Raw genomic sequence first — 72,089 nt, forward strand, 5'->3', positions numbered from 1 at the left:
AAAGCCATGCCAGTACCTCCCTAAACACTCTTACTTGTCTCTCTTAAAAGGATGGCCCTTCCCAAAGAAACCTCCATAGCTCCCCCTTGAGGTGGGGAGTAGAATTACAGCACAAGAAATGGAACATTCTTTCAGAACTGTTACAAATGTGAGTGGAGAGTCAACGATTTCCCTCCGCGCTCAAAGCATTCTTTAATCACTCCGCTCCATCTCCACTCTGGGTTGTCCATTTCCGGCTCCTCACTCACTCCGCGCTCCTGGTTTAGAGAACCCCCGCTCCGTGTTCGCTCCATGGCAAAATTAGCGCCTAACTGCCTCTCCATTAGGGCTGAAACGATTAGCCAATGTCATCGACAACGTCGACAATAAAAAATTGTCTACAATAATTTATAATAATGTCGAATAGTCGTTTCATCTAATATAATGTAACATGAGATCTTTAAACTCTAATGATGAGAGCAGCACTGCAGCTCGACTTAGAGGTAGACTTACACAGCTCACAGTCCAGATGCACTCTAAACATTCCAAACAGCATCTCTCTTTGTGGAATAAGTGGAGCTGAAGCAAAACCTGCGTGTTGAGCGTCTTTAAAGTAAACATCCTAATGTTACATCTTAAATGCAGTTATATTTAATGCGTTATAGCTTTATTAAAGTTTATTAAAGTTAATACGGAATACAGAAGCATATCATGTAAATAACTACAGTACAAACTCCAAAACTGGCATTTTTCTGTGCTGTCAGCGCGTCTTCTATGAGTGCACACTTGCTGCAGCTAGATTATAACGTTTTGGCTCGTGACTTATTGAATCATAATATATGTCACTGTGCATTTCTTATCATGAAGAAAATTGGCAATACGCGGCTTTATTAATATGAGAGAGTTTGGTTTTTTGTGAGTTAAAGATGAAGTGAACAGAAAGGTGGAAGAGGGTAGTCTTCACCCCATTATACACTGCAACAAAATATGATTTTAATTTGTTTTTGAGGCTTGTTTTGCAATATAAATATATTTAATGAAATTTTATTTTTAAATTTTTAATGAATTTTTTTTAGCAGCTTTACTGCAGAATTTGTCATCTGAGAATGTTGAATATAATATTAATTACACAAATATTTACAAATATCAAAAAATCCTTTAAAAAGATGCATTCACCTGAGAAGCAGCATAAATATATATTTATACTTGCTTTTATAGAATAGATCTTGAATATAAGTATATTTTGTCTTTAATGCACTCGCAGAAGTATAACCAAGTGAAAAATATACTTTTATACAAAATACAGTCTAAATATCTTGTATGTTGCTTCTCAACCTTGTTTTAAGGATTTTTAGACATTTTTAAATGGAAAACAAGACAAAAACACTTGATACAAATTTTTTTGCAGTGAATTTCTTTACTGAATTAAACTTTAATCCCCCTTTAATTGAGTGAATGTCATTTAGAGGTATTTTTAAAAGAAAAATGTTCCTCTTTATTGTTAGTAAGCATGTTTAATACAACCGTTTAAGTCGGGACACAAGCAGAATAATCGATTAAGAGCTAATGATTAATCATCGCAATAATCGCCGAATAGTCGAATAATCGTTCTAATAATCGTTAGATTATTCAATTATCATAATAATCATTAGCTGCAGCCCTAGTCTCAAATGTGAAGTTATTTCAGTATGCTTTTTAATATCACAACCTTCTATGCAGAAGGTGTATTTAATGAAAAATAAATACACAATACTTGAAGAAAAGCTACAATGTGCTTTATTGGAACACTACCATTAGCCCAAGACTAAATTATATCATTTTTATAGCTTTCTTCTGACACATATCGACAGCATTCTCTGGGTTTAATCAATTAAATAAATTGCTAGATGCAAAAAAACTAACAATAATAACAACAAATATTTAAAAATATAGATTACCAAATATATAAATATATATATTTATAAATAAATTTTATAAATAAAAATTTATAAATTACCAGAACAAAAACAAAACATTAAATTAAATCAAATTAAGAAATTATCTAAATAAATAAATAGCCTACAGTTAAGATTGAGATGCATTAGATTAGAATGTTGATATGATTATTCAAAATAATTAATAGGGGATATATATATATATATATATATATATATATATATATATATATATATATATATATATATATATATATATATATATATATATTACTGACCTTTAGATTTTCTCTCCACATGTGAACGGATTATCATCATGTTTTTTGGACACGTCTTTTAGGATTTTACAACAAACATTTGATCGTGGCAATCACCTACCCACTCGTGTTCTCCTTCGCATACTGTCATTAATTTTCAAGCCAAGCCAAGTCAAGATCATGTTTTTGTTTAGTTCACGTTGATAGGTTTTTGAATTTCATGTTTTGTTAAATAAACTGCATTTGGGTTCATCTTCACGTCATTGTCTTCATCTGCTGTTTACTTCATCATTGTCAGCGCATCATTACAATATCAAAAGGTCTTACAAGAAAAACAAAATTATGATCCAACGTCAATTTTCTTGATGAAAAATATGATCGTGTCAGGTAACGTGTATGTAAAATGTCTAGGAATAGCATTTTAGCGTAGCGTAAAGCTGACAATTTACACAAGGTTTATTTCTATTTCTTCTGCTCCAAACTTACTTCAATCATCATAAGAAAGTGTTTCACCACTGTTCAAATGCACTTTGGATCACATCATTTATATGTATATAAATGTTTTCCATCTGAAAGGACTAAATATTAAATGAAACAAATGACAATACATTTCAAAGTAATCTCTTCAGTAATCAAAATACTTTTTGAATGTAACTGTGATAATGTAATAATTACCAATTATTTAAATTGTAACTGTAGTGGAATACAGTTACTTATATTTTGTATTTGAAATGTTTATTCCCGTTACATGTATTCCGTTAATCCCCAACCCTGTGTATGATATATTCGATTTCTACATAATAAATACTCATTATTATTTAATAATAAAAAGTTGGAGTGTTTTAATTCGATCCAGTTTGTTGACTGTTCTACACATGACAAAGGTCACACCTTAGACATTGTTATTGCAAATGGTTCTTTTGTGTCTGAGTTTTCCTCTGTTTATTTAGGTTTTTCTGACCATTTAGCCATCTTTTTTAATATGGAACTACCAAACATAAATTCTTCTCATACTGTAAAATATTGTAAATGGAAATCTATTGATTTGTCAGCTTTTACTAGCTCTATTGTTTCTTCAAGTTGTTTTTCTTCTTCTGATCTTCTTGAAGACAAGATGTCTCTGATAATTTGATGTTATCTCATCTGGCTTAGATGATTTTGCTCCACTGAAATCACAGACTATCTCTTCTTTGTGTTCTACTCCCTGGTATAATGACAGTCTGCACTCAGAAGGCTGTTTGTCATAAAATGGAGTGAAGGTGGCATCTTTGTTCTACCACCTTGCGTGCATCACCTCCACTGTGTAACATGTTTTTAGACTTTTTTAGCACTAAGATACACAGTGTTTGAAAAATATTCTTGCTAACACATCTGTTTTTTCGGTTTCATTTCTCAGACTGGCACACCTCTCTCAAATGTCTCTCAACTCAACCATGTTACTCGAAGTAATGAGGTATCGCGTATGAAAGCTACCACTAGCATAGTCAATCCTCTACCAATTAGTCTATTCAAATTGTGTTTTTCCGCTGTGTCCCATTTGTTTTGGAAATAAAAAATGACTCCTTGTGTACTAGTGTAACTCCAGTTCCAGAAAAGCCTAATATGGATTTGGACAATTTGAGCAACTTCCATCCCTTTTCAAATTTTCCCTTCCTTGCAAAAATCTTAGAGCGAGCTGTTACACAATCACTTCATTGTCAATTATCTCTGAGCCATTTCAGACTGGTTTTCGGAAATTTCATAGTATAGAAACGGCTCTTGTAAAGGTCACTAATGACTAGATAATGGCTTCAGAATCAGGCTTTTTCTATTTTCATCCTTCTTGATCTCAGTGCTGCTGGGCGTTATATTTGACACAAATTTGTGGAGTGGTGGTGGAGTAGTGGCTAAAGCACAGGGCTGTTAATCAGAAGGTCCTTGGTTCGAACCCCACGGCCACCACCATTGTGCCCTTGAGCAAGGCACTTAACTCCAAGTTGTTCCAGGGGGATTGTCCCTGTAATAATTGCACTGTAAGTCGCTTTGGATAAAAGCGTCTGCCAAATGCATAAATGTAAATGTAAATGCTGCTTTCGACACTGTTGATCACACTGTTATACTCACACATCTTGAATCTGTCTTTGGTGTCTCCAGTACTGCATTAAACTGGTTCAGGTCCTATCTCTCTGATCGTAGGCAGTTTGTCTCTCAAGGTGGTTACAGCTCTGTGATTGTTTCAGTCCACTCTGGTGTCCTACAGAGTTCAATTTTGATCCCTTTACTTTTTAGAATTTATATTTTTCCTCTTGGTATTTTTTTTTTCAAAACTTCATTTCTGAGATAAAAATTTGGATGGCTCAATTTTCTTTGTCTTAACATTAATAACACAGAGATTATGCTTATTGGCTCTCCTCACCAGCTTCGGAAGGCTGGTTCCTTAACTCTGTCCATTGAGGACTCAGTTTTGGAGCTTCAAACAAAAATGAAACATCTGGGCGTATATTTGACACAAATTTGTCATTTGATCCACATGTAAGAAATACTGTTAAAACATAATTTTATAAACTCAGAAACATTGCAAGGCTGTGCCCTATGATATCATTCTCTGTGGCTGAAAAGATGATCAATATTTTCATTTTATCTCGCATTGCAATGCTCTCCTTGCCCGAGTCTCAAAATCTACATTAAATAACTTGCCATATGTGCAAAACTCGGCTGGCAGAATCCTGACTAGGGCCAGGGCAAGTGATCACATCCAGACTATGTAGTCTGCGTAGGGCATCAACTCCCTAGGGGGGCACCATCTTACTCTAGGAGGGCACTAGAAAGTCCACCGGCTGCCCTTACTCGCACGTTATACGTTATTCAAGGACCTGAAAGCAGTTGCGGAACACAGATGATCGCTTCACGCTCAAATCACTTAGAGAAGTTCAGTCTTTTAGTGAATTTAAGTCATGTCTTAAAACGTACTTTTTTCCGAGAGGAATTTAATTGATACTATTGTATTAAATTAATTTTATTTACTGTGTTTTACCATTAGTTGTTTCGAAATGCATGTTTTATCTATTTGTATTAAGCTCTGTATTTTAATATTGTATTTTTTTCCTATCTATGTAAAGCGCCTCAGAGGCCTTTTTAAAGGTGCTATATAAAATAAAGTTAATCATTATTATTATTATTATTACTTCATATCGCTCTCCATTATTGTAGAGTAAAAATATAATTGAAACTTGTTTATTATAACGAGCACTGAGCTTCAGTATGAATTATTCTATAGCAAGTCAGTGTCAGTTCACTGTCGGCCATCTTTGGAACGCTCTCGATTTCCAGTCATGCCAGTGCAGTTCCTCTCTACTTGAATGGAGAAAGACCAAAATTTCGAAAAGGTTGGTCAAGATTGCGATCAAAGAACCTATTTTCAATCAGTAATAAAATCTGACAATACTGGAATCATAAATTGTGATTCTTTAACTCATATTACGCTAATAACAAAACAAAACAAAAAAATGTATCGGCTTGTATTTCTAATGCACGTTCTACAGTCGATTGGGAGGTGATGTCTGTGTCTAAAAGGTGATTGGCTCTTTTAACTGTAAGGCGGGACTTCCTTTCCACAGCCGTTGACAGTTGGGCACCCAGACCTTTATGGTTGAGCGTTCCAATTTCTCCCATTAATTTAAATAGAAGTGGCCCGTATCTGCTAAATTATCTCTGCTGACTGACTGAATAAATATTCCTCCTTTTAACAATTATATAAGACAAGGAACACGAGGGAGTCTCTTGGTCCGTTGGTTTTGGCCAAGGAACTTTTATTATATATATATATATATAAAAAAAATCATGTATCCAACTTTCAACTCGGATCTGTCCAATGGTCGTTGTCCCTGTGTGTTTGTATCAGCCAATAAACGTTCACTGTGTGCCAGTGATTGACAGCTCAGCTGCGCCGCATGCAGGAGGAGATCAGTGATCATGGCGGATGAAGTAAGCAAAGCGCAGAGCGCGCAGCCGGGCGGAGACACGATATTCGGCAAAATCATCCGCAAAGAGATTCCAGCCAATATCTTTTATGAAGATGATCAGGTGCGATCTTAATGTTTCTGCACTTTTACTGCCAGCAGCGCATGCAATCAGATCATGCTTTCGATTCTGCAAGCGCTGCAGCATTTAAATCAGATTCAGACTCCTAGTTGAGTTTACAGTATATGAAGACATATTTAATATATGGAGACATATTTAATAGTCTTGTCACTCTTATACCAACATTCTGCAGGCAAAATTATGTCCAAATTTAGTCTGCGCGCTGCAGTTTTGTTTAAATGTTGTAAATGTGCCAGATTCCACGTCAATCACACATGCGCACATGTGAGCTGTCACACAGGGTTATGATTGCTTAAAGTGTTTGTTGCAGAGCATTGACACGGATATAGCTTTATTCTCTGTGTTTAGTATTTATATAATATTTAGTTTTGACCCAATGATCATATTACAAAATAAAAGCATCCTTTCAGCAGATAAAATACTGTTGACTTGAGCATATGTACTATAAACCAATTTATACATTAGTTGAGTGTTTGTTATTTAATATTTAACGGTCTCTCTCTCTTTGTCTTTATAATAATTGATTAGTGCATTGCCTTCCATGATGTAGCTCCTCAAGCTCCCACTCACTTCCTGGTGGTCCCCAGAAAACCCCTCACTCAGATCTCCAAAGTAGAGGATGCTGATAAAGAGGTTGGTTTGGAACTGACACTGTAACACAATGTGTTTGACACAATATTCTCATGGTAAAGCCCTAGAGACAGGGCCGTATCAAGACAGTGTGGTGCCCCTGGGCACTACACCTCAAAAGCCCCCCAAATAAAAAGTTCGATCACGCGCGCGCACACACAAACACACACACACTCCAGCACTGCAATCTTGATCAGACTGTTCATTATGCGAAATAGAGCGATATGTATCGCTAATTAGTTTTATTTATTTTTATACCGTGTATTCTCCGTGTAAATTCGTGCACCGAGACGTGACGCCCGTACCGTTTCGGTTCAATACGAATAACTTACATGTACCGTCCCACCCCTAATATTTATTCCTCTTCCTCACCCGAGTCTTCCTCGCTCCTGTCTCCCCCAAGGACAAGGAGAATATCCTCATTCGCCTGGCGGTCATCGCCGACGCCCTGACTAACATTAGCAGCTGCTGCATCTCCCCCGCTAGCAGCGCCAGCGGTGTCAGACTTAGTGCTGCTGGTGTCTGCAATTCCAGTGTTCTCCCAAAAAACTAGTGATCTAACAAAAAATTTGTCGATCCCTGGAACATTTTTTATTGTAGCTAAACGTCTAGCATCCTTCTCTTTCTTTAATCTTCTTTTTGCGAAACCACTCAATTGCCGTCTGTCCATTTTGGATTTTGATTCATTTTCTGTAGTAGCCGTTAAAAAAATGACACATTTGCACGTAATTGTTGTGGACCAACTCAACTGTGACAGATTGGGCAGGGGGAGAGTGATAGTGGTCATGTAATCTTCATTTATTTATAATTTATTATTATTATTATTATTATTATTGTTAAATTAGTGTTCATAAACAAGTTATGTATGGTCTTTCAAGAATTTCAAGTTAATAATATAACAATTTACGAAAAATATTTTTAAAGCTTGTGTCATGTGGTGCCCCCTAGTGGTTGTGAATGGTTGGTGCCCCTGGGCACTGGCCCAAGTGCCCTTATGGATAATCCGGCTCTGCCTAGAGACCCACAGAATTAATCTAGTCCATGTGAATCTGTTAAACTATAGTATTTTGATTATGGTTTGCTAGGTTGTAGTGATGTGTGTAAAGCGTGCAACTGTGCCCGTCCACTTTTCAGCTGCCTTTCTTCTGGAAGTATTTTTCTATTAATTTAATTAATTGAAATTTCAAAAAGTCCTCCGTAAAGATTTCTAAGCCATGAATCAAACCAACCAGCTGTGAGATGAACCTTTACAAATTTTAATTTGAAGCAAAACGTATATGAAAATCATGAATAAAGACAAAGAATGTGCAATGTGTCTTTTGTTAGGGAATGAATTGCAATCCCATGGTGCATTGTTTAAAATGCAAACAAATTTAGAAGCAACACAATACACATAATACATTTTCTTTTTTTTTTTAATTACAAAATATTCATACAAGTTTGAGCTCATAATAAGTCTGGCTCATTTATGTCATTCACAACGCTTGATGGGAGGGGCAGTCACTTGAACAACTACCCTGATTGGTGGATCTAACTTCAGGATAATGGGTAATGTAGTTCTTCACCAGGAATTGTTTTTTTTTACACACGATTGTCAAAAATGAATTTGAAATCTCATTTGGGTTTGGCTTCCACAGAAACATATGCCATCGCTTAACCTGAGAGCACCTGGCAGGTGTGTTTTGAAAGGTTTATCGTTAAATAGCAATTTCCCTCAGGCGAAAATGAAGGGGAATGAAATGAAGGATATTTTTTATTTCTGGAGCCCAACTGTTTCACTGTATTGCAGAGGTTTATCCTACAACATTAGTGTTAGGTATATTGTTTAGTTTTCGTTTTTGAAAGCTTTAGGCACACACAGTACACTGTTAAACTATTACAGAAACAGATTAGTTTGATTAATGTTTGATTGATTATAAATTGATTCAAGACTATTAAGTTAAATGCACTGTTGACCTAGAACTACTGATTTCTGTTCGTACTGGATCATTGTTGTAAATATTTTCCTGCTCGTTTTGTTTGTTTGTATTGCACAGCTGCTTGGACATCTGATGTTGGTTGCTAAGAAGTGTGCGGAGCAGGTGGGGTTACCCAAAGGATACCGGCTGGTGGTGAATGAAGGTCCTGACGGGGGTCAGTCTGTTTACCACATTCACATCCATGTTCTGGGTGGCCGTCAGCTGGGTTGGCCTCCTGGTTAACTATCCTGTCTCAGAACATCAATGTACCACTAGTCATCATTGTGCATTGTAACTGAGGTTAATTGTTACATGTCGATAGTCAAAGGGGAAATCAACTGCAAATAATTACTGTCAAAGTTAATTAATAAACAACATGATAAAAAGATATTGTCTGAAGTCCTTGCATTGCTTGTGTGATCTTGTTTATTGTTGTGTAAGGTTGAAGTTGATAAGCCACAAAGAGATGTTCCTTATAACATTGCCTCTACTTCCTGGACATAATGTCTAAATGCCGTAGTATTCATGTTAATAGTTTTTAATTAAAAGTATCATTTTAAAACAATGTCATTAACCTTGCAAAGGGTTATGGAAAGGTGTGGGGAAACCATAGACATACAAATGCATGTTGCACAATGAGTGTTTGGCCACAGCTCATTTTAAAGTGTTAATTCACTGAAAAAGTAAAATTCATGCCATCTTAGAATTATGATTTTATTCTGCTGAAAATAAATGAAGATTTTTTTGAAGAATATTTCAGCTCTTATGGTTCATACAATGCAAGTGAACGGGAGCCAAAATTTAGAATCTCCAAATTCAGTATAAAAGTAATATGACTCCAGCCGTTAAAGCAATACATTCAAAAGTGACATGATTGGTGTGGGTGAGAAATAGGTCACTTTCACATTCTCCATGGCAGCCAAAAGTTTGGAATAATGTACACATTTTGCTCTTTATGGAAAGAAATTGGTGCTTTTATTCACCAAAGTGGCAGTCAACTGATCACAATGTCTAGTCAGGACATTAATAAATTTGAAAAATTATTACAATTTGAAAGAAATTTCAGCACTTCTTAAACTACTTCAAAGAGTTCTCATCAACGTCCTCCACATGCAGCAATGACTGCTTTACAGATCCTTGTTATACTAGTGGTCAGTTTGTCCAGATACTCCACACTTCCTGTAGCACTTGCCATAGATGTTGCTTGTCAGGCATTTGTCACTTGTATCTGGGCCTTCCACATCTCTTTTTGTTAGAGCCAGTTGTGCTTTGTCTTTGAAGACTGTACTGTACAACTTTGTATGAAATATTCATTTTGTTTTTGGCAATTTCAAGTATTGTATAGCTTTCATTCCTCAAAACAATGATTGACAGAGGAGTTTCTAGAAAAAGCTGATTCTTTTTTGCAATTTTTGACCTGATATTGACCTTAAGACATGCCAGTCTATTGCACACTGTGGCAACTCAATAATAAACACAAAGACAATGTTGAACTTCATTTAACAAACCAAATATCTTTCAGCTGTGTTTGATATAATGACAAGTTATACTCTAGTACCAAATGATCAATTTAGCATGATTACTCAAGGATAAGGTGTTGAGTGATGGCTGCTGGAAATGGGGCTTGTCTAGATTTGATATAAATGTCTTTTTTCAAATAATGATGGTGCTGTTTTTTTTATATCAGTAATGTCCTGACTATACTTTGTGATCAGTTGAAGGCCACTTTGGTGAATTAAAGTACCAATTTCCTTCCGAAACAGCAAAATCTGTACATGATTCCAAACTTTGGCCACCAGTGTATATATGAAATGCAGTATTGGTGTAGTGGGAGAGAAAGGGAAGGGTGCATAGTTTGTGTCCCATATGGTCAGTTTTGCTGACAGCTCTGTAATCCCATCTGGGGTCGGTGCCATGTTTTCAGAGAGCTGGTTTGTTGTCTTTTGATGCAATGGTAGTCCCTGTATGTTCAAAGTGTCCACTCACTGTCTTTAATCGTGCACATGGCACTTAACCTTGAAGCTCTTGAATTGGAGAAGTAGCAGTGGAATGTGCTAAGACGAAACGAGGCAAAGCTATTTCTACCAGATAGTGTCTAGAGGTGATCCAGACAACTCCAAATGTGATTATCCCTTGCCTATCTGTACTCTTTCCTTATTCACTTCCATTCACTCTATCTGTTATTATTTGTGTTAGGTGTATGTGAGCGTGTGGTGCGTAGGTGAATGTACAAGATGTGAGTGTGTAAATGTATGAAATGTGCATCAGTAGCAGTAGTAATATTAACAATAGTATCGTCAATAATGTTAATGTGTGTTACTTATAAATTATATATATATTAGGGCTGTCAATCAATTAAAGATTTTAATCGAATTAATTACATGGTGTCCCGATTAATTAATCTCAATTAATCACATATACAAATATTTGCTGAGAAAGCCCCTCAGTATAACAATAATTCAATATATAATTAAACATAGTTATCTTTAAATATTAAACAATTATATATATATATATATATATATATATATATATATATATATATATATATATATATATATATAAAATACAATTAATAAATAAATTGCATTACATTCTTGTGGCAGAAGAGTTAATCATTGATAAGACAAAAAGCTGCTTTAGAATACAATGTATTGTTTACTACCATATTATTGATCATAAGTCAATAATTGTCACACAGTTCACAGTAATCCATTACACAAGTGAATTTGTCAATCAGTTCGAGATTTATTATGAGGGCTTGTTTAAGAGCCCGTCAATCTACACATGCATCAGACATTTTTTTTTTTTTTTAGAAACAAGCCACATAGTACACAATACTACAGATATATTTTACAATAAAGCCGAGACATTATATTCATTACATAGTGAAATGGTTTTCAATGCTTTGGAGTTGTTGGAGGTACAAAGAGTATTTAAATAATATTTCAAGTCTTTACAAAAAAGTGCAAATAGGGGCTTTATAGACATACATTTACACTTCTGTATAAAAACTTGGCAGATTAATCAGAAAATATTAACTTAAGTTATCAAAGTATATTCTCCGATAACTGGAGATCAGTCTTTCACATGGCAGTGGTGGAATATTGGAGCACTCTTCTTTGCAGAACTGCTTTAGTTCAGCCACATACACTGGAGGGTTTTCCAGCATGAACTGCCCGATTAAGGTCCTGCCACAGCATCTCAATCGGGTTAAACCACTCCTAAATTTAAATTTAACTTAATTTGAGTTGTTCAGAGGTGGACTTAATCCTATGCTTTGGATCATTGTCTTGCTGCATAATCTAGTGGCGCTTGAGCTTTAACTCACAGACTGATGACCATAAGTTCTCCTTTAGAATTTTTTGGTAGAGAGAATTCATGTTTCCCTTAATTACTGCATGTCGCCCTGATCCTGAAGCAGCAAAGCATCCCCACATCACACTACCACCACCATGCTTGACCATAGTTATGATGTTCTTTTTGTGGATTTCTGTGTTTGATTTACACCAGATGAAACGGGACCCGTCTTCCAAACAGTTCCACTTTCAACTCCTCAGTCTACAGAACATTCTCCCAAATTTTTGAGGATCATCAAGGTGTGTTTTGGCAAAATTCAGATGAGCCTTAATGTTCTTCTGGGTTAGCAGTTGTTTTTGCCTCGCAGCTCTTCTATGAATGCCATTTTGGGCCAGTGTCTTTCTGATAGTGGAGTCATGAACAGTGACCTTTACTGATGCGAGAGAGGCCTGCAGTAACTTTGATCTTGTACTTGGATTTTTATGACTTCCTGGATAAGTCGTCGCTGTACTCTTGGGGGAATGTTGGCCACTTCTGGTAAGGTTCACTACTGTGCCAAGTTTTCTCCATTTGGAGATAATGAGCCTTTGAAATAGCTTTGTAACCCTTCCTAGACTGATGTATTTCAATCACCTTTTTCCTTATCATTTCTGGAATTTCTTTCAACATTGGAATTATGTGCTACTGGGTGTGACATTTTAGCCAGCTTCATGCTGCTGAAAAAGTTCTAATAGGTGTTGATTTGATTGAATAGGGCTGGCAGTAATCAGTCCTGTGTGTCTAGTCCAGCTGAACCCCATTATGAATGTAGTTTCATAGATTTGGTAATGAATAATTTTTCAAACAGGACCAGTTGGTATTGGATAACTTTAGCTTCAATAAATAATTTAATAACTATTTTGTGTTTACTTAGACTTCCTTTGTTTTTATGTGTAAATTCCATTTATACATTTCTTAAAATGTAACAGTTTTAAAGCATTCATTTTTGGTTTGCGTTTTAAAAGTAGTTAATTATGAGGCAAAATCATGTATGATTTTTGATTTTCTTCCGGCAAAAAAACGAGCATTTAAAAAATGCGCTCCATAACTGCATACTTTGGAAATCGACGTTAGACACTGAAAACTTCTAATCCTTTTTCATTTGAAAACATCGATTTAGCCGTTTACACCACTCATCTACTCTACAGAAGCATTTCCTTCACCAAAATTGTGCTCCATTAACGCAGTTTGTAAATGATGACTGGAGTTTTTAAATGAACAGATTAGTGTGAATATGGCCCAAGACATTTAAAGACCAATATTTTGGAGCATTACAGCATCCAACCTAAAGCCTTGTGGCACAGGGATGAGCAATTCCGAATGGAACACACCTTCCATTTTGGTATCCTGCCCACATTTTTAACAACCAATCATTTCCAGAGATAAAATAAAGTACCAACATATGTTTTGTTTTCTCATTGAATATGCTGTTTCACTGGATTGCAAGTAGTTTCATGTTAGCAACTTGAAATAAAAAATCTTTTTTAGAGTAGCTTGTGATTAAAAGCACTTTATTAGTTCAAATACATCAAAGAGGAGGCTATCACTTATTGACAAATACACAGAAGACAATAAAAAAGAAAAGAAAATGTGCAGTTTAGACAGGGACAGTCAGATAACAGTCCAAATACACACACTCAGGCATGTTCACTCCCACGACGGAAGAAGCTTCTTCGCTTTCAACATTTTCCCAATAGGATTTTTTTGTTTGTTTTTCAGTGAAGAGACAGGATAGAAAGTAAGCTTGTGCACTTGTATAAAATGTTACTGTATTTCACATGCTAGGCATTGCCAACTTAAAGGACAATTTTCCAGTGATGCTGTGAGAGAGAAGGCTGGTCTTTGCTTATGTATGTTTTTATACTCAGAGTAACTTACAATTCAAGAACGAAGGGAAAATTTCTATTCATTGTATACAGCAGGCAATTGCACTATAGGCTAAAACGAGACACTTTGTAGCATTACTGAGACAGAGCAACTGGATTTGAGCAATGCTTGTATGGCACATTTGGTCCATGTTAGTGTTTTCATCTCACATCCCCCATTATGTACAACATTGGATGAATAGATGTATGCATGTTTGGATTTGTGGTAATCTGTCATTTGCTGTAGAGGCGTTTCAGGCCAGGCCAGTGCTTGTTTACAGGAAGTAGTCAGGTGTGCGGCGGGTGACGTGGGGCTCTCCACGTCGAGGGGCTGGATCAAACTGAAGGCTGGGAAACAAAAATGAAATGCTTACAAAATATCTTAGTGCTGTTTGTCCAAATTATCCTTCAATCAGGTCATATTTCCTTGAAAATAAAGATGGTTTACATTGTGCCATTTACATAAGAATTAAGTACATTTAAACCCCCAAATTCTTATTACTGTAATGTGTCCGATTTACAATTTAAACTATTATCAGAAACTTTTTTTTCGCATTACGACAATGAGCATTGGGGTTTTAAATATGATACATTTTCATTAAAATAATATCGATGCAAAATGAATCAAAACAAAAAAAGAAATCCTTAAAAATACAGGCCATTTCCATGCAAAATTCTTATTTCTATTGATTTTGGGATGCACACTTGGCAGAATTTGAGAGATTCAAACTTTAAAGTTCTCATGGCTTTTATTTGAAATTAAATATTCACGATAATCATAACTGTAACTTACAACGAATATTTAAGAGTGTCGTCCAGTTCCATAATGGCGGCCTGGTTGCCGCAGCGATAGCAGTAGTTTGGCGCACTGAAGATAGTGACGACATTCCTATCATGACACCAGTTGTATCCCTGAAAAAAAAAAAAAAAAAAAACGTTACTTTTTGCTTTGTATTCATCTATTTTGATCTACAGCTGTGGCCAAAAGTATTGGCAGTATTGACTACCTCTAAAGAAAGACGTGCAGCCATCATCGCACTTGCATCAAAATGGCCTCACATAATAGGAAATTGCTGCAAAGTATATTGCACCTGAAAGAACCATTTACCGGATCATCAAGAACTTCAAGGAGAGAGGTTCAACTGGAGCGAAGAAGGCTTCAGGACGTCCTAGAGTGTCCAGTAAGTGCCAGGACCGTCTCCTCCTGAGGATTCAGCTATGGAATCGTGTCACCAACAGTGCAGAGCTTGCTCAACAATGGTAGCAGGGAGACGAAGACTTTTGGACAATGACCTGGTGTCAAGAAGGGCAGCAAAGAAGCCACTTCTCTCCAAGAAAAACATCAAGGACAGACTGAAATTCTGCAGGAAGTACAAGGATTGGACAGCAGAAGACTGGTGCAAAGTTATTTTCTCTGATGAAGCCCCCTTATGACTGTTTGGGACATCTGTAAAATCGATAGTCTGGAGAAGAAAAGGTGAACACTACCATGAGTCCTGTCAACAGTGAAGCATCATGAGACCACCATGTGTGGGGTTTCTTTTCATCCAAGGGAGTGGGCTCTCTCACAGTTTTGCCCAAAACCACTGCCATGAATAATGGTATCAAAACGTCCTGCAAGAGCAACTTCTCCCAACGATCCAGGAGCAATTTGGTGATTATCCGTGCATTTTCCAGCATGATGGAGCATCATGTCACAAGGCAAGAGTGATAATGAAGTGGTTCTGAGATCGTTAGATTGAAATTTTGGATCTGTGGCCAGGTAACTCCCCGGATCTTAATCCCATAGAGAACCTGTGGTTAATCCTCAAAAGGCAAGTGGACCAGCAGAAGCCCACAAATTGTGATCAACTCCGAGCACTAATAAGGCAAGAATGGATCGCCATCAGTCAGGATTTGGCCCAGAAGCTGATATCCAGCATGCCAGATTGTATGAAGCTTGCAGGGGTTATGAAGAAAAAGGGTCAACACTGTAAATATTGACTCTTTGCATATATTGAATGTTTTTGCCAATAGAAGCCTTTAAAACCCATGAAATGCTTATTGTTTTCCAGTATACCATAGAATCATGTGAAAAAATATTCTACAAATACTGAAGCAGCAAACTTTTCAAAACACAATTTATTTCACTGCCAATACTGAATAGTAGACGTCTGAATTGAATTGTCTTGTACCTCCATGACGAGCTGATGAGCACGTGACACCAGCGTGAGGCCATTAGCATGATTGAAGGTTTCAGAGATGTCTTGTCCAAAGGTGTATCCAGCACCTCGAGGAGAGATTCCCCAACCACCACGATCATCAGGATCTGACCACAGTAGATCACACATCGGGCCCTGCACAAAGATTTACAGCAAAATCATGAAAACAAGTGCTTTATACATGCTATATATCTCACACACTTTAAATACCCTCAACATTCAGTTGCTAACGGAATTACTTTGTCTGAAAAGCCAATAAAGTAGTTGAGAATCGTCAGGGGTGTACATTTACAAGAGTTCACATCTCATGAATCAGAGTGAAAGATGAGACATGATCTGCTGCAGGTCATTGTGAATAAGACTGAGGTTCTCAGGAAAGTTTCTTTAATGGCCGTTTGATATATGCTGACTAATATGACCTAAAATGATGGTTTTTCTTTGGCAGTCATGGCACTATGGACAGACCTGTAAAGATGTAGTAAAACCTCTCAGACATAGTCAACCAACTGAACACAACAGACTTGGAATCAATTACTGAATTAGTAGCGCTGGGCGATATATCATGTATTCACAAGATAATCAAGATGATTTTGCAGGCAATCTAAAATTAAGGACTATCGTGAATATAGCAATGATTTCATGAGCTTTACTGGCAACTAGTTTCCTATAAAGCCTGTCATTAGACTGATTTTATGGTCCTTCAGGGCTGAACACTACTTTGAACGCTCATCATTAACAGTTCTACACATCACCATCCCTTGTGTGTTTGTTAAATATTTGGACTAATTTATGCTTTGAGTTACAAATAAGAGTGCTGTACTCTCAGCTCTGTTTAACAAATTTAACTAAGTTTCAATATATGGCACATATTTTGATGTGATTTCAATTTAAAGCAGTGCATGATAACAGTAGTTTGTGGCTGTTCTGACCTCGTGTGGGACCTCCTGCAGACGATCCAGAGCACGAATATGATCCAGTGTGTCTATAGATGGAGAGAGACCACCATGCAGACAGAAGATCTTCCAGAGAGAGAGTTACATCCATCGTTAACAGATATCACAGTGTATGTATATGAGTAAAGTTAACAATCATTGCTTTTAGTTACACAGTGTATTTTCAAGAGGAAGAGTATCGCTCACCTGCCCATCCACTAGTGCCGTGAGGGGAAGATAGTCAAAGAGATCTGTGAAGTATTTCCAGACATTTGCATTGCCGTATTTCCTCAAGCACTCGTCATAGAAACCGTAAACCTGTGTAATCTGTCTGCTCTCGTGGTTTCCCCGCAATATCGTGATGCGTTCTGGATAACGAACCTACAAATGAGGTAGACGAACGAGAGGTTATACTGTGTTGTTAACATGAAGGACTTTTCTAGATGAGGTAAAAATGACAATATTCACCATGGATTTTGGAGCAAAACAACCATAGAAAGTTGTCAGCGTCATTATTTTATTTATACACAGAGATTTGTAGGTCTATTACTAAAATAATTTGGCTTCAGCACTAAATATATATATATATATATATATATATACATATACACACACACACTCACCTAAAGGATTATTAGGAACACATACTAATACTGTGTTTGACCCCCTTTCGCCTTCAGAACTGCCTTAATTCTACGTGGCATTGATTCAACAAGGTGCTGAAAGCATTCTTTAGAAATGTTGGCCCATATTGATAGGATAGCATCTTGCAGTTGATGGAGATTTGTGGGATGCACATCCAGGGCACGAAGCTCCCATTCCACTACATCCCAAAGATGCTCTATTGGGTTGAGATCTGGTGACTGTGGGGGCCATTTTAGTACAGTGAACTCATTGTCATGTTCAAGAAACCAATTTGAAATGATTCGAGCTTTGTGACATGGTGCATTATCCTGCTGGAAGTAGCCATCATAGGATGGGTACATGGTGGCCATAAAGGGATGGACATGGTCAGAAACAATGCTCAGGTAGGCCGTGGCATTTAAACGATGCCCAATTGGCACTAAGGGGCCTAAAGTGTGCCAAGAAAACATCCCCCACACCATTACACCACCACCACCAGCCTGCACAGTGGTAACAAGGCATGATGGATCCATGTTCTCATTCTGTTTACACCAAATTCTGACTCTACCATCTGAATGTCTCAACAGAAATCGAGACTCATCAGACCAGGCAACATTTTTCCAGTCTTCAACTGTCCAATTTTGGTGAGCTCTTGCAAATTGTAGCCTCTTTTTCCTATTTGTAGTGGAGATGAGTGGTACCCGGTGGGGTCTTCTGCTGTTGTAGCCCATCCGCCTCAAGGTTGTGCGTGTTGTGGCTTCACAAATGCTTTGCTGCATACCTCGGTTGTAACGAGTGGTTATTTCAGGCAAAGTTGCTCTTTTATCAGCTTGAATCAGTCGGCCCATTCTCCTCTGACCTCTAGCATCAACAAGGCATTTTCAGCCCACAGGACTGCCACATACTGGATGTTTTTCCTTTTCACACCATTCTTTGTAAACCCTAGAAATGGTTGTGCGTGAAAATCCCAGTAACTGAGCAGATTGTGAAATACTCAGACCGGCCCGTCTGGCACCAACAACCATGCCACGCTCAAAATTGCTTAAATCACCTTTCTTTCCCATTCTGACATTCAGTTTGGAGTTCAGGAGATTGTCTTGACCAGGTCCACACCCCTAAATGCATTGAAGCAACTGCCATGTGATTGGTTGATTAGATAATTGCATTAATGAGAAATTGAACAGGTGTTCCTAATAATCCTTTAGGTGAGTGTAATATATATATATATACACACACACACACAACACACACACACACACACACACACACACACACACACACTTTAAGTCAGAAGTTTACATGCAACTTAGCCAAGTATATTTCACAATTCTTGACATTTAATTGTAGAAACGATTCCATGTCTTAGGTCAGTTAGGATCACTATTTTAAGAATATGAAATGTCAGAATAATAGTAGAAAGAATGATTTATTTACATTTATATATATTTACATTTATGCATTTGGCAGACGCTTTTATCCAAAGCGACTTACAGTGCACTTATTACAGGGACAATCCCCCGGAGCAACCTGGAGTTAAGTGTCTTGCTCAAGGGCCCAACAGTTGCATCTTGGTGGTGCTGGGGCTTGAACCCCCGACCTTCTGGTCAGTAACCCTGAGCCTCAACCACTGAGCCACCACTTTATTTCAGCATGTATCTCATCACATTCGCAGTGGGTCAGTTTACATACACTTTGTTAGTATTTGGTAGCATTGTTTTCCACCAAACATAATGATCATTATGGTCAGACAGCTAAATTTTTGTTTCATTAGACCAGAGGGCATTACCAAAAAGTAAGATCTTTGTCACCATGTGCACTTGCAAACTGTAGTCTGTCTTTTGTTTTGGAGCAGTGGAGTCTTCCTTGGTTAGCAGCCTTTCAGGTTATGTCTATGCAAGACTCGTTTTACTGTGTATATATAGATACTTGTCTACCAGTTTCTTCAGCATTTTTTTTACAATGTACTTTGCTGTTGTTCTGGGATTGATTTGCACTTTTTGCACCAAACCATGTTCATCTTTAGGAGACAGAATGTGTCTCCTTCCTGAGTGGTATGATGGCTGGTGTTTAAATGTGCATCCTATTGTTTGTATAGATGAACGTGGTACCTTCAGGCCTTTGGAAATGGATCCCAAGGATGAACCAGACATGTGGAGATCCACAATATTTTTTGAGGTCGTAGCTGATTTAATTTTTATTTTCCCATAATGTCAAGCAAAGAGGCACTTAGTTTGAAGGTAGGCCTTAAAACACATCCACCTATCAGAAGCAAAATGCCAAATGTCTAAAGCTTGACATCATTTTCAGGAATTTTCCAAGCTGCTAAAAGGCTCAGTTAACTTGGTGCATGTAAAACTCTGACCCACTGGTATTGTGATAGTCAATTAAAAATGAAACAATCTGTATGTAAACAATTGTTGGAAAAATGTCCTAACCGACTTGCCAAAACTATAGTTTGCTAATATTAAATCTGTGGAGGGGTTAAAATGAGTTTTAATTTAACTTCAACCTAATTGTAAACTTGTGACTTCAACTGTGTGAACACACACACACACACCTCGACATTAACGCTTGTCCGGGACAAGTGGATTTTTCAAGGGGCAAGTGAAAGAGAATTGTACTTGTCCAATCGGACAAGCAGACTGATTAAAACAGATCATGTCATTTTATAATTCGCTAGTGATCTAGTTACAGCTGCGTCCTGTTTGATTGACAGGCGGTGTATGTGCTGAACATGCTTGTGCTAATGCACACCTGAACGGTCAAATACATTTTAAAATTTCACCAAAATGCCAGTGTTGCCATTCATGTAAACACTGAGAGTGATGTCTAAAGCGAACGTAAATAGCTGAGAAAAAAGCAGATTTGTTTTAAAATGTTGTACTTTTAAGTATATATGTAAGCTAATAGATTTGCTGCCGTCTGGTAAGTCATTATAATAAACAACTATAACAAGAAAACCCTCACTGCTCTTGACGGAGTAACTTTAGTTGCTTTAAAAAGTATTAACGTATTATAATCATACAGTTAAGACCAGTAGCCTATAGTTTTATGCCACATTTCATTCTGAATCATACTGCTGTAATTTATTTTAAAGCTGTTTAAAAGCTGTTTTTCCTTCATCTGTATTTTGTTCTAGTGTTTTTAATTTGTTCTATTCATCGTTTTCTTTTGTCATTTTATATACTGACTGTATCCTACTGTTGAATAAGCCTTATAACTTGAAAATTTTTACAAATTAGTTTGTGTTAGGCTATTATTTATGGTATTTAAGCTGATTTTAAAAATCATATTTCACTACAAACTACAAAAATGTTGGTACTGTGACAATGTTTTGTGCATGGTAGATATTTCTGCAATAGCATGATGTATAATAATTAGATCTTATTCCATAGAAGTGTGAGCACACCTGCTGTAAATGGTGGCAATGGAGGCCTTTCTTTATTTGACAACCATGTAACAATTTACAACCAATAACAACCATTTCACAATAGCCTCCTTCCCTACCAGCATGGTTTACATTTCTGAGCAGAGTTGATTGCATGGGTATAATACTATTCGTTTGGGCATCGGTCGTAATTTTAGAAAACATACAACAGAAACTTTGACATGTTACTACTTGTACTAGTAGTACATGTAACAAATACTTAAATACTTTTTGGAGTAAATACTCTGGACATGTAACCTTTTACATGACAAGTGAATGTCCGATTTACTTGTCCAAGGACAACCACATCAAAATGCTTAATGTCAAGCCCTGTATATATGCATTTAACATTATTTGTACTTCTGCCCTAGACAGGACAAGAAAATCAATCTTCATACCATGTGACCCACATTTGGTTTTTAACCATTGACTATAGGTAGAATTTAACAATGGAGCCACATTGAGAGTCCTATATTTCTGGGATTTAACCATACAGGACCTTAAAAATTAAGATAAAAACATAAAAATGTGTTCAGAACCAGAATCTAAAAGGATATTAAAATATCTTTAACAGTTCTGGAGTTATAGGCCCTCCAACTTCAGAAAAGGAACACAAAAGTGTTTCCCCCCCCATTTTTGGACTCCCATCATTGGAATATAATGCAACAAAAGGTGCTGAAGTCAATTGATTTAAGCAACAGACATGCCTATTTCTGTGTAACCAGGGACAAAAATTTGTTCAAGGGACAAAAACAAATTTTTTAGCATAATGTAACCGAAAACCGGAACAAAGTGATTTTCAATTGTTCCGGAGTGAAAAACGTATAGGACCGGTTAATTTCGTACTGATAATTTTTTTCATGAAACAAAAGGCCAAAGGGTTTATCACAGTAAATGTTTAGAACTACACCAATTCATATTGCCCAAAAAAAATTAAACCTGCTTTGATCCTGAAAGAAACTGTTGCATCACACATTTCTTTGCCAAATTCCCTATTGTGGATGTCATATTCTCTATTCAAGACCTTTTTAACATCCATGTATAATTACTACATATACATACTCAGCTAATCCAGATACAAGGAAAATATTAGAGGTAAAAATTACATTTATCGGTTACATTTATTTTCACTGAAATATTATTATTATTTTTACTAAACAGATCTGTATATAAAATGATACTTATGATTTCTATGCCGATTAATCCACCACACAGAATAAAATGTATTGCTTATTTTCGATTATTTTAGCTAGGGAAGTGACTTATTTTGGGTCTTGATTCTCTTGTGAGATCTGGCAAATAGAGGTCGACCGATATGGGTTTTTTCAGGCCGATGGCGATCTTTTGAAATCTGGGTCATACGATGGCCGATAAATGCTGCCGATTTATTTTTTCCCGACAATTGGCCGATATGTGCTTGTTTTTAACCTCTTATTTGAAAGATAAAATGTAACACAAATAATTACTTAAGATAGACAACATTTCTCAAATACATTTATTGAACACTTGACCAATCTGCACTTGTACACTTAAATTAAAAATGTATAATGTAAAAACATATTGTATAAATAATGTATAACAAATATATTAAATAAACAAAGCAGGTGTTACGAACTGCTCCGAGACACGACGGTTGAGATCCAAATGCAGCTTTAATTAAGGGGCAATCCAGACACGTAATCCAATATTCAGAGCATCCAAGAGAAGCACAGGCATAACTAGGGATGGGTATCGTTAAGGTTTTAATGGTATTACTATCTTACCGATACTGCTTATCGATCCGGTACTTCAACTGTATTCTTAACGGTTCTTTTTAAGATAAACGTTATATAGGCACAGTGATTTAATTTCAGGAAGGTCTACTAACATTACTGTTCAGGTGTGGTCTTAAAATAAATCTAATAAAGTAATCAATTGTAAAATAACACTGCATAGTTTATCATAGATAGATTAATGCTCATTAATGCAGAAGTTATTCATTCAAGAGCTGTAAGTGATTTTCTCTTTGCCTTTTGTTGTTTGATTCGCAGTAATGGCTCAATCGTCAGCATGTTGATTAGACTGCTTCCCCTTTAAGACAGAGTCTAATAGGCTCCTGATGTACCATATTTTCTCCCAACGATTTCCATAACTACGTCCATTTAAGACATAAACTGTTTTTAAGTGAATCTCCAAGCCGGTTGTTTTGACATATTTTTGTGTATATTTGATCGTTTAGACGCGCACATGAAACCCAAAGTAGTCTATACTTTGCTTGTCTCGTTGAGGTCTGTTTCGGAGCGCGCACCACCTTGGGAACGGTATCTCTTGCGCTCTTTTTATTATTATACGCGTCCCGCAATTTAGCAACAGTAGCTAGACTGCATTTTACAACAATCACCGATCGTGCTGATTCTGATGTTAAGTTTGAGTTTTAGGGAGAAATGTCAGTGCACCGCTGTGAAGGGAAGGAAGTTGTGCTAGTTGTGCTAGATCAGTAACATATCAAAAGTTTTTAATTAAATATAAAGGAGTTATACGAATTTAATCCTTACCGTTTTCTCTAAGGAACTTAGCTCCTTCCTTAGGCTCTGGATGAGGTCTGCTCACTCTGCTGGAAAATGACTCTAGGGGCAGCGTGCGTCGAACACGTGTTCCACAACAACACTAGGCTGCCCACAGATGCGCCTGCCTAATAATCGGCTTGATATACTTGGATATTGGCCGATGCCGATTATGTAAAAAAAATGCACAAAAACAAAATCGGCCGCTTAATCGGTCGACCTCTACTGGCAACACTGCAACTGGTATTTCACCCACCCCTAAGCATAGATTAGAGGTCTTCACAGGTCCATAAATTCGTACCCGAACCCAAAGAGACTGGAAATGTACTACCCGAACCGAACCAGTGTACAATTTTTAAAGCTTGGACCCGAACCCATGCAGAACCGAGAAATGCCGGACCCGAACAGCCAATTATGTGAAAACTGGGACCCGGACAATCACAGCCGATTGTTATTAACATGTTAATACACAAGTTGTGAAAACAAAACTTTGTGTCTTGCCTAATGTAACGTTAGTTGCCTTCTACCCTGTGCCTGGCCATATAATCCATCCTCCTTGCCAAGAAAGTTGGTAAAATACATCCTGGTTTTCTGTGATTCATCTCTTGCTGATTGAAACAGCATAGCTAATACACTCATTATTTCAGCTTCAAAAGTCCACTTGCAGTTTTTTTGTTTCTTGCAATAGATAACTTCAACTGTTTGCCCTTTTCAACTATAATAATGATTACTCGTTCATTTCAATGGCTGCTAACATTAGCATTGCTGATTTGCTTTCGTATGCCTCAACTACCAGTGTTACCAACTACTTCAATGAAAAGTAGCTAAAGCCTGCTCAAAAAGTCGCTAAATGTCGCTAGGTGATGTCATGTGTTAATCAGCATAGTCATCGCGTCATTTATATTCTGCCTTGTGTCAGCCCTTTACATCTGTTTGCGTCTCTCCTACTTTGTGCTCACATACTGTATTTTAATACAGCTAAATTCCCAATAAAGCTGTTCTCATTTACATGTTTGTTCTGTTTCTGTTGTCAGAAAATGGAACGAGTATGAAATAGTGACTGAAACACCGCCCATCAAGACTAAATGTTAACCAGTAATCACTTCCAAGCAATTTCCAAGCTGCTGCTCTGCACTGCTAAAATCCTGATTTTATAACAATTTAAAGACGATGGCTGTGCTGTGATTTCGGCTTTATGAACAAGTAAAATGATAATTCAGAGAGAAAGTTATTAGAAAAAAAGTCTTATTTTTCTCTCGCACAGCGTACGGCCTCCGTCTGGGTAAAAGGGAGTGATAAGCAATAAATAATGGTAAAATTAAATTGTTTAAATTAAAACAGAGGAGCAAACATACAGATTATTGATTGGTTCTTAGCAACTCGCACATGCACAGCTCATTCACGTCTATGTCAGCTGCCGTGCGGTCAACTGAATGTGCTGCTCCTCCGTCTGCCACTCATTGAATAGAGTAGATGCAGAGAGGTGTCCTTGCGGAGGGAAAGCAAGACCTTTAACTCATGCAGCAGTACTGGCGACTCTTCTTCAGAAAGTAGAAGATTTGTCCATATAGTTGCTAGATTTGTCACTACATGCATTTGTGGAAAAAAGATGCTAAACGTGTCTGAAATGTCGCTAAGTTGGCAACACTGTTATTAGATGACGTCAATCAGCTCATTGTTGCTCCGCTCCGTTTTTCACCCCATTTCAAGTCTGTACTTTCTCATCCTAATTTTACAATGTTTTAAGTTAGCATATACACACACACACACACGCACACCACTGTCTGATCCTGGCCGGGTCTTCTAGGGTGTTACCCGATGTTAAACAGACCCGGGACCCGCAGCAATAGAATGGGACACGACCAACCATATAAAACGTGGATCTGAACATGTACAGGACCCAGGTCAGGTCTCGGGTTAGGGTGGACCCGTGAAGACCTCTAGCGTAGAGTAGTCATTTTAAAAGAACGTTATTAACCACTCTTATTTTATTCTAACTGGTAACCTTTTGCAAAGGAGGCTACGGAACTTCTGAACCGAAAAAAATAAAAAAAAATAAAAATACAGTTTCTGCGAAGAACGAACCAAAATGAAAAACATTTTGTTTTTAGTGTCGATGTGTAACAAAAAAATAAAAGATGCTGACACCTTCCTATGGTTAATTTTTGACCTGTAGTTTTGCTCCAAAATTGTAGATGAAAATCACCATTTTGACCCCCTCTACAAAATAATTAATTACTCAGAAAATATTGATACATGTAATTTAATATTTCATCATCATTTATGCTTATCTTATCAGTAAATTTGTTTTTGATTGGGGACCTCTGGTTGAGTAAAAAAACTGAATGAGCCGACACCATTTAAATACATTGTAAATGCAATTTACCTTTAGTGCAACAAGCAGTGAGACTGTCTCCACAGAGTAATAGCCTCTGTCTACATAGTCGCCCATGAACAGATAGTTGGTGTCTGGTGATTTCCCACCGATTCTGAACAGCTCCATGAGGTCATGAAACTGGCCGTGCACATCTCCACACACGGTGACGGGACAGCGCACCTCCTGAACATTCGACTCTTTAGTGAGGATCTCTTTAGCCTGCAGGTGTGACATCAAGAAACTCTTAGTATCAGTGAGTGTTTAGAATTCTGTCAGTGCAAGCCTAACCTCAACATTTCAATGTAGACAATGATGACAATAATAAATGGTTGATAATTTTAGTTGTCGAATAGTCGTTTTATTTTATTTAACTTAACATCACATTAAACTCTAATGATGGCACGTGAGAGCAGCACTGCAGTTCACGCAAGATTGATGAGAGGAAGAATTACACAGCTCACAGTCCAGAAGCACTCTAAACTTTCCAAACAGCTTCAGGTGATGTAGATCGCGAAGTACAAGGGAGTTATAAACAATAAGTAAAAACAGAAGCGCACTTGCAAAACTTGCGTGTTGAGTGTCTTTAATAGTAAACACCCTGGCATTACATCTTAAATTCAGTTATATTAAATGTGTTAAAGCTTTATTAAAGTTAAAATAATAAAGGAAGAAGGTCATGTAGATAACTACATACTACGAAACTAGCATTTCTAGATTAATCGATTATCAAAATAATCGTTAGTTGCAGCCCTAACCCTCAACAATGATTTATTTTTTTTAAATTACAAATTACTAAAGTTTTCCTTTTAAGAAAAACCTACTGCGAGTTCTGAGGTTGTTAATAAATGGTATAGTGTTGTGAAAAAGTAATCACCCCTTCCAGATTTCTTCTATTTTTGTGCATTTTTCATACTAACTTGTTTTAGATCTTCAAATTATATAACATAAAAAAGGCAACCGGAGTAAACACAAAATACAGTTTTCAAATATATATTTCTTTAATTGAAGGATAAAAGTTAACACCTATATCATCCATGTGAAAAACAAACTACCCCTTAAACTTAATAGCCACGCAAGCAAATGCTTCCGATAACTGGACATCAAACTTTCACAACGTTGTGGTGGAATATTGGCCCACTGTTCTTTAGACGACAGTTCTTTGCAGAACTGCAAAGAACTGTCGTCTAATGGTAAGATGGAGATCTGGAGAGGCCTTCAAGCCACTGTGTCTCACACCCACTGTGAAATTTGGAGGACCAGAGGATTTTCAAAAAACTGATACGAGAAATGGCTTAAGGATTTGGTTTGATTTACATTACTGAATTCACATTTCTATACTCTCACAAAACACTGAACAAAACCTGAATCATGAAAAGTTATGTTTGGATTTTTTAAAATTATTATTATTATTAGAAACGGTTCCTTTACTTTTAAAACTTAACAAAAAAATGATCATCATTAAAGAGTAAAATGATCCATAGGGTATGGAGTGGGACTACAAACTCAGCTCAGCAGAGGGCAATAGTGACACGAGAAATATGAATAATTCTGCCCATCTGAAAAATACATAACTACGTTAGATACATATCCTTGTACACACTGATTACATGCACATATTTCAATAATATAGTTTTTTTAACAGTATTTTCACTGATTACTTTTCTAAAATATTCTTTAAAAAAAATTGTGTATGGCTTATCCAGTAAAATAATGTTTGCCATAGTATACATTTACTAGTGAAAATAGACGGAATGTCTGGGGCATTATACATTATATTGCATTATATACAGTTTAATCCAGTACAATCATCTGTAAACCCTGTGCAAATTCACTCGCACTGAAAAGACTCACTGTATTACATGCGCTTACATGAGCAGGAGAAACTTTAAAAACCGGCACACCTTGACTGCTGATACTTCAGTCTGATATCCATGAAACTGCACAAGTGATTACATCGCAACAGAAATCGTGATATGATGTTGCACGAGTTTAATCAAAATGACTGCACTCCCTTTCTCCATTGCGATCGGTTTGATTGATGTGGATGTGCGTGCTCATTTAAGTTTAATGGAGACTCACATGAGGTAAGAACAAACAGTTTTGCGAAATACACAGCTGATTTTGAACTCATAACATGTTTACATTATAAAACATAGAAAACAGCAGTAAAATGTAAGTAATGAGCTGGAGAGAAACAAATCTTGCGCATCAAACAGCACAAGCACTCTGTAAACGCACCTGATGTAGCAACCGCTCCACATTAATCGGTTTGATTATTATCTTCTTTGAAGTGTTTATAAAGTGCTCTCGTGTGCTGGACAACTTGGGTAATATTTTTTCCGCTTCAACTTGTCTCCGCCGTTTTTCAAATGAGTTATAATGCAACACATTTTTCACTTGGCTGTGAAGTGACATCACTGCCGGGGCTTCGTGTTTACAGCTTCATTGAATTCTACTCGCTCAACACCAGTTTCATGTACAACAGTAAAGGGAAGAATTGCAAAGAAAAAGCCACTTTTGAAACAGAAAAACAAAAAGAAAAGGTTAGATTGGGCAAAGAAACACAGACATTGGACAACAAATAATTGGAGAAGAGCATTATGGATCTTAAGCCCATTGAGCTCCTGTGGGATCAGCTAGACTGTAAGGTGCGTGAGAAGTGCCCAACAAGACAGCCATATCTATGGCAAGTGCTACAGGAAGAGTGGGGTGAAACTAAGGATGTGCACGACTAGTCGAATATTCATTCTGCAATAATTATTTGAATAGTAAAAATACTATTTGAATTTTGCAAAGTTTTGCTTTGCTGGCTATATATACAGTGAGATGCATGTTAAATCCTGAACACACAAACTAAAACTGGCAGTTATAACAGAATGCACTGGGTGGTGCTATTGAGTGTGGACACAAGTTGATCACATTTGTTGAGCAAACCTTTCTGTCAGTATACTCAGATGGACACCAGAAAAGCAGGTTATTGCAAGAATGTGGTTTACTGAGAGAAAGCTGGGTTCCTGTTTAAATGTACTGGATAAGCGGTGTACACTTTCCTCTCGTATATGTGCAGCTCAACAGAAAGCAGCATCCCCGTAGCAACATAATCCCGCGACGCTTCTGTAAACAACAAACATGGCATCCGAGAAAGACTATGCTAGCTGAGGTAAGGGACATTCCATCATTTAAACTGGTGTGTATAAACGAGTATAGTTTTTACGGAGCATGTGGATATGCTTGTTTTTCTCAACAAAACATGATACAATATAAATATGAATACTGTATCTCAAAGAAAGTTTGAAAGGAAGTACAGGTTGTATCTCAGTAATAAAGAAGCTCATCAACATTATGAACAACACCTTTAAAATGACATCTAAAAAAAAATCTCCTATTTGTGTTCTATTTAAAGGGATAGTTCACACAAAAATGTAAATGCTCCCATTATTTACTCACCCTCATGATATCCAGGTGTTTATGACATACTTTCTTCACCAGAACACATTTGAAGAAAATTGGCTCAGCTCTGAAGGTCCTTATAATGCAAGAGAGTCAGCATAAACATCATCCATACAACTCCAGTCCTTAAATGAATGTCTTCTAAAGCAACACGATCACTTTTGGTGCAAAACATATAAACTTAAGTACTTTTTTAAAACTCTAAATCATGCTTCCGTTCAGCAGCAGTATGCGCGTGACGTAATTGCGATGGCATGATCACATGAGAGCTGACGTGCATCACAGCCGGATGAACAGCGCTGTTTACAAGTGAGGAGGAACACTGTACAGTATCATTGTTGGTTTAGATCTGAATTTACTCACAACAGTGTGTTTGCATGCTTATCCTGGATGTCTCAACAGAGTGGAAAACGTGAGATTACGTCGGTATCATAGCAAGGCGAATACGTAACGAGAGACCGCTGGATCTCGGTTCTCTCATGAAGCTTACCGGAAGAGACGCTTTACAGTTTAAAAGCACTTAAATATTGATCTTTTTCACACCAGAAGTGATCATATCGCTTTAGAAGACATTCATTTACCTGCTGGAGTTGTATGTATGACGTTTATGCCAACTGTCTGTGATTTTTGGAGCTTCAAAAGAGAAATCGACACCCTTACAAAAAATTGTGGCAAATTCACCACAGATAATTTTCACATGCAAAAGGATTTTTTCGCATCTGGGATTTCTTGAGGGTGAGTAAATAATGAGAGAAATTTCATTTTTGGGCGAACTATCCTTGTAGTGTTTCCCTCACTGTGTAACATTATCTAGTATTTGTAAATCGTTAGATGTTCTCAAGAGCTCAACTGAAGAATAAATCATCAGTTTATTTGAGTCAATAACCATCAAGTCATGATAATGTCATCTAGTTTAACAGTAACTGGGTTCAGTGAGGTAATACCTGTGTCACATGTAAACACAACTGCTGTAGTGCTCGTTTCAAAGTAAATAAAGTGAATTTAATAGAGGTTATTCTTCAACCACACACGTAAGTCATTTGAAGTCTTCCACATTTTACAGAAACAGACGATACTGTACATGTGTGTTGATTTAAGGGTTAATACACTAAGATGCAAGATTCAAATGATGGTATAATAATGACAATAGCCTAGTTTCCTTCCACTTTTCGCGCTTATATTGTTATCGACAAAGTGAAAATGTAAGAGAAAAAAAATTGCTCTCTTCAGCCTGTTTCCATTCAAATGGATTTCTATTGCAAATTAAAATTTCTATTATGGCAAATTCTGTCATGTGACTACATTTTTGCGTTCATTCCAAATATATTGACAAAAAGTGTTTCCAAACCAGTTTTTCGCGACATTTGAAGTAACAACATAGTTTATGCGATATAGTTAAAAGAAAAAAATATGTCGACACGTGAGACATTTCAGCGATACTTTTCGTTTCCAACTGCTTTATTTTTATGCGCAAAACTTTTTTCGCAAAAATCCTTGCATGGAAACGTAGTTAATGACTCAGTTTTAGTCAATTGAAATGCTGACACTGACAGACTCACGAAATATAAAGAACTCAACATTACTATAAAACAAACAGCATCAGGTCAAAAACATTTTTGCTACCACTTGTCGGTCTGATTTGGCCAACACTGGAAGCCAATGATTTTGGACTCCAGAAGGAATAAACCTGTTCTCTATCATTACAATATTCTGAAGCCTTGAAGCATCCGGTTTAAAAACAAGCAAAAAAAAAAAAAAACATTAAATGAAGAAAATTATCCGTAATTACTAATGTTATTTCTATATTGAATCTTCTACATATATTTAACAAAATGTAATAAAAAGTATAAATAATGATACTATTATTCAGTACCTTCTCGCAGAGCGTTCTCACTTGGTTCTCGGTGAGTTGTTTGCACTCGTTCAGCTGCTCGACCCATTGGTCTAAATCCTTCGTGAACGCTTTATCATCCATCACCGGCGTGATTCTTCTTCTATTGTCACAGACTCTTCGATTATTAATCAGTGATTATTAGTATCCTCTTGAAATGAATTCTACCACACTCAAGCGCTGCGCTGGGCCGCCGCTCACTGCTGTTAAACACGGATATTAGTTGAATAAACACCAGATTTCAACACACGGGTGTGTTTTTTTAATTAGTCATGTGTTGTAAGTGCTCTCTGTTCATATAAGTTTTTGTCGGATCCGCTGATTTTGTCCGTTGACGCCTCGCGGTTCTTCCGACCTTCCTCATAAACGCGTTGTGTAATGGCCGCTGCGCTCGTCTCCCGCGACGTCATCAGAAAGGCATGCGGCTGAACGACGTGCTACCCCCTGCGGCCAAGAAGACCATCAACAGCTCAGCAATGCAAGATGTCAGAATAAAATTCGAACGAATTTAGGAAAATTGGCACGTCATTAGAATGGTCACATCTTGATTAAATTAAGTTATCTAGTGTACAAATATTACGTGAAAGAAACTCAATATTTTTAACATCTAATTATCCCCAATAATCAAAACAAGCCATTACAGCCCCCCCATAATGTTTATCAAGACTGATATATATGGTCATAGATGTTAAAATCCCTAATTAATCAGCATAATAAAAACATATAATTTCATTTGGAGTAATAAGCCTCACTATCTGAATAAAAAAACTTTTTGTAATCCATTTAATCAAGGTGGGTTAAATGTACTCGATTTTGAATCATCCAACATTATCCTCAAAGTCAAATGGTTTCAAAATTACATTTGTTCTAGAGATAAGTTATGGTTTTACATCCCAAATATAATTTTTTTAAGAAAATTGGAGGTACTGACTTTATTTAATTGTAACTTTAATGTCAGCAGACTTCCCATAACATTATCTAAGTTCCGTAAACAAGTGTGGATGATTATGTAGAAATGTAGGGAGGATGTTATAAGGCTTCCACCCTCTAGGGGGAGCTGTAATTTCTTTTGTTCCAAATTGTGTTACTGAGCCTTTCATTTGAGTGTTGAAGCTGTTGCTATGCAACAGATTTGTGTTCCGTAAGAAGTGTGCTCTTTATCTGAGTGCTAATCTTATTAATTTCTTTATCAATATTGCCCATCCATGTTCAACGGTACAATTATTCACAGGTTAAAATGTTTGTAGAAAGGTAGATGTTGTTATTTGTGGCAGATGGGTGTTCTAATTCATTTTTTGTGTGCGTTTGAGTAATTCCATGTGGCTGCATTTCAGTATCTAATCCTGTTTCTGAGACTCATTTAACAATTACATCTGTCTTTATTTTTGTATGTCAGACTATTTATCTTTGTTTGGTTTACTTTTATGTGTTTTAATAGTTTTGTGAACCATATTTAATTGTATATCATATCCAAATGACATATTACCACTTTTATTTAAATTGTTTTATGGGTTTTTTTCTTTTAATTTGTGCTGTTACAATTAATATGTGAACTAAACAGATTTGTGTTCCCTCTGGGAAGCCTGCTGTATGCCTTATGCAGAGAGAGGGAAAATATTAAAAGAGAGCTGCCCTGCTTCAAACACATCAATGCCTGGTGTCCGCTCTCCTTTCTCACTCACACCCTAACACAATGCAGAGACTAAACTAGTGAAGAAGAGGGGGCCTATGGTGCAGACATTGCTGAACAAGGGTTACATAAGCACAACTTTCCCCCTCACAGAGGTTTAATTTGGAATAATAAATACATTAAGCACAGAAATAAATATTTTTTTTTCTCTCCTTTTTTTTTGACAGTTGGCTTAAAAAATAAATTTTATTGGTTACAATTATTTAATAGCAATGGCAACTTACTTACATCCTCAGAATTCTCTGAAAAGTATTCCTTCCCAGTATCCATTAAGGAGTTTATGACTGTAATTGGTGCTATACCTTTTGAATAATTGAATTATTAAAATGTATTGTTGTTTCAAGACCAGATATTGATTCCATTGTTAAATTGGAAGGTGTAAATATTACAGACAAAAAATGAATAACAGTTATCTTTGGAAAATCTGTCAAAATATTGCAGTTCCCTCAGCCAAAAGTGTTTGGAATTCACAATTTCTAAATATTAATTAGGAAGAAAGACAATATTGTGTAACCAATAAAATTTGTAAGGTCTTGTTTAAGATTATTCACAGGATTTACCCTGTTAAACAGGTTATTGCAAGATTTAGGAAAGACGAATTTAAGATATACTTTTTGTAACATTGAAATTGAAAGCATTACACCTATTTTTTGACAGGATCCATCCAAAAATGTTCTGGTGTGATTTTGAATATTTTATTAGGATGAATACGGGTATTGCCTCTCTGGGAACCAGCACCTTATCGTGGTGGAGAGGTTTGTGTGCCCTTATGATCCTGAGGGCTGTGTTGTCTGGAGCCATGTGCTCCTGGTAGGGTCTCCCAAGGCAAAGTGGTCTCAGGTGAGGGGCCAGACTAAGAATGGTTCACAAAGACTCCATGAGAAAAACGGAAAGAGGAGGAGTTACCCTGCCCGGAGGAAGCCCGGGGCCCCCGCCTGGAGCCAGGCCCAGATGGAGGGCTCGTCGGCGAGCGCCTGGTGGCCGGGCTTGTCACGGAGCCCGGCCGGGCACAGCCCAAAGAAGCGACGTGAAACCCCCCTCTACATCCCTTGGGCCCACCACCCATTGGAGAAACCGCAGGAGTCGGGTGCGCTGCCATATGGGTGGCAGTGAAGGCCGTGGGCCTCGACGGACCAGACCCGGGCAGCAAAGGCTAGCTCTGGGGACTTGGAATGTCACTGGGGGGAAGGAGCCAGAACTGGTGAGGGAGGTGGAGCGTTACCAGTTGGATCTGGTGGGGCTTACATTGACACACAGTTTTGGCTCTGGATCCGTACTCCTGGATAGGGGATGGACTCTATTCTTCTATGTTGTTTCCCAGGGTGTGAGGCGACAGGCGGGTGTGGGGATACTCACGAGCCCCCGGCTGAGTGCCATTACGTTGGAGTTTACCCCGGTGGATGAGAGGGTCGCCTCCCTACGCCTACGGGTTGTGGGGGGGGAGAAACTCTGACTGTTGTCTGTGCATATGCACCGAACAGCAGTTCAGAGTATTCAGCCTTCTTGGAGACCCTGAATGGAGTCCTGAATAGGGCCCCAGTAGGGGACTCCATAGTGATGCTGGGTGACTTCAACACACACGTGGGAAATGACAGGGACACCTGGAAAGGTGTGATTGGGAGGAACGGCCTCCCCGATCTGAACTCAAGTGGATGTTTGTTATTAGACTTCTGTGCTAGTCATGGATTATCTATAACAAACACCATGTTCGAACATAAGGATGCTCATACGTGTACGTGGTACCAGAGCACCCTAGGCCGAAGGTCGATGATCGATTTTGTAATTGTGTCGTCGGATCTGAGGCCATATGTTTTGGACACTCGGGTGAAGAGAGGGGCAGAGCTGTCAACCGATCACCATCTGGTGGTGAGTTGGGTCAGGGGGTGGGGAAAGACTCTGGACAGACCTGGGAAGCACAAGCGAGTAGTGCGGGTGAACTGGGAACGTTTGGAGGAGGTACCTGTCCGCGAGATCTTCAACTCACACCTCCGGCGGAGCTTTTCAGGCATCCCTGCGGAGGTTGGGGACATTGAACCGGAGTGGGCAATGTTCAAAGCTTCCATTGCCGAAGCCGCAGTGGAGCGCTGCGGCCTCAAGGTTTTAGGTGCCGCAAGGGGTAGTAACCCTCGAACACCGTGGTGGACACTGGTGGTCAGGGAAGCCGTCCGACTGAAGAAAGAGACCTTCCGGGATTTTGTTGTCTCCGGAGGCAGTTGCAAGGTACCGACAGGCCCGAAGGGCTGCGGCCTCGGCCGTGAGGGAGGCAAAGCAGTGGGTGTGGGAAAAGTTCGGAGAAGCAATGGAGAAGGACTTTCGGTCCACACCAAAATGCTTCTGGAAAACCGTCCGCCACCTTAGGAGGGGGAAACGGGGAACCATCCAAGCTGTATACAGCAAAGATGGGACGCTGTTAACCACAACCGAGGAGGTTATTGGGCGGTGGAAGGAACACTTTGAAGAACTCCTAAATCCCAACACGGTGAAGAACTCCTAAATACCTATGCTAGAGGCAGAGGCTGATGGGGGATCAGATTCTATTTCCTGGGGGAGGTCACTGAGGTAGTCAAACAACTCTGCAGTGGCAAAGCCCCGGGAATTGATGAGATCCGACCAGAAATGCTGAAAGCTTTGGATGACACGCCTCTTCAACATTGCGTGGAAATCTGGGACAGTGCCTAAGGAGTGGCAGAACGGGGTGGTGGTTCCCCTCTTCAAAAAGTGGGATCAGAGAGTGTGTGCCAACTACAGGGGTATCACACTTCTCAGCCTACCTGGTAAAGTTTACTCCAAGGTGCTGGAGAGGAGGGTTCGGCCGATTGTCGAACCTCGGATTGAAGAGGAACAATGCGGTTTTCATCCTGGCCATGGAACGACGGACCAGATCTTTACTCTCGCAAGGATCCTGGAGGGGGCCTGGGAGTATGCCCATCCGGTCTACATGTGTTTTGTGGATCTGGAGAAGGCGTATGACCGGGTCCCCCGGGAGAGACTGTGGGAGGTGCTGCGGGAGTACGGGGTGGGGGGGGTCCCTGCTTAGGGCTATCCAATCCCTGTACCTCCAAAGCGAGAGCTGTGTCCGGGTCCTCGGCACAAAGTCGAGTTCATTCCATGTGGGGGTTGGTCTCCGCCAAGGCTGCGCTTTGTCACCAGTCCTGTTTGTGATATTCATGGACAGGATATCGAGGCGTAGTCGGGGTGGGGAAGGTGTGCGGTTCGGTGGGCTGGGGATCTCATCGCTGCTTTTTGCAGATGATGTTGTCTTCATGTCATCATCGGTCCATGACCTTCAGCTCTCACTGGATCGCTTGGCAGTCGAGTGTGAAGCAGCTGGGATGAGGATTAGCACCTCTAAATCTGAGGCCATGGTTCTCAGCAGGAAACCGATGGAGTGCGTACTCCAGGTAGGGAAGGAGGTATTGCCCCAAGTGAAGGAGTTCAAGTACCTTGAGGTCTTGTTCACGAGTGAGGGGACAATGGAGCGGGAGGTTGGCCGGAGAATCGGGGCAGCGGGGGCGGTATTGAACTCGCTCTATCGCACCGTTGTCACGAAAAGAGAGCTGAGCCGAAAGGCAAAGCTCTCGATCTACCGGTCAATTTTTGTTCCTACCCTCACCTATGGTCATGACGGCTGGGTCATGACTGAAAGAACTAGGTCATGAGTACAAGCGGCCGAAATGGGCTTCCTCAGAAGGGTGGCGGGCTTCTCCCTTAGAGACAGGGTGAGGAGCTCAGTCATCCGTGAGGAGCTCGGAGTAGAGCCGCTGCTCCTTTGCGTCGAAAGGAGTCAGTTGAGGTGGTTTGGGCATCTGGTAAGGATGCCCCCTGGCCGCCTCTCTAGGGAGGTGTTTCAGGCACGTCCAGCTTGGAGGAGGCCTAGGGGAAGACCCAGGATTAGGTGGAGAGATTACATCTCCACCCTGGCCTGGGAACGCCTCGGGGCTTTAAGCTCAGTCAGAGCTGGTTAATGTGGCTCAGGATAGGGAAGTTTGGGGCCCCCTGCTGGAGCAGCTGCCCCCGCAACCCGACTTCGGATAAGCGGTTGAAGATGGATGGATGGAATACGGGTATTGATATTCATTTAAAGAAAGAGGGTGCACTGAAAAAAACTATGTGCTGGATATGCTTAAAAATATAGTGCATCATATTTGCATCCCACTTTTTATGCAAATTCCACTAGGAATTTTAAGCAACGTTACCAAAAAATCCGTAGCTGACTATGGCCAAAATAATGAGCTTCCATTCATATATTTTTACTTAAAATACTGTGCCATGCCAGCTACTACATTTAAGGTTTAATAACCCTAACAGTCTCTGTTTACCCAACTATGCATTTTAAGCACATTTAGCTCAATTGTAAGTGCTATTAGCAGCTTCAAATTCAAGGTTTTGTTAATTTATTTTCAATTAAATTTAAAATAAAATGACCTGAAGAAATAACAGAGAACTGGTGAATGTCAAAGGTTTTTAATTGTTGTTTACAAATTTACAATCTAACATAGATATTCATGCTCTCCTAGAACCAAAATACATTCTCAAACACAAAAATAGTAACAAAATCATGACGATAAACAAAAAACATACAAATAAGTGGGCTGCGCAATGACTTAAAGAATTTCAGTAAATCTAAATAAACACAATTCAAAATGCATTTTAACAGACTGCAAACTGCAGAAATATATGCAGGTAGGAGAAAACTCTCTGAACGAATACTGTAACAAAAACACCAGAAACAGTTTGTAAACTAATCATTCAAAAGATCTTTTCAATTTGCCCAGACATTGCCATCATCAAGATGCAACACCATTTACTGGATGACCTAAAAAAAAGAAAGAAATAGTGTCAGCTTCTATGGGTAGCTGATCTGAAGGGCAAAAAAGTCAGTGCACAGACCAAATTTTGGCAAATGTTCCCCGTTCATTTTCAAGGACAATCAATACATCCAAGGCAACTTTCGATCTTCCTGCTCCAAAGCATTGATGACATCTGCTCCTTTCTGTGCTTGGTCAAGCTCCTCTTCCTAAATGCATAGAAATAATCTGTCAAAATGTATATTAACAGTTTCCATTGTATTTACTTGCACAATAAATATCCTCAAAATGAATAATTACAGAATAAAAAGAAAAGTGATGCTTAAATGTAAAAATACTTTTTATTTTTTTTATTTACATATTTTTCTTCTCTTGTTTTTTGGGATAAACATTCTTTGTGCATTTCACCACCTAATGGGGAGGTTGGAAAATTCTAATTAAAAATGACTTAAATATTGATCTGTTTCTCATCCACACTTATAATTTCACTTCTGAAGACATGGATTAAACCACTGGAGTCGTATTCATATCTTAAATGCTACATTTATGTGCTTTTTGTACTTTCAAAGTTCTGGTCACCATTCACTTGCATTGTGAGGACCTACAGAGCTGAAATATTCTTCTAAAAATCTTCATTTGTGTTCTGCAGAAGAACGAAAGTCATACATGTCTGGGATGGCATGAGAGTGAGTAAATGATGAGAGAATTTTCATTTGAATCACACAGCTATTCAACCACTGTACCAAATGCATACATTTATATGAATTTCAGCAGATATGTTAAAGGGGAACTATTATGCAAAATTAAATTTTACATGGTGTTTGTATATAAATGTGAGTCAACAGTGTGTGTACACAACCACCCTACAATGTTAAAAGTCCACCCACTCCTCTTATATTTCTATTAATTTCAAAAACATTATCTCAAAGTGATTGGTTTTCGTTTCACGTTAGAGCAGGCCTCGCCCACAACTGGTGACGTACCCCACCCTATTATCCTAGATCCTCCCCTAAGTGATCTACACACAGTCCGGCATTTCTATCTGCGCTGGAGCAGATTCAGTGAGAAGAATAATATCTCCCCTTCGTAAGCGTCATAAGTGTTCTGTTGTTGGCTGTAAAAGTGAACATAAGAGTCTTCATGAAGTCCTGGCATCAGAGCCACTGAAGACACAGTGGACAAGTTTTGTTTTTGAAGGAAATGTGCCCCTTAAGCATACAGAAATGTGTGTATGTTTGTGCAAATCATTTTACACCAGACTGCTTTGTGAATGAGGGTCAATATAAAGCAGGATTTTCAAAAAAAGCATGGATCAGTACCAACTGTTCGTATTCCAGCTTTATATTCTGAAGCTGTAATAACACTTTATATTTTGTGAATGTTTGCAAATCGCCTTTCCGAATGTGCTTGTTAGCTGATTCCACGGCTAATGCAGCTAAAGTTAGCATTGTCTCTGATTGTATTCACATAGACCAGAGCCATGTCGTTATTTTTACACTAACTGTCTTTATAATTCATAGCCGCACCTTTATTATGCATAATACAGTAAGGTGATTGTCTTTTTGAAAACTATGTATGTTCTCTCGGAGTCTCTCCTTCATCAGTGTCCGACTCTGGTTCATATATATATGGGTGAACTCCGGTGTTTACGCTGTCAGTCATATTGGTTCTGATTTGTTTGTTGCTGTAGTATCCAAAGCATGAGCTGTAAAGGCACAGCCCTCTTCCGGAAAGGGGGTGGGGAGCAACAGCTCATTTGCATTTAAAGAGACACACACAAAAACAGTGTGTTTTTGATTCCACCCAAAAAGAGGCATTTATAACATGGTATAATAAATGATCTGTGGGATATTTTGAGCTGAAACTTCACAGACACATTCTGGGGACACCTGAGACTTATATTACATCATGTAAAAAGAGGAATAATAGGTCTCCTCTAAAATGGTTCTATATAAATATAATAAATGTCATCCAAATAAGTTTCCTACGTTTTCTTTTTTTTTGTCTTGAAAACCTCTGATGACTCTTCTTTCAGTTATAGATGTAGACCTGCCAGAACTATAAATTAAATGACCCTATCCTGTTAGACAAAAAAAAAAAAAAAAAAAGAGAGTATAATTGTAACTGATAAGATAAGCAACATGCTTATCAACATGTATGGCTAGTTTACATTTAAGATTCATGACGAGAGCATTTTCAACGACTGCAAACCCATGTTGATATCAGAGTGTCTCCTTAAAGCAAACCAAAAATCAATGTAAACTGTATGACTTGAGTTGAAATTTGAGTATGTGTTCTACAGAAGACAGAAATTCATAAGAGTTTGAGGGGTGAGAAGGCCAAATGACAAGAGAAATAGCATTTTTGGGTGAACTACTAAAATCATTTGATTAAGCTGAAAAGTGAACATAAACCAAACCTTAGTTAATGTAGACATTTGCATTAAAACAAGTAGAAAAGAGATTTACTTGTTGGAGTTACCTGTTGCCTGCTGAGTTTCTGTCACGTGACTGACACCTGAGCAGCAGTTAAAGATGAACTCTTAATCTGTTAATCTCTCCGGTGAAAATGTACACATCTAATTAGCCTCATGCAGACCGACGTTTAATATAGGTACTGTAGATTTGCAAATGAAACGTAACGTAAGTTAACAACTACTTTAAGCGAATTGAGTTTTGAATACTCAGAAAATTGATAGCAAAAACCCTCTACTGATTTCACACTAATAATACTGATTTTAAAGTAATTTACCTGAAATTTTTGGCCAAAACTATGTGTTTTCCTCCATGAGCTCTCCTCATCCAAAATGGCAGAATTGCTAAAAATTCAATCACATTCTGCATCATGTGGTTTCCCATGGAATCTTAAAAAAAATTGGCTGGGTTTACTAAACTTCAGATTATTGGCACTTCACTCAAAATAATTAACAACGGTTCTTTATTATTATGAGTACAGCATAATCTCAGTATCTTGTGTCAGACATATAGCATATAATGGCACTTTTCCACGTTACAGTTCGACTCGACTCGACTCTACTCGCTTTACATTTCCACTGCTGTTTAGTGCCACCTCAACGTGGGTGGGATTATAGGATGATCGACATAGTTGCGTGCCGCCTCTACTGCCGTGACATCATCTTAAATGCGACCACTAGCTGTTAGCTACTAGCTCATTGTGCTGCATAAAGCAGTTGTTGCATGCCGATTTTATTCTAGTGTAACAGTTAAATTGGCCTGGTTGTTTTAGAAGCAAGCTTTCAGTAGCTGGTCAACTAAATAAAGTGAAGCTTTCAAGCAGAGTATAGAGTTAACGTACCATTCTCCATCGTGGACTCCAGGGCACTCTCCCTCCCATTGCTCGCTGGTCTAGATAGCGTCCATTTGGTCTAACCACTTCCACTTTTCCTTGATGGTTCTGTAGTCACTTTCATTTATTTTTTACAATTCCCTACACTGTTGGTAGTTTCGGTGGTAACCGTGTCTCAGCTGTGCGGCCAAGTTCGACACTTCCTGAAAGACTTTTTCGTTTCGTTCGTCGCTAACAAGAAGAACGTCTGCACCTTGTTTATTGACCACAGCGTAGTTTTGCGCACAGCCATTTCTTTTTACAATTTGAAAGTCGCGTGAACAAGTGATACTGCAATCGCTGTAGCTAACTATAAAACTAGCAGGTAAATCCAGTGACGCTGGTAGTGATGATTTTCTCTGACCAATCAGTGATCGGCAGGATTTTGACATTACGTTTAGTATCGGCTCGGGTCGCTTGGAACCTCGACTGAGGTGGTACTAAAAAAGTACCAGGTACTATCCACAGTGGAAAACTCCAAAAAAGCAAGCAGAGTCGAGTCGAGTTGTACCGTGCAATGGAAAAGAACCATATATAATTAAGGAAAGTTGACAGCATTACGTTTTCAGTAAAATCTGTTTATTTTAATGAGCAATATTTACTGAAGCAAGGAATAATTTTCTTCTGTGTGTTTTATTTTATTTTGACAGTAAAACTGACATAAAGCACGGTATCTTATAAATGTATTAAATAAATGTAAATGGCTATTACGGATGCCAAATTTCACACACTTCAAAATAGAAATAAATCTTTATTTTAATATCCTTTTTTCCAGGTGGGAGAGAGCAGTGTGTATTGTAGATGCTATGGCATCATAAGTGGAGTGGTTGTTGCGGTAGGCAAACTGCAATGGGTCCAGTGAGGTGGGCAGCACAGAGCAGATGTGATCTCTGATTAACCTCTCAAAGCATTTGCTGATGATGGGGGTCAGAGTGATTTTTGATTGCTTTTGTACAGGCACAATGGTTGACGTTTTGAAGCATGTGGGGACTATAGACAGGTTGAAAATTAAGGAGAAGCACAGGTTGAAAATGTTCGTAAAAACACCAGCCAGTTGGTACGTGCATGCTCTGATGACGCAGCCTGGAATGCCGTCTGGACCCACGGCTTTACAGATGTTCATCCGTCGGAAGGATCGGGTTACATCCGCAACAGAGACGGAGAGTGAACCATCCTCTGTTGGGTCGGCCGCGAGTACTCTCTCCACGAGGGCAGTGTTATTTTCCTCGAAACGAGCATAAAATGTATTAAGCTTATCCGGGAGAGAGGCAGAGGTGTTCACGGCAGAGTTTTTATTCCCTTTGTAGTCCGTGATGATTTTAATTCCCTGCCACATACTTCTAGAGTCAGTGGTGTTTAACTGTCCTTCAATTTTGTGCCTGTACTGGCATTTGGCTGCTCTGGTAGTTTTACGGAGGGCATAACATTCCATTCTGTAAATAATTATAAAACAATTTTTATTTATCCATAAACCAGCTTTAAATTAAATTAACAAATTTAATTAATGGCATTAGGTGTTAAGATAGTCTTAAGTAGATATTAATATGAGCACAGTAGTAATTTAGGCTTGTAATTTCGTTGCAATTCTGTTGTTGCATTTTTTTTCTCTGTACCCATGTCAAAATAAATGAAGTACAGTATATTAAATTTGAGTCTGCATTCGTTATTCATATGCACAACTGTTTAAATAGCCTCTAAATGAATGTTGGGCAAATGAGGACATAAATTAGGTTAGAATACTGCATGCTCGCCAATAGAATAATTATTCAAAGCATAAAATACCAACTGGTTACCAACAAATCTATTTGTCACGGTTCCAGCATTTGTGCAGGCTCATACTGTTGTTTGTTTTTCTCTCCCACGCAATCAGAGTTTCCATGGTAATAGTGATCGATCTCGGGGAGATGCTGATTACAGCAATTATTTACTCACCCATTACCATCTGCTTTACTCTGATTGCACTCCCTACTTATGCCTTGTGTTTCACCTCCTTATTTGCCTGTTTATTGTTAACTGTGCTCTCTTGTGTCGTTGGAGAATCAGAATCAGAATCAGCTTTATTGCCAAGTATGTTTACACATACAAGGAATTTGTCTTGGTGACAGGAGCTTCCAGACTACAACAATACATACAATACCAAAAACAGCATTAAGACATTGGTAATTAAAAACAAAAAAGAATAAAAATAAATAATTATACATATACGTACATACACTCACCTTCATACATACCCACATACACACACGTAGTGCAAATCTATTACAATCTGTTATATAAAGAACAAAATATAGTATATTATGTAATTGCAGAAGTGGATATGTTGGATAATATAAATAGACTTAAACTGTGTGTTGCACATAATTATTGCTCAAAGGGGCAATTTAATTGTTCATGAGATGGATAGTCTGAGGGAAAAAAACTGTTCCTGTGTCTGACGGTTCTGGTGCTCAGAGCTCCGAAGCGCCGGCCAGAAGGCAACAGTTCAAAAAGGTAGTGGGCAGGGTGAGCGGGGTCCAGAGTGATTTTCCCAGCCTTTATCTTCACTTGAATTCACGTGTGTCTGTTGGTTGCCCCTTTGTAGAGGTGCAGTTACCTTCCTGTTTGCCGTCACCCTCGCCAGTTTTGTGCCCAGTTCATGTGGAGCGGTCTGTGCCCGCGTCTCGGGGACTATATCATCTGGGCTTTGCTTCGCACCACACCAGCTTCAACTGGCTCTCTTCAGATTGCTCCTGACTTCCACAAAGCACTAGCCCATTGCGGCTCATTGGATTTCAGCCTTCTGCAGCCGCCGCCATGTGCGCCTTATCTTGACATCGGAACTTTGTTAATGAAACCATTGAACCATCATCTCTACTTTTGGGTCCTTTGTCCCCCCAGTGACACTACTGATCCACAACCTTGCGGACGGACTGGCACCGTTCCAAAGTTACGTTGTGCCATTGAATACAGGAATTTTACTTTTCCGGTTGTCACAATGTAATCAGTTACACTGCCACAACTAAAGTTTGGTCATCAACTTACGGTGTTGTTAGGAAGTAGACACGTAATTTGGCTAGCTGGGATTACAAAATGGCTGAATTTACTGCTGCTTTTCCCAAATTTTGCAATGCAATTTGCTGATTTTTTGGGGGTTTTTTTGCAGTGAAATTAAATTACATTTGAAATGCAATTACATGTAAATATTTTAGTGCATAATATCGTCACGGTAACCTCCATTCCCTGATGGAGGGAACGAGATGTTGTTTCGATGTAGTTTCACTAGGGGTCACTCCTGGGAGCCTCAGATATTTCTGATCTTTGAGAAAAGGCCAATGAAAATTGGCGAGTGGAATTTGCATGCCACTCCACTGGACATATGGGTATATAAGGAGCTGGAATACAACCACTCATTCAGGTTTCGCACTGAGGAGCCGAGACAAGGTACATTTCAACGGGTAGTTCAATGTTGTTGCAGGAGGGACAACAAATATACATCACATGGGGTTATCAGCGGGATAACCAACGCATGTGGAGCACCTACTCCAGTACAGGGCCAAATTGACACACGTACTCAGAGGCGAGTTTCTCGAAAACTCACCTGTCACAGGAATAAGGAGCAAGGACATCCATGCTCCACACTTTTGTGATCGCAACTGGGAGAAGGAGCACACGTCTTCGCCTCAAGGGAGGGGAAAGGGGTTATACGCAAGCAGTACAACCGGCCAGCTGTCCCGAGACTTACCTGTTTGATCCTTACAACACATGGGACGAAACTGGCTCAACCTGGAGGTTGTAGAGCTTGCTGCTCTACAAATGTCTGCTAGAGAGTCGCCATTGGTCAGAGGCCAGGAGGCCTCTTCATCACTGGTAGAATGGGCATGCAGCCCTGCAGGGGGTAGCAAGTCCTGGGCGTGATATGCCATAGTGAAGGTTGTTAATGGCCCAGTGGGCGATCCTCTGTTAGGAGACAGCACGTCCTTTCCGCTGTCCACCAAAGCAGACATAGAGCTGCTCGGAGCTTCTAATGAATTACACAGCAAAAATTAGTCTATAAAAAAACTCCAGCCAATAAACAGAATAAACACAAACAAAGGGGAAAAGATTCATCCTAGTGGAACCAGCACAACCAAACCAAAAAATGAAAGAAAAAGGAAGGGGCTGATCAGTTTTTCGGGCAGTCAAACAAATGTTCAGTTAGCTGGCCCATTCGGCCGATGCATGAGTACAACAGAAGTCCCAAACACTCCAATGTCCCTCAAGAGATATTCCACAAAACAAACTCCAGGCCTGTTATGTCGAGGAGATGTCCGCTCAACTACCTCGTCGACTGGCTCATCCTGGCCCACACAAGAGAGTTACTGTGCACTCACAGGGTGCTCAGGCACCTCAGCCGTCTAGGGCTTCGGGTCATCTGGAAAAAGAGCAAGCTCGCCCCGGTTCAGAGCATCTCTTTCCTCAGCATGGAGTTAGGCTCAGTCTCAAAGACAGCACGCCTCACCAACGAGCGCACGCAGTCAGTGCTGTAATGCCTCACCTTGTTCAAGCCTGGCTCAGTGGTTCCTCTAAAAACAATTCCAGAGGATCCTGGGGCATATAGCATGCTCCTGGGGCATATGGCATCCTCCGCGGCAGTCGCGCCACTGGGTTTGATGCATATGAGACAGCTTCAGCACTGGCTGGAGACTCGAGTCCTGAGATGGGCATGGCGCCGCAGCACGCACCGTGTTTTCATCATCCCCGCCTGCCACCAGACTTTCAACCCCTGGACAGACCTCTGTTTTCTGTGGAAAGCAGTCGCCCTACAGCAGGTGTCCCGACACATACTGGTCACCACAGACACCTCCAAATGGAGCACGGGCACGCAGCCGCTGGCTCCTGGAAAAGGCCCCTGCTGCACTGGCACATCAACTGCCTAGACTTGCTGGCTGTATTTCTCAACCCTGTGGAGGTTTCTCCCACTAATACGGGGCAAGTACGTCTTGATCCGCTCAGACAGCTCCGCGATGGTAGCGTACATAAATGTCACAATGTCATCATATGTCACAACTCTCCCGCCATATCCTCCTTTGGAGCCAGTAGCGACTAAGGTCGCTGCGCACCACTCACATCCTGGGCAACCCCAACACGGCAGCGGATGCGCTGTCATGACAAGGTATGCTCAGCGGAGAGTGGAGGCTCCACCCCAGGCAGTCCAGCTGGTTTGGGAACGGTTCGGCAAAGCACAGATAGACCTGTTTGCTTCCCAGGAGACCTCCCATTGCCCGCTCTGGTACTCCCTAATGGATGCTCCCCTCGGGACAGACGCGCTGGCACACAGCTGGCCCCGGGTGCTGCGCAAGTACGCATTTCCCCCAGTGAGCCGACTTCCACTGGTGCTGTGCAAGGTCAGGGAGGATGGGGAACTAGTCAACTTAACTGGCCCCTCCTAGCCTTTTCGTTGCTGTGTCTGCTTTGCATACTTATGTGGACCGCACGCAGAGCTTTAAATGTTCTGAGCATCTCTTTGTCTGCTTTGGTGGACAGCGGAAAGGGAACGCTGTCTCCAAACAGAGGCTTTCCCACTGCGTTGTTGATGCTATAGCATTGGCCTATCACACTCAGGCCGTGTCCGCCCCCTTGCATGTTTGAGCACACTCGACGAGAAGTGTGGCAGGGCACTGGCCAATGGCACCTCCCTCGCAGACATATGTAGAGCAGTGGGCTGGGCAACACCCAATACTTTTACAAGCTCAGGGCTGAGATGGTCTCGTCCCGTGTTTTCTCAGGTCCGAGCCGGTAGAACTCGGTAATGCAGAACAACTGACCGGGTGTACCGCTTGCACCTAGCACCTTTATCCTCCACAGAGGCGATCACGTGCGCTCTTATCCCAGGAGATCCCACTAACAAGGCTCCCTGAATGACTCCTCCTAGCCCTCTGGTCCGCGAATTCAGCGTAGGAATTCCCAACCAGACCCACTACGGGTACTGAAACTACTCTGTACTGGAATAGGTGCTCCAAAGGACGGGCCCCTGTGTGGATTAATCCCCCTGTGTGTACGGTCCCCCTACGGGTGGACCCGTGTCTACCTTGGGCAGTCCCCACTGTCCTCCGGTCACCGTGTTTGTAGCAACTCCTCCCTCGCAGCAGGTAGGAGCTACCACCGTGCATTTCCACGTGTGGCCTGAAAACCCATATGATGCATTCCGCCACTCTTTACCACCCCAGCCTGGGCAGGTGGTGGTCTCCGTGGGGTCTTTTTCCACTGAAAGAATAGGAGTTGGAAAAGAACGCCTTCCCCGATGCGTGTGATAGCGTTAAGATGGCCCCAGCCGCTTTGACTCTATGCGAGAAACTTATAGGGAAACTCCCATGCTTGGCATGTCGCTTTGTTCCCCCCTTCAGGGTGCTGGGAACCTAAAAGGTTTATGATGATTTTATGGGGCGTTGGGGAAGGATACGTGCAGTCTGACGCAGCCTGTCGCTTTGGCACGCAACTGCCTGCCATCACCTGCATCAGCAGTGCACGTACGCGGTTCAGCACATGAAGTGATTGAATATGGACACACCTAGTGTCGCTTCTTCGACACAACATTGAAGTGAGCGACAGACGGGGAACATCTAGGTTACTTTTGTAACCTCCGTTCCCTGATGGAGGGAACGAGACGTTGTGTCCTCCCGACCACGACGATGAACCAAGCCACTGTTATGTCCGAACCTCATTCTCGGCTCCTCAGTGCAAAACCTGAATGGACAGATGTGTATTTCCCTCCCTTTATACACATATGTTCGGGGTAGGGACATGCAAATTCTGTCTGCCAATTTCTCATTGGCCTTTTCTCAAGATCAGAGATACGCGAGGCTCTCAAGAGAGACTCCTAGTGTTGCTTTCGACACAACGTCTCGTTCCCTCCATCAAGGAACAGAGGTTACAATAGTAACCTAGACGGTATCGAATTTCACCAGATTATATCATGAAAATATTTTTTTTAATTAGCAAAGTGCACAGAGCTGTCCCTCACAGGTCTGCTCTTCGCATGGCGTCACATGGCAGAATTTAATTTAAGATATTTTTTAAATTCTCTGTATGTGTGTACATATTTATGTCTGTGTATATGTCTCTTCACATTTGTGAGTATACTGTATATGTCTGTTCTCTGTTCTCTGTGCTCTGTGGGTGTGTGTGTGTGTGTGAGCGTGTGTGTGCGTGTGTGTGTGTGTGCACATGTGCAGGTGTGTTTGTGTGTACTTGTTGGTTGATTTTTGTTGGAGCTTCAAAGTATCACTGTGTGCATTGTACAGTATATTTTTTTCATTTTTCATTTTCGATGAGCTTCCTTGAAGCAATTTCTGAAGTAGAAATACACAGATTAATGTTGCACTTGTCACTGAAGACGTGTGTTTTTACTGGCAGTGTAACCTCTTTACATTCTGAACTTGTTGTCTGTACCCATGGACTAGCTCAGGAGACATGCTGGGTCTTCCGCATTTTGCTGCCACTGGCTTTTGCACTCTAATCAGATATTGGGCCACATTCATTTTGAAATGGAGGAGATCCAATACATCTTTTCTTGGGATCTTTGCCCTCTCAGCATCCATCCTGTACTCAGACAAGCTGTTGACTACAGCGAGGTCAAAGGCATGTGTTATCATTCTCAGTGTCAACTTTTTAAATCGAATTTCAGTCCTTTACAGACTGATGAGTTGATCCAGTAGGTCGACTCCTCCCATTGCTTTATTGTAGAGCCTTATCACCTCTGGCTGAGTGACATTCACATACATGCTCTGCTTTTTGTCCAAGCAACGCACCTCATCCATACAGCCAGCACCGACAAATTTTGAAGCCATGAGGACTGATCTACTGTCGAACCATTTGAATAGGCACCACCCTCCCGTCACGGTTCACAACTTAATCATAGTTTCTCTGCACCTTTCTTGACATGTCTTTATTGGACATGAGTGGTGGCTTTGTTAAACGGCAGGCTCTTGCTGTCCCAGCAGCATGATTTTCCTTCTCTGCTAGTACCTCCAATGTGGTGATGAAATTATAAGTTATACACTGATCAGCCACAACATTAAAACCACTGAAGTGAATAACATTTATTATCTCGGTACAATGTCCCCTGACAAGGTGTGGGACATATTAGGCAGCAAGTAAACAGTCAGTTCTTGAATTTTATATGTGGGAAGCAGGAAAAATGGGCAGGTATAAGGATCTGAGAGACTTTGACAAGGGACAAATTCTGATGGCTAGATGACTGGGTTAGAGCATCTCCAATACGGCAGGTCTTGTGGGATGTTCCCGGTATACAGTGGTTAGTAACTATCAAAAGTGGTCCATGAAGCGACGATGGGGTCATGGGTGCCCAAGGCTAATTGATGCACGTGGGGAGCGAAGGCTAGGCCATCTGGTGTGATCCCACAGAAGGGCTACTGTAGCACAAATTGCTGAAAAACATAATACTGGCCATGATAGAAAGGTGTCAGAACACACAGTGCATCGCAGCTTGCTGTGACTTGTCGGAGCGCCATGCTGACCCCTGTCCACAGCTGAAAGTGCCTACAATGAGTATGTGAGCATCAGAACTGGACCATAGAGAAATTAAAGAAGGTGGTCTGGTCTGATGAATCATGTTTTCTTTTAGATCATGTGGACTGCCAGTTGCATGTGCGTTTACCAGGGGAAGAGATTGCAGCAGGACGCACTATGGGTAGAAGGCAGACCAACAACAACAACAACTTACATTTATATAGCGCTTTTCTCAAACTCAAAGGGCTTTACATAGTATAGGGGAATCTCCTCAACCACCACCAGTGTGCAGCATCCACCTGGATGATGCGACGGCAGCCATAGTGCGCCAGAACGCCAACCACACACCAGCTATTGGTGGAGAGGAGATGGTAGAGTGATGTAGCCAATTCAGGGATGGAGATTATTAGGAGGCCATGATAGATAGGGGCCAATGGGGGAATTTGGCTAGGACACCGGGGTTAAACCCCTACTCTTTAAGAGAAGTGCCCTAGGGATTTTTAATGACTACAGAGAGTCAGGACCTCGGTTTAACATCCCATCCGAAAGACGGACCAGTGGAGGCAATGTGATAGTCTGGGCAATAATCTGCAGGGAAAACTTGGGTCCCGGCATTAATGTGGATGTTACTTTGACACAAACCAAATACCTAAATATTGTTGCAGACCATGTACACCCCTTCATGGCAACGGTATTCCCTTATATCAGTGGCCACTTTCAGCTAGATAATGCACCCTGCCACACTGCAAACAATTTCAGGAATGGTTTGAGGAACATGACAAAGTTGACTTGACCTCCAAATTCTCCAGATCTCAATCCGATTGAGCATCTATGGGATGTGCTGGACCAACAAGTTCGATCCATGGAGGCCTCCTCCTTGGTGCCAGATACCACAGGACCACTTCAGAGGACTTGTGGAGTCCATGTCTCGATGGACCAGAGCTGTTTTGGCGGCACAATATTAGGCAGGTGTTTTTAATGTTGTGGCTGATCAGTGTATATTATATATAAATTATCAGTGGATAGGACGCTTCAACTGGAGGCATATCAAAAGATGTGTAGATGATGGTGGTAAATGGCCTATGTGCCATTTAATCTCCTCCTATTTGGTAAGTCTAATATTAATCAGTTCCTCATGCTCCTGTGTCTCCTTAGTCTCTACACTGGCTTCTACCTCAACCTCATCTGCTACCTCAAGTTCTTCTGTTGTGCAAGGAACCTCTCCACTGTCTCTGTCTCAATTTTAATATTTAACATTTGATATTTACTGCTAATTCTAAACTTACCATCTATCTCAGTCTCATCATCTGCCTCATCTTCTGAATCCAAGCAGTCATTATTGGATATTTCACCATTTCCCAGAAGTTCAAGGAAGTCTACCACTGTATACTCTAAAATTACTTTAATAATAAAATTATTAATACAACACAGGACGCCGACTAATGATGGGACATTTGAGGTCAAGAGGTGTACATATTCAAAGTTCGTTGATGCTAAAGTATTAATAGAAATCCCTTATTTTTCTTAATTATTTAATTATGTTCAAAAATACTCTTAATCATACTTTTTGATTCATTGTTGTGTAGAATATCCCTTAAGGAGAGTAGACCGAGAAGGTACACTTTTCCGTGGACTAACTTTGTGTTTTCATCAGAAATTTTCTGTAGGGCAATAAAAATCCATAAAAGATTTAAAAGAAGTTTAAATTGCGATGTGTCTTGAACTTTTCAAAACTATAAAAAGATTGTTGAAAACTATAAATAATTAAATGCAGAGATAAAAAACAAAATAAAATACATAAATTCACATATTCGTGCATAAAGAAATAAATGTGAGAGGAAATATACAATCATTCAATTAATAAATAAATTCAAACAAAATAATACAATATAAAACAAATAAGTGGTTGGGCAAATACAAACATGTTAAAGGAAATACAAAATGTAATGTTGATTTCTTTTTCTATATTTCTTGTATTATTCATTTATTTCTGATTGTAGTTCTGTATTTTTTTTTCCTTCACACAACAGGCTAATGAGAGGATGTCAATCAAACACCAGTAGGTGGGTGTGGCAGGGCGGAGGGCGGGGCCGGGTCGTGATCCTACACAACCGGTCCCGTATTAGGCTAATCAAGCCTCCGAGAGGGATAAAGGTCGACTGCAGAGGATCGTGCAGGAGAGAGAGATTGTTTTCGGACATGTACGTCATGTGTGTGTGTTTGTCTTTTGTTTAAGTTGTTAATTAAAATATTATTTACATTGTCAAGCCGGTTCTCGCCTCCTCCTTTCCATTGAAAACGTTACAGCGGGATTTATAAAAGTGCTGCACTTGGCTAATTTGGTTGCGCCTGACTAGCAATAGCCAGAGACCTGAAAATGTAAGGTTATGGTTGAAAATAGAACAATAGCCTATTTACTGATATTATATATGTTATTTTCTGTGTGTATGCATGCATAGATAATTTTCAGCAGTTAGCAGCAACATTTTCTAAATGTATATCTTATACAGAGAGCTTCTAACTTTTTGAGGATGAACGGATCTACAACCATGTCAAGTGTAACTGCTAACTGCCCTAAATTGTCTATATGCATGCATCTACTATGCAGAGTATATATTAAATATTGCAGAAGCAAGTAAACATATGTTACGATGCAGGAGGAGGCAGACAAGGGGTTGGATCTAAATGCAGTGTAATTTATTTGGAGACGGTGAAAACTGAACGGACAAAACAAAAACAAAGGAAATACCCACAATGGGGAAATAAAACATAAACACAGGAAACATGAAAGGTTGAACCGGCAGGATAAAAATAGGAAGAGCACGGAGACAGGCGTCCACAAACATCAACAATCGACAGGGGAATGGAGAAACAGCAGGGTTTAAATACACAGGAGACATGATGATGACAAACGACGATCAGGTGAGCACAATGACACAGGGCTGGCAGTGACGAGGGCCGGGAATCATGGGAAGTGTAGTTTTTACAAAGGGAGTGGGAGTTAGAGACAAAGACTAGTGAAACACAGGGCAGACAACAAGGGAATCCTGACATAACCCCCCCCCCTCAAAGGAGCGGCTTCCATACGCTCCTCAGAAAAAAAACACAAAGGGAATACTCAAAGAAAACAAAAATCGTCCAAGGAGGGGGGGGGGGCAAACAGACAGAACAAGGGAGCACAAGGGGCAAACAGACAGACCAAGGGAGCACAAGGGGCAAACAGACAGACCAAGGGAGAACAAGGGGCAAACAGACAGACCAAGGGATCACAAGGGGCAAACAGACAGTCCAAAGGGGCACGAGACAGACAGTCCAAGGGGGCACAGAGAGCAGACAGACAGTCCAAGGAGGCACAGGGGGCAGACAGGCAGTCCAAGGAGGCACGGTCAGTGCTCCCTTCAGTGCTCCCTTCAGAGGGGGAAGACCCGGCCTTATCATTACTGTGTCCAGTTCACGCCCTGTGCCTCTATCTGGACCGCACACAGAGCTTTAGATGCTCTCAGCAGCTCTTTGTCGGTTTTGGAGGACAGCAGAAGGGGGAAGCTGTCTCCAGAGGCTGGCTCACTGGATTGTGGATGCCAAATCTTTGGCTTACCAATCACAAGAACTGCCTTGCCCATTTGGGATTTTGGGCACACTCCACCAGAGGTGTTGCGTCCTCCTGGGCACAGAGCAGCAGGTTGGGCTACACCCAATACCTTTGCGAGGTTCTACAACCTCCACATAGAACCGGTTTCGGCCCGAGTGTTACGGGGTACCAACAGGTAAGGTCAGGCAGCTGGTTGGGTGTATCGCTTTCTTTAGCGCCTTTCCCCTTTCGAGGTGATAATGTGTGCTATCTTGTCAACAACAGTTCCCTGCAACTGGTGGACACCTTCTCGATTGCTTAAGCACTGTCCAGTAGCGAAATTGGCGGAGGAGTAATGGCGCCAGGTCCGGTACTCGTGGTATGGCCCTATTCAGGTGAGCCTGTGTACTTGGGTTCAGTGCTCCATACGTGGTCATTCCTTCATTGGTAATCCCGTATGATGTATTTCCACTGTTCTGTTTCCCCTCTGTGAACCCTGTGTCTTCCCTTCGACAGAGCTTCGCTCTCCATAGATAGGGCCCTCCCCAGGGGTTTCATTCCATATGTGAACTTCCCGGTCAGTAAGTCCATGTGAGGTATTCTACACATGTTAACCTCCCTCCGGTAGGTTGTGGTCTCTGTAGTAGTCTCGTTCCTGGCGAGGGCACTTTCCCAGCGCTATTCTATCAGGTGCTTGGCGGTAAATTGCTTAAAACAAAAATCAGGAAAGGCCACTGCCTGTAGCCTCCTCGGGTAAGTGCCTCCTCCCACCCTTAACGGGACCAGGGAGGTACCTTTTTTAACTCGCTGGAAGATCACAACGTGGCCGAGTGCTCCCTGCGAGGCACGCAGCAGTTTGCCCATGTCCGCTCCTCCATACCTCGTGACACGGTTCATCGCCTGTGCCGTTTTGTATAGGAACCCTTAGTTTCACTACATCGACACAACACTGAGTGAGTGACAAACAGGGAAAGTCTTGGTTACTGATGTAACCTCTGTTCCCTCCTGCCGGGGCACTGAACAGTCCATTCAAACTAAATTGATTTTTCTCCATGTCTCTTCCCACTCCTCAACTATCAACTATCTACCACATCCGGGCTGCATCCGATAACTTAGGCAGGCAGCTTAATCAGTTAATTGATTATTCAACAGCTGTTTTGAATGAATGGAACGCTTAAGGAAACTGGTCTCCGTTGCAACACATTCTCACACCCCAACTCGTCACATATGGATGCTCGGGCAAGACCCCTTGACGTCACTTATTGACGCGCTGGGTGTACCTTTGTCGTCATTTTACGACGCGTCCGGTTTTGAAACATAAAAAAACAGTTGGAGGGCCATTGTAGCCTATTCCTTTTTATTTTTATTTATTGCAGTCTCGACTCTCAACCCATTCGCGGCGTGAGCTTACCCAAGACGTGAAATTTCAACGCTACACGCTCCGGTTCAGAGATACATAGAATGGCGTCATTTTACAATGTGTCCGGGTTTTTAAACATCAAAAAACAGTTGGAGGGCCATTGTAGCCTATTCCTTTTTATTTTAATTTATTGCAGTCTCGACTCTCGACCCATTCGCGGCGTGAGCTTACCCAAGACGTGAAATTTCAACGCTACACGCTCCGGTTCAGAGATACATAGAAGTCTATTGGACTACCCTGCGCGTTGAAAAATGAAGCCAAAGGTATACCCGGCGCGTCAATAAGTGACAAAACTGCCCGAGCGTCCGTATGTGACGAGTTGGGGTGAGAATGTGTTGTCCAAACAGTTTGAAAAGCACCCTATTTTCATCCTGCCTCTGAAGGCAGCATTTTCATGGTTTGTTATGCAGCACCGGTTTTGTGGTCATGGCAAAAATATCTATTGCCTCCCTCTTGTGGTCTGAGGTTTGAAACTGCCAGAGCAACACAAGAGCGAACATAATGTATGTACAATGGGACCACGCATTGGCCAACAGCTCGCATCTGCTTACGTTCGGGAAGTATGTTTTGGTTTTAAAGCAACATTTACAAAAGTATACATTTGAAATGTATACTTAGAGGGAAACACTATAGACGGTTTCAACGGCAACAACATAAACAAACGTTACTGCGCATGCGCGCTTTAGTGGCCCAAACTTAACTTCCAGTAGAATCAATAACAACAGAGTTCATCTGTAGAACCCATAGACAGTAAAAGAAACACGCAAGTATGTCTAGCCAGTATTATTTGGGACTACCAATAGAAGAAAAGAGCCGTTACTTGGCCAAACTTAAATGTGACAACGTTACACTACCAGACCCGTTCAACAATATTTTGAGGCAAACGTTTTTATTTGGACCCCAGTACAGCACCTGGAACTTGATGTGCCTTATGACAATAGTTTTGTCTCCAAATATATGCAAAGGCTACGTAGCTTTTACTTTAAACACATGCTGTCAAAAGTTGTGGATGCATTTGTAGAGGGAAGACTGCAGTTGAGTGACAGCTACATGAACATTGTCTCAAAAGCAACTTTATAGTGCTGATCTGAAATCAGTTTTACAAGAAAAATAGTTATTTTTCTTAAAGCATAGGTTGTTAATGCCTTTTTGAGCAGCAAGCTTTTTCACTTTTTACATCAAATACATAAATACATTAAAAACGGAAATCATATTCTATAGTACTTTATTCATCAGTCAATAAATCAGTTACTCAATAGTTGTTGGTGTTCATTACTGAATATATCATTTCATTTTATAATTAAAATCCATGTGAAACATTGTGATACAAGTGCAACACTACAAATATCAATGCATGTGTTTGGTATTTTAATATATTTAATAATAAAAAAAGTAATTAATTTCTCTCCCTCATTTCGTTCCAAACCTGTAAGACCTTTGATCATCTTCAGAACACATTTTTGATGAAATCCGGGAGCTTTCTGTCCCTCCATTGACAGCCTAAGTAATTAAAAATAGCTTAATTTGTGTTCCAAAGATGAACAAAGGTCTTGCAGGTTTGGAACGGCATGAGGGTTATTAGGTGAACTATCCCTTTAAGTTGTGGTTAAGTCCTGCTTTATTTTGGTACAAGTGGTTTCCCCAGATTTGAAAGTGCTGCACAAACAATTAATATTTTATCTATTGTGCAAAGACTGTTATCATTTCTCCGTTTGACCATACTGACTGGCCGGGTGTTCCGCAGAATTCTGAATGTCTTCAGTTTTCCTATGGCCCTTTCCACGTGGATTCTCACTCGGGACATTTTTCTAGAGTATGTCACCTCTAATCCTGTCAATTGTTTTCTTCCCTTTGTAGATGCTGGTACAAGAAGACGAACAAATTTGGTGGCAAAATATTCAGGAAAATTGAAGCCTCGATCAGCCATTACATGGTCTCCTTGTTCAAGAAGGTCAATTAACCCTGAATTTTTTGTTATAACCTTGTCACTAGCACGACCACCCCATACTTTTGATAGAAATGTAATAGCTCCTGTTGGACTAATACCAACAAGGAACTTCACAGTATTATGTGATTTGTAGTGGGAGTATGTGACTGCCCACGTTTGCAAACTAGTTGGCCTCTCAATGAACACTTCAGTACAGTCTATTGTACATCTTTTTTGTTGGAAACCTGTAGTCTTGAAGAGGGTGGGGAGATTTCTTCTGATATCTTTCCTGGATGGCCACCGGACAAGGCATTGTAACTCTTTAGCCATTACATCGAGCCATTCATGAAAGATGTTTGAGACAGTTCCACAACTCACTCTGAAGCGAAAAGCGAGGTCTTGATGAGTTAAGCCTAGGCGAAGCTTCATCAGGACCACAAGAAACTGCTCGGGAAGGGTAAGTATGGTTGATGATGCGTTACATGTTGTTGTCAGGTAAGTGAGGAGGGTGAAGAACACAGAAGCAGATGGTAGACCAGTGTAAAAATGAGTGTGCTTGTCATCATTTAAAATAAAATCGGACGGACTGCCAAACATATGATCTTGTAGTCGTTTTTCTTGAGATTGCAGTTTCTTCTCCATTGAAGCCATTTTTCTTTTTAATTCAACATTTTCATTTTGTAGCTGGTCAATGTCTGCCATTGACAGATCTGTACCCACAGCAGTGCATCCTTCTTCAGGGTCAGCATGGGTGACCTCTAAGGAATGTGAATCCATAGACTCAACCACAGATGGTCTCCTCTGTCTCCTCTGGTATCGCTCCAACTTCTGTGAACCATCAATGGTGTTTTTATGAGCGAAAATTGATGGAACATAATCTGGATGGCATGGGTCCACTGATGGTGCACCTAAAATAAAGACAGAAACAGTTTGTGTTGACAGTATTGCACCTTGCTAAGCATCATACATACATGCTTGGCATAATCCATAACTTTTCTGGTTTCATGTGCATTTCTATGATATTGATTACAACTTATTGATTTAAAAAATAATAGTAGCCTACTAGTACAATGAAATTAGGTCAAAGTCAAATTTATTTCACAATGCACATCGTTTTAAAGCTGCTTAACAGATAAAATATATCAGTGAAAATGTAGTAAAAGTCCATATTTAGTACTTCATTTAAAGCTTCATTAGAAGAGCTTTATTCAGCATTATTGTATTTATGTCCCCAGGGAACAAGCCAAAGGCGACTGTTAGTTAAATAATGTAGGTTATTTGTAAAGCATTGATGGAAAAACATTATGGCTCTTATGTTTGATAGATATCAGGTATCATAACGCTAGTTTAAATCATAACTAAAGCGTATCAACTACAACATTGGGCTAACGTTACTGTGTAAAATGAATGTATACAATGTTAGCTACGTATGTAGTAATCAATTTAGTTAATACATAACTATTGCAGGCTTGTTACTGGTCAGCTAGCTATTATCTGTTGCTTATCATGAGTTTGTTACCTGTAACGAAGTGAGTGCTACAGATCCTTGAATTCTTGCCTGGCTGCCAAGCCTCTCTTCGCACAGCGGTGATCCATGCTCGCCGTCTCCCTTCGTTTTTAGGAAACCGAAACATTTTTATTTTCGATAAGGTATTTGTTCCAGAGGTCAGGTTGCATCCCACAGCACAACAACCTGAGCCCAACTTCAGTCTACTCATCACCTTAATTTTAACTGCGTTTGTAGTCGGCGCCATACTTTGTTACCGATAAACAAACACAGACCGGAAGTTAACTTCGGGCCAGCGCGTAACCCTGGCAATGCGCGTGCGTCCAGATAAAACCGTCTATAGAATCCCATTAAAACAGCACTTTGGCTCTGCAGATAGACATGTCTCAAGGTGGCTCTCCTTGAGCAGGGTTAACTCTCCTGCTGTACACAATTCATGCATGCATTTCAGTGTTTTTATGGTCATGAAGAATTATGCTCACAATGTCCTTTGCTTTTAAACCATGAGTAACGCAAGTCTGCATTTCAGCCACCAGTAACCTACCATCTACAGGATTTCATGTAAAGTGTTCAGTTGGTTCTGAAGGCCATACAGAATTCAAACTCTCCAGTTAGTCAGCTACTTCTCTTATAAGACAGGACAAGCCAGACATTCTACTTGATGGCTTAAACATTAATTATGTGAGAATGGCATGAAAGGCAATCAACGAGCATCTGCCAATGACTGCTTCTGTAACATCTGGGCAATGAGTGGTGACAGCAAATTAGGCACTGCCCCTTCCTTTCTCAGTGGAAAATCGATTAAATAATAGATAATAAAAAAAGCAATAGGCAAATTAAAAATACAGCTATCAATCACTCCATAATCATATAATAAATAATAAATAAATGTAATCATAATTTCTATATTGTCAATAATTAAAAGGAATATTGTATTTTTTATTTGCTTTTTACAAAATTATAATTTTTTTGGTTATCAAATTGTCAAAATATTTTCACAAAGTGATTTCTTAATTGAGTTATTGATTTATCTATTGATTTATCAAATTATGTTTATGACTGATTTCTCAATTGATTTATCAATTTATCAGTTCATTTATTGATTCATCACTTGATTGATTTATTTCCCAGGTGATTATGGTCTGTCACATATGGGCCCCCAAAGATAAGTACCAGTACCAAAAATCTGCTTAATAAAAACAAAAATAACAGACAACATAGAAAAGCATTTACATTAGATTTAAAATCATTATTCTCTGCTTTTGACATAAAATCATAAACAGGCATGTGCACAACACCTGGTCACATTGACTAGCCAGTAAGAATGCCGGTGAAGGTGTTTACATGCAACATGAGATCGGGGTAATCTAATCCCCATTTAATCAACAATCGAATCTATGTTTAAAAGCAGTTACATGACCACACACGTTGTCAGCTAATTAAAAGTATATTTCAACCAAAGATTTGTTATTTGTTATGCATGCATCAAGTGCAAGGAAGGGCTAATCAATCTTCAAATCATGATCTCAAAGGAGACTGCATATTTGTAGTGAAAATGGAGTAGCATTTTAGAATAGACTTCAGTAATCAATAATATCAATAATATTAATAATCATATCTAGAATTTAGAGTAATATCGTACAAGAGTATAAACTCTTCTGACAGTAGGTTGTCTTTAACACTACAAGAAACACTTCCCTTGTTATTTTACAGTAAATGGCCATTTTTTTTTTTTTGCTCCTTCTATTGCTTAATGATTTGCGTTTCTTGGTGGTTGAGTTTACTTCCAGCTTAAAATCCCTAACATTATTTAAGATAACGACATTGTTGGAAAATAACTTTATTATACTATTATAAAATTATATTATATTAGTTATTATACAACTGTATTTTTAACTATAGTATAGTATTTATTTAATATAGACTCATGGGTAGACCAAACTCTCTAATGTGTTAGAGTGCACAAACAGTGTGTTTTGTGTGAATGTAATGATGCAGTAATAGCCAGTATAATGAAGGACAATTCTGCTACAAAATGTGTAAAATTATACATTTCTTTCTTTATTTACATTTACTTGTAGTAGAAAACAAATCTTGTGAATCTTGATTTGCAATAAATACAACAATGAACATCAGTTCTTTGAACAGGTATATATACGCAGACAGTTTTAGATGTAAATACTGTATGCGTTTGATATATACAGTACACTAGTTAAAAGTAGCAGGTACAAATGAACTAGTGGTATTCTAGAAAAAGGTAGGGCTATAAAATATTATTTATTGAAAAATATCCATTTAACTAAAATAGACTCAAAAAGTTAAATTAAAGCTGGTAGTACGTTAGTCCTAAATGGCATTAGGATCTTATCTAGTATCAGGGTAAAAGGCTGCAGTGGAGCTTGTGGTGTATGTTTGTCCATTCAAAAGGAAGTAGGGGTAATTAATTGCTGTAATCGTGCCAGGCACAGGGACATGCATCATAGTGTTTGGAAATGCCTTGAGTGAGAGAGATGGAGGAGGAACAGAAGTTGTATTTAAAGGAAAATGTGGTAAGCTATAGGGCTGTGTCGTGGCTAAAGTGAACTGGTTTACTTGATCTTTTGAGAGCACAGGACAATGTGAAGTGCAAATTTGCTGATGTTTCACACTCTCAATCCTCGTATGCTTAACACCAGAGTCTCCTGGTAAAGTTGCTTGGGGAGCCGAAGTGGAAGGCCTCTGTGCTCTCTGAATGTCTGCTGAAGCTGTCCTCTGATCAAAGCGAGATAAAGACACTCGTTTCTTAGACAGGAGAAAAGACCTTATTTCAGAGTGTGCATGAGATATTGAAGGTGGCATTAAGTTTGGTGCATTCCAATCTACGGCAGTACTGCCAACCTTTCCCCAGTGCACTTGACTGGGTTTTTGAGGAAGAGCTTTGTAAGGAGTTGGGTTCTCAATGTGGGTTGCAGGATTCATTTTGAATAGTGGATTCACTTCATTGTTATTTATATTACATGGTGTTATGGGTGGATGAGATACCCTGGGAAATTAGAGAAAATGTATAACCAACAGATTTCAGGATTTCTGATAAATAAGAAGCATTTGATGATTTGACATAACGTATGAGCATTTGATATTCAAATTCAATAGTACAGACGTAACTCCTACCTCCTTTTAGCCATTTTGTAAGCAGCCTCCTTTTCAGCATTTAGGCTCTAGGATTATAAATATACATTTAGAGACTTATTGAAAGACACACAATATTTTGTTCTTTCTTACCAAGTAGAAAGAAATTAAATAAAATGATTAAAATCCTGCCATTCTTTAATTTTCACATATGAAGAGCGACTATACCGAAACCTTACCTGTCCAACAGTGGGTTGAGGGGACATCAATAATTGTAAACCTTTGTGTTTCCGAGCAGCATTGATTTGTTTATGTGCTGGGGTCTCTGCTGCAAACATGGATGGAGGAGGCTGCTCCACTTTGTTCATAAGAGTGATGCCAGACTCTGTCACCCCAAGAATAATTTGTGGGTTTGAACTCTTATACTTCTTGAGAACTTCACTTGGCACACCTTGCTCCATGTCTTGCCATATAAGAACCTTAGAGGCATCATAAAGAAGGTGCTCTATTCCAAACCATGGCACTTTGCTGACCATTTCTTTGCAGGATCTAATAAAAAAGGCTTTTTCTTGGAGATATCTGCACATGATAGACAGATGCTCTGCTTTGCCCTCATCAAAAGTCCCTGTCAACAGATCCGATGGTGTTTCCACAAAAGTAATTAATAATTTGTGGACCTTTTCCAAATTTTCCAAATTGTCTCCAAAGTTGATCATAGCAGCCAATGGTACAGATAAAAAGAAGCTATTAACATCACGTGGATTTCTGAGCACCGCTTCTACCTCCAGCAGCTCACGCTTGCTTTTCAGATACATGTAGTAAGATGCATCAGAGGCTGCATGGAGCTTTTGGTGCAGAGAGGATACAGCAATGTAGTATTCCTGCAGTTTACTGTAGCCCTCCTGCACCAGGATCTTTTGAAAAGAAGCAAACAAAGATGACTGCTGCTGAAAGCCGACCTCCCCCTTGTAGAGTTCACCATAAAGGGATGGATCATAGTAAAGCAAACTCCTAAAGGTAGGTTTTCCACTCAGAAAGTTGATTTTGTTATCAACAAACTGCCATGTTTCCATCATCATCTGCAACTCCAAGTAAGAGTTCACCGCTTCGTACTTCAGGTCTACTTGTGCAGGCGGATGGTCTAAATATTGTTCAAAGATGAGATGTCTTGAAACAAAAGATTGTTTGAATTTAACTTTCTGATCTTTTTCAAAACTTGAGATGAAATGTTGTAGCATGCGCTTGCATTTAGATTGCAGAGATCCAAGTTCAGTTAATGAGATTGTCTGATCTGCCATTTTAAGAGTGTTTGAAATGTCATTGACACTGTACACACTCTCAGCAAATGTACTACTCACATTACCATCATCAATTATTTCTATCGTGTCCAAAGATTGATTCGCTTGAGTCTTTCTTTCAAATAAACTGTCCATGTTCACTGAGTCTTGGGAGCATATGATGGGATTTTGTTGCCCTATTGTATTTTTACTTTGCATCCAGAATTTTGCACTGGGAGTATTGATGGAGATTTCTGTGGGAGCGGGATTCCTGTTGTTCAACTGGGCCAAAGCAAGATGACCAATGTTATCTTTTACTGTGTCTAGTGAACTAGTGATGTCAGGACTGTCACTAGCCACCAAGCCCCTTCTTGCACTCTTTGATACAAGCCGGTTGGTACTTTTGGTCTGAGAAGATCGTCTGCCTCTCTTAGATCCAGCAGGCACTAGTAAGTAAATATTGTTTGCAGTTGGAACATGTTCAATACCAGGAATCATCCTAGTTTGCGCAGAGTTATTGGAGGACTCTCTGGAATTGTCTGTTGTAATGGAGTCACTACCCTGAGGCATCAGATTGGGAAAATTCACTATGTTGTTTTGGCCTTTTTCCGCTAATTGCTGTTTATGTGCCGTACTGTCGAGGGTTATCCATGCCACTGGTTTCTGTTTCAGATCTTCATGCACCGTATCATGTTTCTTAACAGTGGACTCAAATTTGGTCAAATAATCTCTTAGTTTAGAAATGAGCTGTGTTTCAGGAGAGTCTTCATCACAGTTTTTGTTTTGTTCTGGTCTGGATAAATTACCATTTTGCTCTATTGTGACAGTGCTTGAACGTTTGGTATTTGAAGTGGAAATGCCAGACAAATTTGTTTCATTGCCACTTGAAGTTGGATCATCAGCAGTGAGATCTACAACATTATCTGATGTACATTCGAAAGCCTCTACAACACAATGCTTTGAATCTGATGACTTCTCTCCAAACAACACTTTCTCTTGACTGTTTGCCATTGTGATCTCAGTATCAATACTCCAAGCACTGCTGTGAGTAGACCTGTTAGTCGACGTTGATAGATTCTTATTTGGGGTATTTTTGCAGCAAGCCTTTGCTGGCATCTCTCCTTTGTCAAATCTCTGAAAGTTGAGGGATGTTTCCACACTTCCATTTGTCTCATTATTTTTTATATTACCCATTGCACTGTCACAACGAATGGATACCTCAGTCTCTGTCTTAATCTTATTATGGTTAGTATCCATCCTTTTGAGTTCAGGAGTCATGTTTTTCTGGAGGTTAGATGTGTGACTTCTGATTGCATTGCTTTCGGTCATATTACTATTTGTTCCTGATACCTTACATTCCTTTAAACTCAAGCCCTTAGTAGCTTTTACATTGTCCTCCACTGATTTTTTCATTGTGTTATGCTCTGCCCCACCTAAAGGAACTGATTCAGTCTCTGATATCAGTTCCTGCGACATGCTCCCTTCGTATGTGATTGTACTCCTACAGTCTTTCCTTGAATCGTCCAACATGCGTGCACATGTCATCAAGGATTGGTTTTGATTTGGGCTATTCTTGGCTATCTGAACTTGTTCCATTTCATCTACCATGAGCATATCTTCTGTCGGTTTTTCCTTGTTACTGTAGATTGAATCAAATGAAAGTGGTGCTGTAGGTTTCAGTGTCAGGTCTTTGTTAGTAGCAGATTTGGTTGGAGAACAATGGTCTTGGAGTTGACTTTTACAAGTAATACCCTCTTGACAACCCTGAATGTATAACCATTGTCTGTCACTGTCTGCATGAGATGTGTGAGACATTATTTCTAAATTTGGATCTGGTTCATCATCTTTACTTTCTGTTAAGACTTTATCAGAAGCATGTGACAGACTATTTGAAGAGTTTGATGTGACTTTACCATGCACTGCTGAGTGGGAACTCTCAGATGACATCGTGCAATTATTTTCTTTCCAAAAATGTCTCTTCTTGACACATTTTGTCCTCCTCAGAGAGCGAATTAGTTTTTGGATACATGTATTCTTATTGCCTTGTCTGCTCAAACTTCTGTATTTAGCATATAATTTAGCATTGTTGTACCTTTGTGCTAATAGTTGTATTAGTTTACAGTTACGGGTTACAGTTTCCTTATGTTCTTCACTGCTGGCTATTTGGGTCTCTGGGTTTTGGATAATTTTGCTGTTGCTGAATTTTGACATGAGGCCAGTCACCCACTTCTGAAGGCTTCTGTTTTTTGAAAAGCGTTCAGACAGAGAAAGTGTTTGTTTAGAATAGGCAGTTTTGTTGGCTTTTATAGTGACATTGAGATCTTCCCTGCACTTCATGTCTTTACAGTGATATTTGATGTAAATCTCTGGCTTGGCCATGGTATTCATAGGTCTACCCATAACTCTTGGTGTGAGGTAAGCTCTCGCAGAGAAAATATGCTTTCCATTTTTGCTTGGCAATAGCTGATCAAGTTGAAGTCTGGCGTACAATTCCCTGTGAGTATTGTTGTCTTCCATATCAAGCTCTCCAGATATTTTAGGGCCTTCAGTACATGTAGTATCCCTCTTTTGATTTTGCCCATTTAATTCTTGTGTTACTGCCATAACAGGGTTGAGACTACAGTCCTCTGATGCTCCACAGCTAGAGACTACAACACAGCTTGCAATATCCAGAGCAGTGATGTTGTTTGCATATGTAACAGCTTGTTTGGGATGGGTTCCCTCAACAATGTTAACACCTGGGGCAGATTCAATCACAGAGGACTCTATCACACTTGTGGATACTTCCCCTTGACATACAATCTCAAGATGAATCTTACCTTCTATGCTGTGGCTAGTTATGGCCTCTTGGGATTGCTTGGGATCAGATTGCACAATTTGTGCATCAGATCTTTTGTCTGTAAGTGTGTGATTCATTGAGGCTAGCTCTGAAAGTTTTCCTGGAGACTCAACCAGACCATCATGATGGTCTACATAGTCCCGATGTGTCTCTGGTAGAAGATCCAGCTTCTTTTCTACAAGCATTACAGTGCTAGATTTTGGATTATCTGGATGTTTGGTCTCAATGCACTTCTCCCTGTGAGTAAAATCTGTTTTATCTGATAAACTTGCTGCACCATATGTTTTTGTTTGGCACACATTAGATGGATTCTGATTGTATGTATTCTCTGTTGTGTGTAAAATTAGATTTTCTCTTTCACACAATCTGGAGGCCTTCTGTGTCTCACTGTACTTTTGAGACAGCAATCCCTTCTTATACTTGTGATAATAAACCTCATAGAAATGTACATGGTCCATTAATGCTTGCTTTTGCTCTGGTGACATATTTTCTAGTGACCAGATCTTTTCACGCCTCTGTTCCTCATTCAGTCTGAAGTATGCAGAATATTTCTGGAATTTCATTTTGAATAACTTCATTGAGGGCAATGTTTCTGCTTTTTGCTTTAGTGAATGCCCACAGTTGTTCATTGAGGATTGTAGAGAAAAACACTTATTTATTTGATCATTCTTCATGTCCATGTTTAATGGCTCTTTTGGACCAGACTCAGTTCTAGCAAACCCACAATTTTCTTCCTGGTTTTGGCGGTCTGATTTGCATTGTCTACCTTCAAATCCTGAGGCGAAATATGTTGTCTCTGCCTTTGAGTACTTTGTCTGTTGGTTTGTTTCTGTGGACTTGGATAGACTTCCAGGTGTTGTGTCACATTCATTGTCATATACTTCATTTGTACTTAAAGTATTTAGTCTTTGATTACTTGAGAATGTTTCCTTTTCCAGTAAACTTTGAGAGAGAGCAGTGCGATCCACTTTTGGCACTGATTCATGACTGGCAGAAATCCATTTTACAGTGTTTTCCATATTTTGAAACAGAACCTCTGTTCCTGGATTCTGAGGTGTATAATCCGGTACTAAATAAACTGGTGTGCCGAAATGTTTACATGTAATGGTTCCAGTGTCTTCATTGCCTCTTCTCTCAGCCACAGTACATGCCTTGAAACAGTCTACTGTTTCTACAGGGTAAGAGGGAAACATACCTTGTCAAAGTTATACAGGAAATATTAGACACATAATGTTGCATAATGCATAATGACTGGGCATGTATTTGATGTATTAATAAACAGATCTGCCAATGTTACCATGCACTGGGCCAACAGGAAGTGCAGAAGGTGATATTGGTGAGATTGTAGGTGAAGTCAGAATGGCACTGCTGGCAGAAACAAATGAAACTACAGCATAGGGTACACACTGCCTGGGTCTTTCATTGAGCTCCTGGTTCCCATTAAAGTCAAAGAGAAAAACCTATAAATAAAAAGTTTTATCATGACTCCTGTTGAACTTCAGATTTAATTGATTTGAAAATGTTCTATGCTAAAGAAGATGATACCAACTTACAGAGGAACCCAGTACTTGCTGGTGGAGTCTGTCTCTATGGGAAACTGCCTCTTTTAACATGTGACAGTCAAAGCTAAATGTGGGATCCTGTGTTTTGTTCAAATCTGAATTCTGTGCAATTTTTTTCACCTTTCCATACAGAACCTATAGACCAAAAGTGGAGAAATGTTCACAGTTGTCATTCCACATGATAGAACAATGCTCAGGACTGTATAAGACACAGGAAACATTCAACAAACCTTGAAAATTAACAGATTATTAGCTGTTGATATGCTGGTAGTTGATTTCAACGCAACATCTACATGTCTAAACACATATACTCCATGTGATGGCTTTCCCAGAGCATGTTGGACTGTGCTGCTAACCCGTAGACCATGCTGACAAATCTGTGCTGTCATTTGGTCCGATGCAACAATAAAACAGAATGTTTCTTCCATTTCTTTCCCATGTCTTCCTTTAGCGCACATCTCAGCCCTGTATAATCAGCCAATAAGCAACAACAGATAATGCATTTTAGTTAAAACTTTTGTTTTAACAGGTTAGTTCACCCAAAATGTTAAATTCTCTCATGATTTACTTGCCTTTAAGCCATCCCAGATGTGTATGACTTTCCTTCTTCAACAGAAATGAAATGGAAAATCGTATAAGCCCATTTCAGCTCTGTTTGTCCATACGCTGCAGATAAATGGTTTGGCTGTTTGACGTTCCAAAAGGCATATTTAGGCATCATACAAGAAATCCACACGACTTTTCTTAATAGATGTCTTCTGAAGCAAATCGATAGGTTGGTGTAAGAATCAAACTGATATTTATAACATATTTAACTTTAAATTGTTGTTTCCGATCAGCACAGAATTGCTGTTTGAAATGACCTAACTCTCATGTGATGTGCCTAAATATGCCTTTTGGACTGTCAAACAGCCAGCAGCCTGATGGCACATGTTCACTTGCATTGCATGGACAACAGAGCTGAAATCTGCTTATAAAAATCTTCATTTCGGTTCTTCTGAAGAAGGAAAGTCATACACATATGGGATGGCTTAAAAGTTAGTAAATCATGAGAGAATTTAGATTTTTGGATGAATGAACCCTTTAAAATAAACTCTTATTTGTAGCTAAAAGCATTATCAAATTAGCCAACATATGTAACAACTGAGCTCACCGCAAGGGCAGATGAATGTGTTGAACTTTGCGAATAATGGGTGTTCCAATTTTGTTAACCTGGTCCTATTGGATAACATTACTATAACTACTTTTTTGCATAATGATTTTTCCATGGCTTATTTGACATATTGTGGCAGTTTCCTGGTGAAATGAACACTAGAGGTGCTACAACAACAATAACTTTTATTCCCTTTCACACAAACCACTAGTAAAATGGCAGATTATCAGTTCATAAACACGTATTTTTCGCACTGTTCCTCACACAATGTTACATTAGGAAATTTAAACACTTTTACTGTAGCGCATGAATTGTAGGGTGATACGTTGTAATTTTAGCATTAAAAAAGTTTCATTTTACATTTAGTTTATGACACTAATTGTTTAGTTTAGTTTTAAGGTTTAGTATAGGGTGGTTGGCTTTGTTTATTTCAAACTCGACAGAGCATATCCCTTAAAAAACATAACTGTTTAGAAGAGTATTTATATGTGTCATGAATCATGTCATGAATTGCAATATCAATTGGCATAATGTTGCCACAGTCATGTAATTTTCAGTCTTAATTTTGGAGAAGGGTATAGCTGCAGGCAGTGCTCCAAAAAGGGGCGGGAGCTCCAAAATGCCGGCAAAGGTATAGGGAGGCCCTTACCTAACCCTTACCCTAAACCTAACTGTGAGTGGTAGTGACGCCCCCTTTTCGATCTGGTGCAACCCCATTTTGGAGTAACCCCACCCTCTTTTGGAGACCCCGTCCACATTTGGAGGTCTCCGGCCTGCAACTATACTGAAATCTGTGGAGTTTGCTGTTGAATTCTGTGGGCACAGATTCTGATAATTACCTTTTCTCTGAGAACTTTCTAAGAAGCTCCTCATTGTGTACTAAACAAGCATCTTTCCACTGCCATGTGGTGGCTAGGTCCTTACTCATGTCCAGCCTAGAATCTCTCAGTTTTGACCGAATGAGACTGTAATCTTGGCTCTCCTCTGGGCAATGCTCCAAAAGGACTGATCCAACAAAAAGAGGTCAATTAGCACAGTCGACAAATGTAACAGAAATATATTGGATTGAATAGTACCATTACCAGACAATTTGAATTCTTAATATACCGTCACAAAATTGTTCACTCTCATAAGGAAACATCATTCTAGTGATATGTATCCTGCAATACACCAAAATGTCACTCTAGAGAAAACTTTTAGCATTAACCCAGAAATGTCCAAAATAAATTAAATAAAAATATCTCTGCACTGTGGTTGAAGCCAATTCGGTTTTACTGTCATTACGTCACCAGAGTGACTTTATCTTATAACAGTGCCCTGGTCTGTTACATATTTATTTAACTTTAATGTTGTTTCAAAGGGGCTGTTGATTTGCATGTTGTGAAAACCTATGAAAACCTTCTCCAGAAGTCCTGGGTATGGTGAAGTTCCTCAGTGCCATGGCTCCTGATAACTTTGGCTGGTGTGATGTGGAGCCCTCTGCTGTCTCCTCACGCTTTCTTCTCTCCATACTTGTTTATAACTGATACTCACCCTAAAATTACAGTAAACCTATTAGTTTGATGTGCATACATAGAGTATAGATGGCTGTCTGTGCTGCTCAGCCATGGATCTGTGTTTGAGATACACTCTTGTCAGCAGATCTTCACATATGATAAGCTATCCCCTGTTTTACAAGTGCCACTTGAGGCAAGGAGATAAAACATAGAAACTTCATCAGCTCATTTCCTTCCCTTTGTTTTTGTAGTGAATTCTGAGACATTTACTTGCACAGCCGTTTGCTGAAGATCCGCATTGCTGTACAGAGAACTCACTTTACTGTGAATAAGGATAGCAGTTAAAAACAAATCTCACCAAATGTCATGGTGGTGAAAGCTTTACTGAGCAGATGTCCAGACAGTTTAATGTTTCTAATGGTGTAGTGATCACTTGACCTTTGCTTACATGTTGGTAAACCAGGGCTTTGATTCCCCAAAAAGAATGTTATTTTAAGTTGATCATAGAGACCATTGGTGCCAATGGCTTCTACGATCTACTTAGGCTTATGATGCTTTTGAGAAATACCGCCCTGGTCAGTACGGGTATGGCGTAGAGATGTTTGTTCTATGTACCACGTGACTATGGCCATAAAAAGCCCCTGAGGTTTTATTAAAACAGTAACCCTTCAAACTGACTAGCAAGATAATATTTTGACCAAACAAGAAGGGTTATGGACATCTTCATTGTTAGCCCCACATTTATAGATCCTTGAAATACATTAGTACTGTTTAAAATAGTTTTACATGGAACAGGACACGCCAACTTTCCAAAATTATTTCATTTCAACTACCCATATAGCCACACTGCCACAGCAGAACTCAGCACACAACATGGTAAAATACACCAATGAAATTAAAACATTGGGAGGGGTTTTAAAACCAAATTTTACACATGTATTAAAGCTGCGTTTAGAACTAGTCAGTTCAACAGCCCTGGTATTACGTCTTAGGGGACATTGCTTTGGAATAACTTCATCACATGATTACTCAATGAAGTAAAAATGCAAACATTTGTTTTGAGCAAATTTTAGAAGTGATCAGTTCATCATAACTTCAGTAATATTGTTCTAATCTGATAATCGCTGGGGTTGATTTCTGAATGAAATGGATGATTTATGTTTGTATAAGGAGGAAAGACTTTAAATTAGTGGTTTCATAGTAAATAAACTCGACACCCGGTATGGGTTACACTAAAATCATTGAGCCTGTTGTCAATAAACGGATGAGGAAAATGATCATTTTTGGTGTTTTAGATAGAAATAATAGGTACTTACCATCATGAGCAGTGGCAGTTGAACAAGTATGACATGATCTAAGATCTCTTACCAGGGAACTGTGCGAAGTTTGTCAGTTCAGTTTGAGGAACATCAAGTGAGACATACCAAAAAGGAAATCGCTTGACCTCAAACGCCTGAATAGCAAAGGTGCAGGAAATTACCTCATACGGTTAGCAATTATACCACGGCTTCTACTTTAGACCACCCACCAATGAGCCTTAAACACATCAGCAACATAGACATCAGCATCATTTTACTGTGAAAATACTTCTGAATTCATTTATTATGTTTCTTTCAGAATCTACTCTTGATACAGGTCAAGAGTCGCCACAGGACTTCATATAGGAAAGTACTGGCAGTTTGAAAAAAGACTTGCCACTATATTACCGTGCTTTTTATTCGCAACATAGTTTATTCTTGCTGGCATAGTGCTTAATAAGTGACATCTGAGCAATCGTTCTGCAATAAACATATTCAAAGTTTAACACATGTCCTTCACTTGTGTTTCAACTGTGGATCATGTGGTCTTTATGCAAGACAGGAAATGGGTTTTACTTGGAGGTTTGCATCAACATATGGTCTCTCTCAGAAAGAGAAGCTTCTATTTACAGTAGCCTGATCACATTAGTGTTCAAAGCTGCTGTCCTATAACTTGTTATATATATATATATATATATATATATATATATATATATATATATATATTCACAGCACTTCACTTTTTTCACATTTTGTTATTTTACAGCATTATTCCAAAATGGATTAAATTCAATATTTTCCTCAAAATTCTACAAACAATACCCCATAATTACAACATGAAAGAAGTTTGTTTGAAATCTTTGCAAATTTATTACAAATTAAAAATAAATAAAAAATCACATTTACATAAGTATTCACAGCCTTTGCTCAAAACTTTGTTGAAGCACCTTTGTGCCAATTACAGCCTCAAGTCTTTTTGTGTATGATGTTACAAGCTTGGCACACCTATTTTTGGGCAGTTTCTCCCATTCTTCTTTACAGGACCCCTCAAGCTCCATCAGGTTGGATGGGGAGCGTCGGTGCACAGTCATTTTCAGATCTCTCCAGAGATGTTCAA

The 72,089-nt window shown here is 39.5% G+C and overlaps 4 protein-coding genes across 4 annotated transcripts; 1 reads left to right on the forward strand and 3 right to left on the reverse strand.

Moving 5' to 3' along the window:
- The first annotated feature begins 6,066 nt into the window (after positions 1–6,066).
- Positions 6,067–9,236, forward strand: hint1 (histidine triad nucleotide binding protein 1). The gene is made up of 3 exons (XM_052116396.1): positions 6,067–6,232; positions 6,779–6,883; positions 8,917–9,236. Exons 1-3 carry the CDS (start codon positions 6,122–6,124, stop codon positions 9,079–9,081), a joined length of 381 nt encoding a protein of 126 aa, XP_051972356.1. The 5' UTR covers positions 6,067–6,121; the 3' UTR covers positions 9,082–9,236.
- Positions 9,237–13,671: 4,435 nt separating this feature from the next.
- LOC127635460 (serine/threonine-protein phosphatase 2A catalytic subunit beta isoform) lies at positions 13,672–31,902 on the reverse strand. The gene is made up of 7 exons (XM_052115535.1): positions 31,470–31,902; positions 26,156–26,365; positions 17,383–17,556; positions 17,173–17,262; positions 16,217–16,378; positions 14,836–14,954; positions 13,672–14,390 (listed from the first exon to the last, which is right to left on the reverse strand). The coding sequence occupies exons 1-7, from the start codon at positions 31,569–31,571 to the stop codon at positions 14,318–14,320; spliced, it is 930 nt and encodes a 309-aa protein (XP_051971495.1). The 5' UTR covers positions 31,572–31,902; the 3' UTR covers positions 13,672–14,317.
- Positions 31,903–56,071: 24,169 nt separating this feature from the next.
- On the reverse strand, positions 56,072–58,496 carry LOC127635458 (uncharacterized). Its single transcript, XM_052115533.1, has 2 exons — positions 58,252–58,496; positions 56,072–57,640 (listed from the first exon to the last, which is right to left on the reverse strand). Exons 1-2 carry the CDS (start codon positions 58,484–58,486, stop codon positions 56,424–56,426), a joined length of 1,452 nt encoding a protein of 483 aa, XP_051971493.1. The 5' UTR covers positions 58,487–58,496; the 3' UTR covers positions 56,072–56,423.
- Positions 58,497–60,279: 1,783 nt separating this feature from the next.
- LOC127635495 (uncharacterized) lies at positions 60,280–71,033 on the reverse strand. Its single transcript, XM_052115585.1, has 10 exons — positions 70,991–71,033; positions 69,577–69,712; positions 69,018–69,183; positions 67,256–67,490; positions 67,017–67,160; positions 66,761–66,923; positions 61,587–66,634; positions 61,390–61,436; positions 61,117–61,261; positions 60,280–61,020 (listed from the first exon to the last, which is right to left on the reverse strand). The coding sequence occupies exons 2-10, from the start codon at positions 69,686–69,688 to the stop codon at positions 60,604–60,606; spliced, it is 6,477 nt and encodes a 2,158-aa protein (XP_051971545.1). The 5' UTR covers positions 69,689–69,712; positions 70,991–71,033; the 3' UTR covers positions 60,280–60,603.
- Positions 71,034–72,089: the final 1,056 nt, after the last annotated feature.

The sequence above is a fragment of the Xyrauchen texanus genome, chromosome 43 (genome assembly GCF_025860055.1).
Source record: "Xyrauchen texanus isolate HMW12.3.18 chromosome 43, RBS_HiC_50CHRs, whole genome shotgun sequence".
Taxonomy (NCBI): Eukaryota; Metazoa; Chordata; class Actinopteri; order Cypriniformes; family Catostomidae; genus Xyrauchen; species Xyrauchen texanus.

Coding starts and splice junctions, on each gene's coding strand:
- LOC127635495 (XM_052115585.1), bottom strand. CDS start 69,688: ATGGAGAGAAGAAAGCGTGAGGAGACAGCAGAGGGCTCCACATCACAC. Junction 67,491..69,017: donor AGAAAGTTCTCAGAGAAAAG/GTAATTATCAGA, acceptor CTGATTATACAG/GGCTGAGATGTGCGCTAAAG. Junction 66,924..67,016: donor AGCAAGTACTGGGTTCCTCT/GTAAGTTGGTAT, acceptor TTTTATTTATAG/GTTTTTCTCTTTGACTTTAA.
- LOC127635460 (XM_052115535.1), bottom strand. CDS start 31,571: ATGGATGATAAAGCGTTCACGAAGGATTTAGACCAATGGGTCGAGCAG. Junction 17,263..17,382: donor CGGCACTAGTGGATGGGCAG/GTGAGCGATACT, acceptor TCTCTCTGGAAG/ATCTTCTGTCTGCATGGTGG. Junction 16,379..17,172: donor TGCAGGAGGTCCCACACGAG/GTCAGAACAGCC, acceptor ATCTTTGTGCAG/GGCCCGATGTGTGATCTACT.
- hint1 (XM_052116396.1), top strand. CDS start 6,122: ATGGCGGATGAAGTAAGCAAAGCGCAGAGCGCGCAGCCGGGCGGAGAC. Junction 6,233..6,778: donor TCTTTTATGAAGATGATCAG/GTGCGATCTTAA, acceptor ATAATTGATTAG/TGCATTGCCTTCCATGATGT. Junction 6,884..8,916: donor TAGAGGATGCTGATAAAGAG/GTTGGTTTGGAA, acceptor TGTATTGCACAG/CTGCTTGGACATCTGATGTT.
- LOC127635458 (XM_052115533.1), bottom strand. CDS start 58,486: ATGGCGCCGACTACAAACGCAGTTAAAATTAAGGTGATGAGTAGACTG. Junction 57,641..58,251: donor TAGCACTCACTTCGTTACAG/GTAACAAACTCA, acceptor TCTTTATTTTAG/GTGCACCATCAGTGGACCCA.